The sequence below is a fragment of the Hevea brasiliensis genome, chromosome 18, assembly GCF_030052815.1.
Source record: "Hevea brasiliensis isolate MT/VB/25A 57/8 chromosome 18, ASM3005281v1, whole genome shotgun sequence".
In the NCBI taxonomy this organism is placed as follows: domain Eukaryota; kingdom Viridiplantae; phylum Streptophyta; class Magnoliopsida; order Malpighiales; family Euphorbiaceae; genus Hevea; species Hevea brasiliensis.
The window spans coordinates 46,953,043-47,005,040 of NC_079510.1; the positions used below are offsets into that span (position 1 = coordinate 46,953,043).

The 51,998-nt window shown below is 31.1% G+C and overlaps 2 protein-coding genes, 2 long non-coding RNA genes and 2 pseudogenes across 5 annotated transcripts; all 6 read right to left on the minus strand.

The window, feature by feature from the left end:
* Positions 1-10,832: 10,832 nt before the first annotated feature.
* Positions 10,833-14,639, minus strand: LOC131169149 (probable LRR receptor-like serine/threonine-protein kinase At1g07650; annotated as a pseudogene).
* Positions 14,640-16,878: 2,239 nt separating this feature from the next.
* Positions 16,879-36,170, minus strand: LOC110653105 (probable LRR receptor-like serine/threonine-protein kinase At1g07650; annotated as a pseudogene).
* Positions 23,802-24,695, minus strand: LOC131175949 (uncharacterized). 2 transcript variants are annotated; one of them, XR_009146047.1, is made up of 3 exons: positions 24,402-24,695; positions 24,185-24,254; positions 23,802-23,930 (listed from the first exon to the last, which is right to left on the minus strand). It is a non-coding gene; the product is annotated as an uncharacterized LOC131175949 (long non-coding RNA). The 2 variants fall into 2 exon arrangements; XR_009146048.1 differs by having other exon boundaries at positions 24,185-24,248; positions 24,402-24,692.
* A 1,267-nt stretch (positions 36,171-37,437) lies between the features above and the next one.
* Positions 37,438-43,221, minus strand: LOC131175900 (probable LRR receptor-like serine/threonine-protein kinase At1g07650). The gene is made up of 17 exons (XM_058140590.1): positions 43,109-43,221; positions 42,710-42,781; positions 42,526-42,597; positions 42,369-42,440; positions 42,042-42,110; positions 41,796-41,861; positions 41,538-41,603; positions 41,391-41,426; positions 41,202-41,242; positions 40,514-40,890; positions 40,249-40,444; positions 39,928-40,062; positions 39,130-39,248; positions 38,779-38,989; positions 38,443-38,680; positions 38,175-38,325; positions 37,438-38,038 (listed from the first exon to the last, which is right to left on the minus strand). The coding sequence occupies exons 1-17, from the start codon at positions 43,219-43,221 to the stop codon at positions 37,625-37,627; spliced, it is 2,448 nt and encodes an 815-aa protein (XP_057996573.1). The 3' UTR covers positions 37,438-37,624.
* Positions 43,222-43,497: 276 nt separating this feature from the next.
* Positions 43,498-43,962, minus strand: LOC131175951 (uncharacterized). Its single transcript, XR_009146058.1, has 3 exons — positions 43,839-43,962; positions 43,659-43,727; positions 43,498-43,570 (listed from the first exon to the last, which is right to left on the minus strand). It is a non-coding gene; the product is annotated as an uncharacterized LOC131175951 (long non-coding RNA).
* A 69-nt stretch (positions 43,963-44,031) lies between these two features.
* Positions 44,032-47,142, minus strand: LOC131175946 (uncharacterized). The gene is made up of 3 exons (XM_058140806.1): positions 46,944-47,142; positions 46,558-46,689; positions 44,032-44,316 (listed from the first exon to the last, which is right to left on the minus strand). The coding sequence occupies exons 1-3, from the start codon at positions 47,026-47,028 to the stop codon at positions 44,063-44,065; spliced, it is 471 nt and encodes a 156-aa protein (XP_057996789.1). The 5' UTR covers positions 47,029-47,142; the 3' UTR covers positions 44,032-44,062.
* Between the last annotated feature and the right edge of the window lie 4,856 nt (positions 47,143-51,998).

Here is a 51,998-nt window from a genome sequence, read left to right on the forward strand (position 1 = left end):
CTCACAAAATAAGAGCAGACGGATTGAACCCCCAATCCTGCAGATCAGTCCAAGAAATTGTAGAAGTGGCTAATAGGTGTGCCACGCAATTTGCTGATCTTCTAATATAAACAACAGAATAATTAATAATTTCTTTAAATAAGACTTCACTATCTGATACTAAACCACCAAAATAAGAGGCAATTTATTGCCTGGACAAGGACAAGGACTAGGAAGTCACTTTCAAAAATAATATTTTGCAGGCGTCTCTTTTTCACCCAACTGTTTCATTTATAGCTAGACACTGGGATTGTGCACTGTGTTTACATCATGGGTTTTAAAAGGTTAAAATGACTTGACTATATATCTCCACTGGATTTCCATAAATATGCGAAATTATATATGTAATAAGTGACTTTTATAATATATTTTACATATTTTAATTTATGATAAATTAAATTTAAAAAAAAAATAATATATATATATTCAACCAATCTTGAGTATCCTATTTCAAACCTATATAATTCTGTTAAATTAATTAAAAGCATTTCTGTACATTCTCAAGTTTGAATATAATTAGTAACTGGTCATTTTATCTACTCATTATGTAAATTATTTATTATTTTATTTTATAAATTAATTTATAATATATTTTTATATTTTTTATTTTCATAATTATACTACAAAATTTTGTTATGATAAAATTTTTAAGTAATTATAATTTTATTTAAAGTGTTGATAAATAAATAACTTATTATTTATGTCATGATGGTTTTTAAAATATTATTATTAAAATTTTTAGGCTATAATTATGAGAAATATTTTTTAAATTTTATGAATAATTTTTTATTGAATACTTTATATATACATATATTAAATTTTATAAATAATTTTCTAATGAATAATTTTTTTAAACTATTATTAATAAATTTTTCATTTTAATTTTTTTTCTTAATAAATGAGTTTTTTCTTTTTTGACAAAATTGATAAATAAGTTTTTTAATATTTCGCGGAATTGGCTGCAAATAGATCCTCGATATATAAAAGTTGAGATTAAAAAAAGAAAAAAAATCTGGAAATTGATTGATTGAGTTGCGGGATAAGGGTGCAAAATAAGGGCCTCATTTGTCTTCGCTTGGGGCCCTGAAATTACACCTCGGCAGACGGAACCTTGAAAGCTCCACTCCGTCGATAGTACTCATGATTGTTTCACACTTGATTATGATTGAAAAAAATAATAATAAATTTACTAAAAATATAAAATATTTACAATTTATAAATATTAAAATATTTAAAATTTTAATTTATCGTCTTAGTGTATAGAATTTAAAATTATCAAAATTTTAAAATTTTATCTTGGCTATTTGCAGCAAAATAAAATAAATGAAATAATCCAGCAAATAAAAACGATTAATAAAAACGTTATTTGTAAATTATATTAACTTTTTTTTTTTTTAAATACCATTTGTAAAATGGAAGTCCAACAACCATTTTTAAAACAGAGACAACAAACCGCGGTTTTGGATCAAACGCGCACCTAAATTCATTAAAATTAAGCCTCTAAAATAATTTCATAATAGTGTGTTACATAACTTAATAAGAAGGCTTAAAAATTTATTATGTAACATAGTATTTGTTTTATATTTATATATATTTACATTTTTATATGAACGAATTAATTTATCAAATTAAAAATTAATTTTTTATTTAAATATTTTTAAATTTTAACTACTAACATCTTGTCTTATACTAAAAAAATAATTATTAAAAATTAATTTTTTTAATTAAGTTTCAGTTAGATTAGAAAATAGTGATTTTTTTAAAAATATATATATATATATATATATATATATATATATATATATTAACACATATTTTAATAATAATAACTTATATATATATATGTATATCACAACTAATTTAAAGGAAATAAAAGATAATTTATTAATTAACTTATTTTAAGATTTAAAATTAAGTGATATATTATCAAATATAAAATTATATGGATTACCACTAAAAAATTATATATTACTATTTGAAATAAAATTAAAATTAGTTACAAATTTTATAATATAATTATAAATTTTTTATTACCATTCCTACCCCGAAACGTGGAGATTTTTATTTACATCAAGTTGGATATTTTTTGTTTCGTATACAAGTTTTTGTAAAGTAATATAGTTAGTTTTCTTATAAGTAATATAATACTATAAAAATTAGAATTGTACAAATTTTGTGCAGTTTACTGAAATAAAATTCCACAAAACATGTTTAATGATTTTTTTTTTTTTAATTTTCCTCACTGAGTGAAAGTCTGATAGTTATAAATTATATAAATTAAAGTAATTTTTTAATTTTTTATTATAAAATCATGTACTTAATTATTTATAATAAAAAATTATAATAATAGTTACAATTTAAGAAATAATAGGAAAATTAAAAATTATAGTCATAAACTGTGTAAATTAATATTACACATTAAAAATTAAATTAGTCACATTCTAATGCAAGTAGAAGATGCAATTAATGTTTAATCAAGATTTTTTCTCTCACATTCTAATGCAAGTAGAAGATGCAATTAATGTTTAATCAAGATTTTTTTCTCTCACATTCTAATGCAAGTAGAAGATGCAATTAATGTTTAATCAAGATTTTTTTTCAAATCTACCGAATGATATTTTAATAACCAAGACATCAGAGAAAGATGATGAACAATTTACAAAAATATTACTAAGGTAATATTTATCTTATAATAAAAATTTATTTATATACATTTTTGTTGGTGTCTTATTATTTATTCTTTATATTTAATTTTTAATTTGTATTCATTCTTTGTATGAAAATTTTTAATTCTTTATATTAAAAAGTATAGTTTGCCTGTACCAAAATAGTTTAAATTAATTTGATTTGATTTTCATCATTATATGTATGAATATATTTCATTGCGGTATTATATACTTTGTAAAAGTCTTTTTGGCCCAAAAAATACTGAAAATTGTTATTAATGTCTATTAATTGAACTCGGAATTATCTTGATCAAATTGGCTTTTAATTTGACTTTTCTTTATTATATATTATTTATTTATTATCAATGTGAAAATCCAACATTTCTTCTTATAATTTTCAAGCGTGGATGGAAGAAGTCCCTTCGCATCTTTTTCTGTTGTTTCCTCTGATGCTTCTTGTGGATCAAATTCTCGTTGTGGTATAAATTTATTTACCTACTGAAAATTATATTATCATTCCTATTTTCACACGGAAATTTTTATTTATATTTAGTTGTATCTTTTTTTCTTAATTGATTTTATATTTAATTTTCTTATAAATAATACTATAAAAATTAGAATTGTGCAAAATTTGTGCATGTTTAGTGAAATAAAAATTCCAAACAACATTTTCATTGATGATATATATATTTTTTTTGAATTTCTCATTGAGTGAAAGTGATGCAAAATTCTTATTAATTGCAAGGAAATGAACAGATAGTTGACATACACGTTATCTTTAGTAGTTGTGAAAGAGGGGAAATAAAAATCTTAATTGGTGATCGACACTTATAAAGAAACAAAAAAAAGCCAGGGTCCACACAAGTTCCATGTAGAAAATTAAAAGAGCAGAGGAAGAATATTAAAAAGAAGAAAATGGAGGCCACATCTTCCCTTGAATTGCCAAACTATTGTCCCCCAATAATTAATGCATATAGAAATTAATGTCATGGCTCAATCCTTTAATTAGCCAGTGAGGGACATAACCGAATGCCAAAGGATGCATTAACATTCCATTTTTCTATGCCATTTCATATACGCTTCGTTTGAAATAAATTATTGTAAAAAGATAAATTTTTACATTATTATATTTAATTTTTATTTTTTAAAAAATAATTATTTTTTTATTTTAAATATGAAAATTGATTAAGAAAATTAATTAAATTAAATTATTATAAAATTATTTATTCTACAGCAAATACTTAATAAAGCTCTGAAAATACAAATCACAACTAGATCACTTAATAAAGCTAAGTGGGCAAAAAAAGCCGAAAGAAAGAGAACTTGCTCAATGAGATTGTTGACAGAGGATGTGCTATGAAGTGGAAGGGCAACTTTGTTATCGCTCCTTTTGATAAAGCAAAAGAAGATGACATCAAAGCAGTTTGATAAGGCTTTAATGTCTAAGACAATCCCCTAGACCTGAAAAGGGGCTGAATGTTTCTGGAGGGAGTTGATAATCACTTGCGATGGACTCAGGATTGACTGTGTGAAGATCATTTGTAGAGATGTAGAGGAAGAGGAAGAGGAAAATCCAACTAATGTGTCATTTAATACGAAAAAATTGGTGCTTGACTTCTGCTTGAATGATGGTGTTAAATCCTGCTAATGGTCCTTTGTTAGGGGGTTTAAATTCACACGGGGAGGTGTTCACTATTTAATATAATTCATTAAATCAAATTCACAAAATGGAATTAGAGTTTAGTCTAATTAGAAAAAAAAAAAAAAAAGGAAATGATAAGGGCCAATGATGCTACTCAGTATAGGGGAACAAATATTATACATTGGCTTTGGGTTCAGCCGTACATGTCACGACTCAACCTATGGGCCGGACCGACACTAGAACCTGGGCCAGCCTAAAACCCCCGAATCCCGTAATAAGCTTAACTATTTCTCAACCCAATTCTAAGGCCCATTTGGGCCCAATTTCAAGAATTCAACTGTCCGACCATAAAAAATTATAACAATAGTTACAATTTAAGTAATAATAGGAAAATTAAAAATTATAGTCATAAACTGTGTAAATTAATATTACACATTAAAAATTAAATTAGTCACATTCTAATGCAAGTAGAAGATGCAATTAATGTTTAATCAAGATTTTTTCTCAAATCTACCAAATGATATTTTAATAACCAAGACATCAGAGGAAGATGATGAATAATTTACACAAATATTACTAAGGTAATATTTGTCTTTTAATAAAAATTTATTTATATACATTTTTGTTGGTGTCTTATTATTTATTCTTTATATTTAATTTTTAATTTGTATTCATTCTTTTTATTTATTCTTTTTATATTTTCATAATTTTTTTTACACGCTAGTCTTAAAATATTTGAAATAAATAAACTATAATATATAAGAAAAGATATAAAATCACATATTTATTCAATCAAATGATATATCAATAGTGATTATGCCGTCCAACGCGTGGACAAATGTCTAATTATCTTTAGTGGCCATGTATCGATCAAAATTAATGATTCCGATTTGTGATGTGAAGAAATATGAAGAGCAGAGCGAGGATGAATATTAAGAAGAAGAAAATGGAAAGTTGGAAACGACCAAGTCTTCCCACATATTTCCACACTATGATTCCCCAATAATTAATACATAGTTAATGCATATAGAAATAAAAGTCATGGTTCAATCCTTTCACAGAGTTAGTCAATGAAGGAGATAATTGAATAACAAATCTCTTTTTGATACAATGGTGGTGCTTCATTTTATGGTCAGGGCTAAAACTAGAAATGTCACGACCTAATCTATGGGCCGAACCGGCACTTGGATCAGCCTAAAGACCCGTAGTAAGCATAACTATTTCTCAACCCAACTCTAAGGCCCATTTTGGCCCAATTTCAAGAATTCAACCGAACAGAGTCCGGTCATAAAATGAGCATTTCAACGGGGAGTTCTTGACTCACCTGACCTGTAAACACAATATATAATCAATTGGGGAGCTCAGCTCACCCTCCACATACTCATAATAACATAAAGTCAAATGGGAGTTCAGCTCCCTCATCCAGTCCAACATACATGTAGATAATAAGTTTACAAGTCCAACATGGCAAATTATATTACAGACCCAAATCAAATAAATATTTCTAACACATGTGGAAATTCTAAGAGTTAACAAAATTATACAAATATTACAGATATTAATATACAACTTGCGAAGAAGAAAAGCAGGTTAACCACAATAATAATCCTCCTGTAGCCTGGAAAAAGAATGAACATGAGTGAGCGTTCGACTCAGAGAGTAAAATATCAATTTTAACCATAATCTCTATAGCTATCTAAAACTAATGCACCCTGTAAAGTGAAATGCAACGCCATTATAAATTTCATACAAATTACATCAAAAAGGCAATTTGAAGCACTCACATACCTAACACTGTCAAACAATATATATATGGGAGCTGATCCCCTATACAGCCCTCTTAATCCAACCTTTGCCAGCGAAGATCTCAAGTCGGACTTTTGCTTAATAAATCAATACGAGGTCCCAGTGAAGAACTCAAGCCGTATCTACCTCGAAGGACCGGGTCCCAGCGAATATCTCAAGCCGTGTCTACCCGTTCTGTCTATATCCAACACTATACCACACGCACGCCAACGCACGCACACTGCTCCAAATCACCACAAACAACATCCATGGCACTTCAATATTTATAAATGCAATGTAAAACGTGCCTAGTGTTTAACAACATAGATACATACATATAAGTGATACATGGACATGCTTGAACATATAACAATATCGAAATTACAATTAAGATTAATATTTTACTTACAGACTTAACCGAAGTCACTGTGGCGGCTGGGCGGAGGAGGAAAGCTGTCTCGGCTCACCTGATAATTTTTATTATAATTATTTAGTACATTTGACTCAATACAAGCTAAGAAAAGACCAAAGATGTCCTAAGTCGTGCCGAAAATCCGGCAGAGTCTCCCCTATACCTAGGACCTACCCAACCTGCAAAAGGGCTTAAAATGCACTTCTATATCCACAAACCATACACCCACAACTCAATCACATCACACAGCCCCTCCTGAGCCCATCCAAACAATCATCAATTACACTATATAAAATTACAGTTTAGTCCTTATAATTGATCATTTTTGCAAAAACTATCCAAATAAGCTCTAAAAATTCTAAAACTTTGCCCCGCGGTCCTTAGCAATATTACTAAGCTAATGCAAAAAGAATCATAATTTTCTGAGCTACCACGAATATTTTATAGATTTTTAATCCCATTCAAGCACTAGAAAATTAAGAAAAAGTAAGGTTCGGGTTTACCTATGCCGATTCCGATCTCGGGAACGAGCTCAGGACATTTGACAACAGTGGGGTAGCCAAAATCTCGACCCAATTCTGAGACTTTTTCGATAGCCTATCTGTCTGGCCGGAAATTCACAGACCTGAGCAACCATTGAATTTCCTCGAATTGAAGGTACCTACACGAAGCCCACAACACGGGGGTTAGTATATAATTTTTACGGAATTTTCTAAGCTCATTTAATGCTCGGAAAAATACTACGAATTTTCGTTAGACCCACCGAAAAACGGTGTCGAAAAATTTTGAAATTTATATTGCCGCGAAGCTCTCGAAAAGTGGAGCGCTCTGGTACTCTCGGTTTTCTCGTGGGCTTCACGGTTTGCGATAAAATCTAGCCCAAAAGTTGAAATGGGCTAAAATTTCCCGGACAAAAATTGGACAAACCACTAGATGGATTTTAGTGTTCTTGGTGTCTATGGAAAGCTCTCGAGGTGTATATGATATTTGACACAAGACCTGGCCCAAACAGTTGCCGGATAGACCGGATTTTAGTCGGAAAGCTGAAACAGTGTGCGCGCGCAGGGGGAGCTTCCCGCGTCGTTTTCGGCTGCAGCGCCGTGGGGAACGCTGCGCGCCACGAGGTGGGGAGGGTCAGGTGGTGCAGCAGCGTGGGGAGGAGGGAGGAGAGAGAGAAAGAGAGGTCGGGGACACGCGAGGAGGAAGAAGAAAAGGAGCTGACCGGTTCGATTCGGCTGGTCCGATTCAAGATACAAAATTTTGAATCTTTTACTCTATTTTGGGACCGAAAATGAAGCAAAAAAATTTCGAAAAAATTCTAGAAAACTCAAAAATATTCGTAAAGTCCAAATATATTTTTAGTTTTGCCACGTGGTCTTTAAATTAATTTTTAAAATATCAAAGTTTTATATTTTTAGAAAATCGAACCCGATTTCTAAAATCTAAAAAATTTCAAATAATTTTTTAAAATTTAAATAAAATAAAATATTAATATTTACCCACAAAATAATAAATTTAAAAATTAGAAGTGTTACAAGAAATTTAAAAAAAAAGAGTAGGTTTGGAATTGAATATTATATAATTGAATCTTGAGATCATTGTATAGAAGTTATAGTTGACACGAAAGCAATTAGAAGAGAGAAAAGATGATTCTCATGGAACCAATAAATGTTCTCAACATATATGCGGACAAGAAATAAGAAGAAAGGCAGAAGAAAAATAGGTAGGACAATTAGGACTAAAGTTTCAACTGTCTGAGCTGAAACCAGCTAACTAAAAATAAATTACAGCAACCAAGCTAAACTGATTCAACTAACTGCTCTGCTGCAATTCTCTAGCTCTTCTTTAGCTTGATAATAACCATAATTATGAATGGTTCTCTGGAATATAATTGCTTCATTTGTTATTAAAACTTGCATTTTATGACTTGTTTGATATTTTTTATGACTTGAAAAAGGTAAAGGACAATTCAAACAAGCACCAATTTGTCACTCTTTCTTTTTTTTTGGAATTTTAAAGTGTATGAAAATTTAACATATATATATATATATATATATATATATATATTTTTTTTTTTTTTTCCATATACATTATACTATAATGAGCTATATTAAAAATATAGTTTGCCTATACCAAAATAGCTTAAAATTAATTTGATTTGATTTCCATCATTATATGTATGGATATATTTCGTTGCGGTATTATATACTTTGTAAATATCTTTTTGAGTTAAAAAATATTGAAAACTATTAGTAATGTCCATTAATTGAACTTGGAATTATCTTGATCAAATTGGCTTTTGATTTGACTTTTCTCTATTATATATTATTTATTTATTTATCAATGTGAAAATCCAACATTTCTTCTCATACTTTTCAAGCGTGGATGGAAGAAGTCCCTTCGCATCTGTTTCTGTTGATGCTTCTTGCGGATCAAATTCTCGTTGTGGTATAAATTTATTTACCTACTGAAAATTATATTATCATTCCTATTTTCACACGGAAATTTTTATTTATATTTAGTTGTATCTTTTTTTCTTAATTGATTTTATATTTAATTTTCTTATAAATAATACTATAAAAATTAGAATTGTACAAAATTTGTGCATGTTTAGTGAAATAAAAATTCCAAACAACATTTTCATTGATGAATTTTTTTTTTTTTTTTAAATTTCTCATTGAGTGAAAGTGATGCAAAATTCTTATTAATTGCAAGGAAATGAACAGATAGTTGACATACACGTTATCTTTAGTAGTTGTGAAAGAGGGGAAATAAAAATCTTGATTGATGACAGACTCTTATAAAGAAACAAAAAAAAAAGCAAGCCAGGGTCCACACAAGTTCCATGTAGAAAATTAAAAGAGTAGAGGAAGAATATTAAAAAGAAGAAAATGGAAGCCACATCTTCCCTTGACTCCCCAATAATTAATGCATATAGAAATTAATGTCATGGCTCAATCCTTTAATTAGCCAGTGAGGGAGTCAACTGAATGCCAAAGGATGCATTAACATTTCATTTTTCTATGCTATTTCATATATGCTTCGTTTGAAATAAATTATTGTAAAAAGATAAATTTTTACATAATTATATTTAATTTTTATTTAAAAAAAAATAATTAAATTTTTTTATTTTAATATATGAAATTTGATTAAGAAAATTAATTAAATCAAATTATTTATTCTAAACAAGGGGACAAAGAATGTTACATTTATATATCACTTCAGTAAATACTTAATAAAGCTCTGAAAATACAAATCACAACTAGATCACTATACAAGCAACATAAATTCAACAAGTACCTGAATATGTGAAATTGTGAAAGTATATTGCTTATTAATTATGTGAGAGTGTTGACGTAGGTCTCTCGTGGCCTTAAATCTCAAATCTTCAGCATAGCTACTGGGTTCCAGAACTGTGTCAGGAATAGCCATTCGACCTTCAAGCATGTTCACAACTTCGGACATGGTAGGTCTAATTGTAGGCGATGCATTTGTGTCCAAAAGGACTGCTTTAACCACAGTTACCGCTTGTTTTTGGCTGACCTCTGACTTCAATGTCTCATCAACAAGCTACATCAAATGATTAGATTATTAACTTTGCACTACAGCCAGATAATTAATTAGTTAATACAGTTATAATAATTGCAGATAATCATCACCATTGAGCTGAAATGTTGTAGTCACTAAACGGTCAGAGAATCATATAAACCTATGATCTTTCATTTAAATCACACATATTATTTTGACATCTGAAAGAAAAGATATTCCAGTTTCGGAATTCTATTAAACCAGGGACATGTCTAACTTATGTTTTCTGTTTAATGCAAAAAAGCATTTACCCTTTTTTTGCCCCGTTTTCCTGGTAAATAGCCTCTCACCAAAGAACTCTCAGTACAATAAAAATAAGGCCTGATGCTCCCCCAACAACTATGGCAACAGTACGGACAGTTAACTTCTTTTGAACACTTGAACAAAGTTGCAAAGCATTAAATTAGAAATTTTTTTTTTTTTTTACATAATTGGTTCCAACAGGAATCCGAACTCAAGACCTTTTGAAGACGACTTTAGTTCTACTAAACTAAAACTCATTGGTAATTAGATTTGAGTTTAGTAAAACAAGGAAATGGAATTTCTAAGTGAGCCAAATATGTCAGAAAAGTTAAATCCGAATCAATCACATATGCAGCTCAAAGCTCTAATAAGGCTTCATTTGAGCTTCAATTTGATTGAAGACCGAAACAAGTTATCCTATTTCGGATCTTAGAAACAATTGATCGATAGATAGTAATTTAGGATGCTCAAAATAGACATTTCATTTTCCTGGCAACCAAACTTCAAACAAACATGTTTAATAAGTTAATCACACATCAAAATTTCTGTTTCCTAGATTATTTCACATGAAGAGAATTATGTTACAACAACATAAATTAAACAAGCACCTGAACCATATGAAATTTCGAAACTCTCTTGCTTATTGAACATAACACTAGTATGAAAGTGGCGAAGTTTCACTGACGTCAAAACTTATGGACTCATGATTAACTGGGTAGAGATCATGAGCAGATGTAGTGGAAGATCCAATCCCTGTACTATCAGACATAAAAATAGGTGCATGGCTTGTGCTGGAACCATCGTGTGACGTTTGCTGGCAATGATCCTTGATGGGAAATCGCAGGCCATCAGCGTAAATGTTAGGATCAGATACCACTTCCTTAATGCTCGTTTGTCCTTCAAGCATACTCAGAGCAGCTGACATTGTAGGCCTTATCATTGGTGATGCATTCGTGCACAAAAGAGCCACATTAAGCATCCTTTCAGCCTCTTCCACGTTGAATTCAGATTCCAACCTTGGGTCCACTATCTCCATTAAATTTCCTTTTTGTTGTAAAATAAAGGCCTGAAACAGACAAGCCCCAAAAAAAGGTGATTAACCTTAAAATATCTAACCAAACCAAACATTCCAAGTTAAAGCATACAGAACTGAAATGCAATTGAAATCTATGATAGCAAGATACAGTATTGTTAAAGTTTACCCAGTCAAGAAGACAAACAGCCTCATTTTTCGGCCTGTAACTGGCATTGCTCCTTCCACTGACAATTTCCAGAGCAACAACCCCAAAGCTGTAAACATCTGCCTTTTTGTTAGATAACCCCAGAGTGCATATTCTGGAGCCATATATCCTCTGCAATTAAAGTACATGACAGATTAATGCTTCATAATACATGATTTTTTTAACGATCAGGAATATATATCCCAAAAAAAGAAAATGAGGAGAAAGAAATTATGCCCATGAAACTGACATGGTTCCTGCAATTCTGGTGCTAATATGAGTATTCTCCTCCTCACAGAGCTTTGCTAGTCCAAAATCTGATATCTTGGCATTCAGGTCCTTATCAAGCAGGACATTGGTTGCTTTGATGTCTCTATGGACGATCCTAAGTGCTGATTCTTCATGGAGAAATACTAGACCTCTAGCTATTCCTACACAAATCTTCTGTCTTATTGCCCAGTCCAACATCAGAGAACTTGTTTCTGAACCTGTAGTTAATCCATAAAAGAGGTTTCTTAACCAAAATCATTTCATGTTATATGGCTATGCTAGTTTCTAGCAAACTTATCAATGCCATTATGCTTACCAAAGAGTGCATATGCAAGGCTATTGTTTTCCAAGTACTCATATACCAACAGTAACTGATTTCCTTCAATACAACATCCATAAAGTTTTACGAGATTTTTGTGCTGTAAACCAGATATCATTCCTATTTCATTCACAAATTCACAGTTTCCTTGCTTGGATTTGGAAGATAGTTGCTTCACAGCAATAATGGTACCATCTAATAATTCACCCTGCATTGGAATTGTTCTATGTATTAAATTATTAGGAAATCATGCATTCAAATGCTAACATTTCGGGAAATTTGTCACAATCCTGCATGCTTGGATAGGAGAATTTTGGAGTTACTCATGAAAGTATTAGCTGTGTTACCTTGTATACAGACCCAAAACCACCTTCTCCAATCTTGTTTGCGGAATCAAAATTGTTAGTGGCGGCTCTTAGTTGTCTCAAAGTGAAGGAATCAGTTTGCAGATCCAGACCTTTAAGATCTGCTCAATAACAGTCAGTTTGGAAGGATTCCCTTCAGAGGATGTATAGAAATTACTTGGCTGAAATAACAGAGCATTGGATGCATTCGCTATGCTTAATTTGTATGTTCCTTATTATGTGTATGTGACTTCTTGACTTGAGTGCATATTATTATTAAGACAACTGACTACAGGAATGCTTGATTCATCATGGTACCATACCTTGTTCTTTTAAGTGTTTATCCTTAAAACAGAATTTCAAACAAATAAAATCTGTACCCAAGAAAGCAAGGCATACTATCTTACTACAGAGCTAATCCCTTATCATTTCAGCCATCTAGTCATATTTCTTTTTGAAGTTCCAAAATTATATTTGTAGTATTGCAGCAGATCTAGTTGTCACCCTTATGATACCGACAATGATCTCAACTTGCATGATTACCAGTAATACAGAAATGAGATAATAATGTATCATAAACACATTTTCCCATTCTATGTAGTTCTACAATTGCTTGCATGGTTGTATTTTCAGGTTGCCCATCTTTCATTGGGGAAAGGAATTCAGGAATCCGTTTCTAGACATTAAAATAGAAAGAAACGACTTGTATGACAGCAGCAAAATAGTCTGTCTCCGGATATATTCTGGCAATAGTAATGAAATCAAAAATGAAAAATTCCAAAAAGTGAATGATGCAGTTTCTTTTTGATACCTCTTTCCCTTAATACCCTGCCTCCTAGACAACCTTTCCACCAAAGAGTGCCCATGATAATGAAAATGAGGATCAATGGCAAAACAATGGCTCCAGCCACAATGAATTTCTTCCGGTTTATAGGAGGCTTGAAATCTGTGGAAAATTGGAGAAATGAACAGCAGTGATTTTCATATTGCAATTTATGGTCTACATATATAAATTAATCCATATAAATGCAAAAAATTTCTAATAGGATAGGTGCAACTTACCAGCTTGCACATCAATGGCAGATATGAGAGGACCATATATTCCTTTATGGGGGGCAGTTGTTGTTCCTTTCCCAACCCATCGAAAGCGGATCTCTAAAGTTCCATCCTTAACAACTGCTTTAAATTGTATAATTAGTTCTTTATCTACCCCTTGTACTTCTTTCTTGATTTCAAAATCCTTCAACACGCGTTCATCCTAAAATATGCAGATTAAATAAAAACCTTCTTTATGTTACAAGTAAACAGCATGTAATATGAACCTGACTACCTGGATATAAACATCAAATATACGTCTTCCCAGACTTTGGAAGGATCTATTGTCCCTGATTACTATCTCTGCAAAGTGAAGCTTCACAGTGTAATTCCCATGCACTAAACAACGTGCATAGTATGTGAGAGAGAGGGGAGATAGACGTGCACGTGTGTACAATTCAGAGCTGCTCATTCGTAGTATGGACACATTTTTTGCTATGTACATGTCTGCTGTGTTATTTTTATCCCGAAAATGTCCACTGGTACTAAATGCCCAGTTGTCTTTCGAGGGAACATATTGTGCTTCACCTCCATACCCTTCATCTGCTTCATAGCGGAACTTCCCAATGGCGATTGGTCCTCCACCGCAGTTTATATGCAACGAATAATAATCTAATAGAAAACTAGAAATATTAACCATGTTAAAAAATATTATTTGATAAGACCAATCATAACAGAATAGACATGAACAAAATTTTGTTGCCTCATATGCTGTTTTGTATTGTTTATCTTTAGCAGAACCAATGGGGTTTTGGGTTTAATTTTTCCTGGTCAAATAAGAGTAAATATCACGCACTTAGATGCAAATGTATGTCAACCTTTTAAACAAGGAAGGTCGCCGAAGCACTCCACAGCCTTTCTGGCAAGGTAATGCATGAAAGAAGCATCAAATTATATTAAACAAAAGGGAAGAAAAATAACAAGTACGTTTTACAAAAAGAAAGGAATGAAGAAGAAATGCAGGAAATGAGTTCCTAGTAATTTAATAAAGTAGATGCTCACGAATTGTTCCCTCCGGATGTGCTTTTATCTTTAAAACAGAATTTCAAACACGCAGAGCCACCCTTAGCTTAGTTCAACTATTCCTCATGAGGAATCGACCGCCATTGTGAGGAATCGACGGCGACTTGGGCCAAGAAGGTATAAACTAGAGATGGGATCTAGTGAGGAGGTCAAGACGCGGTGGTGGTGACTGGATTTCAAAACGAGTGAGATATTCAAGACGAGGTGATGAATTGGAATCGAGAGTGAGTGAGAGGATTTGAGGAGTAATGGGATTGACATTGTCAAGTCGAGAGGGAGAGATCTGAGATGGACTTGAGAGGTGGTGATCTGTCAGAGTAAGGCAGAGAGGAACTGAGGCTGAGAGGGGGAAGAATTGAAGAGAAGGATGAGAATGAAGGAGTATGGACTTCTAAATTTTAAATAGGTAATCAAACTAAATGAAGGAGTATGGACTTCTTTTACTCTATACATGTAACTTATTACTGTATCATATATATATATTTATATTGGGCCAATTGGCCCCTTGATCTGAGACTTTCCTTGAGGCTCCAGCACTTGGAATACAGAAAGAACTCGGTTCATCGACAACAGGAAATGAAATGAAAGATTTATTTTACCTTCAGCTTGAGGAAGATACACAGCTTGTGCTTCAACCGAACACATTTGAAACATAAGCATAAGCAAGGTACTGATTCTTAAAATACCAGCAACTCTACCCTCCTTCTTCTTCTTCTTCTTCACCATCCACTTCATACTGCGTGAACCTGTTGAAGAACAGAAAAAATCGAGGCTTTCTTGGCCTTTAGACCAAGATCGTGTGGTGGTATAAGTTATGATGCATGGCATAATGAAAATGTACATGCTGCGAATTATAAAGACAAGCATGGTGCACCAAAGAGAACTAAAAGCACAGAGCAGTATGTACCTTCAGCTGGATCCAGGGGCGATGGACCAAAGCAACTTGCCATAGCTTGGAATAAGAAAAAACACTGTTTATCGAACGTCAACACGTTGTTAACAAGTTGGCAAAATTTAAATGAGAAGAAAGTTTTCGATATCCTTCATTTATGGCTGACACCTGTACAATATAGCTGGCACCTGTACACAGGGGGCGGACCGAAGTATTGGCCCCCCTTTTTATAAATAAATAAAAAAATAGCACCTTTTTATTTTAAAAAAATAAATATAAAATTTTAATAATTTTTACATTTATTTATGTTATTAAAAACCATAATTTTAATTACTAATTGCATTAATTTATCTCTAAAATATTCTATAAAATTTAAGAATAATAATTTTTTATTTATTTTAAATATTAAAATTAATTTTATCACCAAATTTTTAGCTATTATTTATTATAATAATTATAAACTATCAATTTAAAATATTAATTAATTTAAAAATATTTTAATATTTTTATACATACTTGAACTCTGAAAAATTAAATTTTGTAAAAATATTAATCTCATTTAATCAGCCATTTATTTTATAAACCTTCTTTGTTAAGTTACTTTTTATTATTTAAAATTAATAAATTATTTTTTTAATAAAAATATAATTTTTAAATTTTTGTTAATTATAAAATTATTTAAATTTTAAAACCCTTTTTCTTTAATCCCCGCGTCCGCCCATGGTTGCATACTGCTTTTAGTCAACATGTGTGACTTTCCCACATCAGTTGTGAGAGGATTAAAAGAAACAGCTTTGTAAAAGTTTCCAGCCCAAAGATGAGGACCGCAAATAATTGATAAGGACTCTGGCAATTTTAATGCTTGTTATCATGCAAAAAGAAATTGATGTTTTAAATTTTTTTTTATCTCATTTTATTTAATTTTTTTAATTAAAAATTTTAATTTTTTTCAATTTTACTTTTTTATTATATTTTTTTATCTTAATTAAATATGAAAATATTTTAATTAATTATTAATATTTTTTATAAAAATAAAACTATTCAACTATTTCTTTAATTTTTCTAAAAAATTATAAAATGGAATGGAGGGATTAATGTTTGACGTCAATTCCTATTTCATACAAATATAATTTTTGGGCATAATCTAGGGTCACAGACCATAAAATTCCATTAAATCAGTAAAAAGCATTATCCAATTAAATAATAAATAAAATATAATTAGGTCCCATTAAAATGATATGAAAGGATTTGAATTTAACAAAGAAGTCAAAGGATTTGATGTATCATATTATCCAATAATGTATATATATATTTACAGCAACATAAATTAAGCAAGCACCTGAACCATATGAAATTTCGAAATTATCTTGCTTATCGAACATAACACTAGCATGGAAGTGGTGAAGTTTCACTGATGTCAAAACTTATGGACTCAGGATTAACCGGGTAGAGATCATGAGCAGATGTAGTGGAAGATCCAATCCCTGTATTATCAGATGAAAAAATAGGTGCATGGCTTGTGCTGGAACCATCGTGTGATGTCTGCTGGTAATGATCCTTGATGGGTTTAAATCGCATGCCATCAGCATAAATGCTAGGATCTGATGCCACTTCCTTAATGCTTGTTTGCCCTTCAAGCATTCTCAGAGCTGCTGACATTGTAGGCCTTATCGTTGGTGATGTATTCGTGCATAAAAGAGCCACTTTAAGCATCCTTTCAGCCTCTTCCATGTTGAATTCAGATTCCAACCTTGGGTCCACTATTTCCATTAAATTTCCTTTCTGTTGCAAAATAAAGGCCTGAAACAGACAAGCACCAAAAAAAGATGATTAACCTTAAAATATCTAACCAAACCAAAAATTCAAAGATTATGCATAGAGAACTGAAATGCAACTGAAATCTATGATAGCAAGATACTTTATTGTGAAAGTTTACCCAGTCAAGAAGACAAACAGCCTCATTTTTCGGCCTGTAACTGGCATTGCTCCTTCCACTGACAATTTCCAAAGCAACAACCCCAAAGCTGTAAACGTCTGCCTTTTCTGTTAGATAACCCCAGAGTGCATATTCTGGAGCCATATATCCTCTGCAATTAAAGAACATGACAGATTAATGCCTTCATAATACATGATTTTTTTGAGGATCAGGAATAAATATCCCGAAAAAGAAAATGAGGAGAAAGAAATTATGCCATGAAACTGACATGGTTCCTGCAATTCTTGTGCTAATGTGAGTATTCTCCTCCTCACAGAGCTTTGCTAGTCCAAAATCTGATATCTTGGCATTCAGGTCCTTATCAAGCAGGACATTTGTTGCTTTGATGTCTCTATGGACGATCCTAAGTGCTGATTCTTCATGGAGAAATGCTAGACCTCTGGCTATTCCTACACAAATCTTCTGTCTTGTTGCCCAATCCAACATCAGAGAACTTGTTTCTGAACCTGTAGTTAATCCATAAAAGAGGTTTCTTAACCAAAATCATTTCATGTTATATGGCTATACTAGTTTCTAGCAAACTTATCAATGCCATTATGTTTACCAAAGAGTGCATATGCAAGGCTATTGTTTTCCATGTACTCATATACCAGCAGTAACTGATTTCCTTCAATACAACATCCATAAAGCTTTACAAGATTTGGGTGCTGTAAACCAGATATCATTCCTATTTCAGTCACAAATTCACGATTTCCTTGCCTGGATTTGGAAGATAGTTGCTTCACAGCTATAATGGTACCATCTAATAATTCACCCTGCATTGGAATTATTCTATGCATCAAATTATTAGGAAATCGTGCATTCAAATGCTAATGTTTCAGAAATTTGTCACAATCCTGCATGCTTGGATATGAGAAAATTTTGGAGCTTTTTATGAAAGTATTAGCTGTTTTACCTTGTATACTGGCCCAAAACCACCTTCTCCAATCTTGTTTGCGGAATCAAAATTGTTAGTGGCAGCTCTTAGTTGTCTCAAAGTGAAGGAACCAGTTCGCAGATCCAGCCCTTTAAGATCTGCCCAATAACAGTCAGTTCGGAAGGATATCCTTTATAGGATGCATAGAAATTACTTGACTGAAGTAAGTGAGCATTAGATGCATTTGCTATGCTTAATTTGTGTGTGCCTTTGTACGTGTATATGATTGCTTGACTTGAGTGCATATTTATTAAGAAAACTAACTGCAGGAATGCTTGATTCACCATGCCTTGTTCTCTTAAGCTTTTATCTTTAAAACAGAATTTCAAACAAAAAAATCCGTACCCAAAGAAAGCAAGGCATGCTGTTTAACTAAAAAGCTAATCCCTCATCATTTCAGCCATCTAATCATATTTCATTTTGAAGTTTCAAAATTATTTTTGAAGTTGTCACCCTCATTATGCCGACAATGATCTCAACTTGCATGAATACCAGTAAAACAGAAATGGGATAATAGTGTGTCATAAGCGTATTTTTCCTTCTATGTAGTTCTACAGCTGCTTGCATGGTTGTATTTTCAGGTTGCCCATCTTTCAATGGGGAAAGGAATTAAGGAATCCATTTCTGGACATTAAAGTAGAAATAAGGGAATTGTATGACAGCAGCAAAATAGTCAGTCTCCGGACATACTCTGGCAATAGTAATGAAATCAAAAATGAAAAATTCCAAAGAGTGGATGATGCCATTTCTTTTTGATACCTCTTTCTCTTAATACCCTGCCACCTAGACAACCTTTCCACCAAAGAGTGCCTACAATAATGAAAATGAGGAACAATGGCAAAACAATGGCTCCAGCCACAATGAACTCCTTCCAGTTTTTAGGAGGCTTGAAATCTGTGGAAAATTGGAGAAGTAAACAGCAGTGATTTTCAGATTGCAGTTTATGATCTACATATATAAATTAATCCATACATGCACACAGAAAAATTGCTAGTAATACCTCATCATGCAACTATAATAACTCGATATACGCCATGTGCATGAACAGCGTAAAATTTCTAATATGATAGGTACAACTTACCAGCTTCCACATCAATGGCAGATATGAGAGGACCGTATGTTCCTTTGTATGGGGCAGTTGTTGTTCCTTTCCCAACCCATAGAAAGCGGATCTCTAAAGTTCCATCCTTAACAACTGCTGGAAATGGTTTAGTTAATTCTTTATCTACCCCTTGTGCTTCCTTCTTGATTTCAAAATCCTTCACCACGCGTTCATCCTAAACATGCAGATTAAATAAAAAGCTTCTTATGTTACAAGTAAACTGCATGTGATATGAACCTGACTACCTGGATATAAACATCAAATATCCGTCTTCCCAGACTTTGGAAGGATCTGTTTTCCCTGATTATTATCTCTGAAAAGTGAAGCTTCACTGTGTAATTCCCATTCACTAAACAACGTGCATAGTATGTGAGAGAGAGGGGAGATAGACGTGCACTTTTGTACAATTCAGAGTATTCAGAGTTGTTCGTTCTTTGTACGGATACAGTTTTTGCTTTGTAATTGTCTGGTGTGTCTTCTGTATCCCTAAAACGTCCAGTGCTACTAACTACCCAATTGCCATACGAGATCAATTGTGCTTCACCTCTAACTTCGTCATCTGCTTCGTAGCTGATCTTCCCAATGGTGATTGGTCCTCCACCGCAGTTTATATGCAACGAATAAACTTTTGAACAAGCATGTTCGCGCAAACACTTCTGTGCCTCCACAGCCTTTCTGGAAAGGTAATACATGAAAGAAGCATCAAATTTTATTAAGCAAAAGGAAAGAAAGATAGCAATAACTTTTTTAATAAAAAGATAGGAATGAAGAAGAAAAGGAGGAAATGAGTTCCTAGTCATTTAATAAAGTAGAATCTCACGAATTGTTCCCTCGGGCAGTGCTTTTGAACAAATTCCTAGTGAACCAACCAAGAAGTTAATTTCCAAAATTAAAAAATGGAACTGACATTCTTCAATCACAGAAAAATATTTGTACAAAAATTAAGGAGATATTCTTACAGACTATCTCGACAAGCAACTGGGACAGAAGTTTCAGAAAATTTGTTGTAAGAAATATCGGTTGGACTGCACATAAGCATTAACCTGTTTTATGGCTGGGAAAAAGTACTTTCTAAAATATTTTGGTTAAAAATGTGAATACATTAATGAAAGTTATCTATTTCTTGCAACTTCAAAGGTGAAAAGAATTTTTTGCAATTGTAATGTATGATATAAGAAACAAACATACCATCTTTGAGGTCTTCTTCTGATCCATTCTGGGATGAGTCCATTTAGCAAGTTGTTCGTCATACAACTATACAATTATGATGTCAATTTATTGAACGCATCCGGAGAGTTGGAAAAATGGTATATAGAGGATCAAGCAAATTTGAAGTTTTGATTATTCTTTACATTGCCACTTGCATGAATTTAGAATGCTTACATTGACCGTGAATCATTATTTGGCGGTTCATAATCATTTGGAAGCTTTCCAGTCAATCTATTGAAACTGAGATCTCTGCAAGACAACAAATAAAAAAAAAAAGTGCAGACATCTCACTGAGAAAATTTTCTATAAGGAACATAAAGTAGGTAATCAAAACATAAAGTAGTTGATGACCTGTCTCAGAAATGGATTCAATATGAAAGTAGAATAGAGGAATTCAAGAAATGAGTGATCAGGGAAAAGTAAGATTACAGAATTTTCACACTTTTCATTTTTAATATGTAGTCAGGGAAAGGTCCAGATATATTGCAGTTCCTCAGTGTCCTGAAATGTAAATTATCTTCATGTCAGCTCAAATAATACAATGCAAACTATTTTAATTTTAAAGCATCAAAGTAAGAATGGCTTACAAATATTTCATTTTTATCATGTTTGTTAAATTCGGAAACCCAGAACCTTCCCCAAGTAAGTCACTGATCCTTCTACATGGCATAGAACATGTATAAAAATATCTAAGAGAAACATAAGTATGTTAGGCAAGTAAAGAAGTAAAAACTCAAAAGGCACAACTCACATTTGGGTTAAATTAGTCAAGACAGAAATGTTAGAGGGAATGGGCCCTTCAAGACCACTACCTTGGATCTCTCTGTTAACAACACCATTTGCAACTGTTTTAGATTCCACCAGAAAACTAGTGTTGAGTATATTTAAAATTTATGACAAGGGAAAGGCACCTACATCCTCTCAAGTAGTTTCCAACTCTGAATAAAACTGGGTATTTTTCCGCTGAAATTGTTACCGCTAATCCTACTGCAGATATATGACCCAATACATAAAAGAGATTAAAATAAATAAAGGCCGAAGATATTGCCCTTCTAAAGAAAATAAACATAACATAAAATGTATATAAGACTTACAAATCTTTTAATTTGGTGATCTTAGCGAGTTCCTTAGGTAACGATCCGGAGAGATTGTTGGCATTAAGAATGCTGATTTTAACAAAGAGAAGCAAATAACAAGCTGCTGTCATGTTGTTTTTATAATTAAATACAAATTTTATAAGAGAGGGTTTGAGGGACTTACAGAGTATCCAAATCAACCAAGTTTCCAAGCTCAAAAGGAACAGGTCCATAAAACAGATTGTTCTCTAAGTTCCTGAACAAATATTATCCCTCAAGATTACCACTAATCCAAATTTAGAAAGTTGAAATAATTGTAGATTAAAATAAAAGTTAAGAAAAAAGAGACAGATACAGAGAGAGAGAGAGAGAGAGAGCAAGCATACAAGTATGTAAGCGAGGTGATGCTTCCCAAGTATGTTGGAATTGAACCTGTTAATTTGTTCACTGAGATGGACCTGCAGTGTGTGAATTTATATATTCAGTAGCAGCGAGTATCTATTTGGTTTTCCTCATTTGGAAATTGGAAGTGCAGAAGTTTCATACAGAATTTCCAGTTTTGTGGAAGCCCATTCAGGTGGTATATTGCCACTAAGGTAGTTACGAGTCAGATCACTGCAAGTCAGATAAAAGATTTTTCACTTGAATTAGAGGTTATAGCTCTATTTCAAGTGTTGAAAGAATACATATACATATAAATATATATATATATATAAAAAAAATCATAAATAGAAGTATTTCTTACAGTCCCTTAAGGAAAGGCAGCTTCGCAATTGATTTTGGAAGCACACCATCAAAATCTCTCTCTTTGAGAATTCTGTATTTCAAGAATACATCAAATCAAATATATGATGGGTAAAATTCTAAAATTTTAGAAGTTCCAAGTCAGTTGTTGTAACTATAAACAAAAAGAAGATATCTAACAATAGCTTCCGATAACTACCAATATGCAACGCATTTTCCCCTTTTTAAAATCTAAAAGTTTATAAATTTTATTTTTTATTAATTTTTATGTTTATAATAAAAAAAATTTTAATTTTTTTAATTTAAAAAAATAAAAATCAAATATAATTATAACTTGCAAATGATTTATTTCAGACGAAGTGAGTAAAAAATATTTTACCAAACTGAAACAAGCTTTGAAATAGGTGAAAGAAGTGTACATGTAAAAAACATGGCATACACCATCCAGGCCTGTGCAATTGCAGAGGATCGTATTCTTGTAAGGTTTAGTGAAGTCTGATTCGTTCCAGTTTGACAAGTCATTGCTGCTGGCAGGTTGGAATCTCCAGTCTTCTTTTCCCAGTTGTGTTGCAATTTCACGTAGAGCTTCCACTGCACAAATAAATTTACTTATTTGCTTATAACTTTTAGGCTATAATCCAAAAAAATAAGCAGGGAGGAGAATCGCTTAGTACTTATAAATACTATATTTATAAGTTAGTTTAATTATGTATTTTATTATATTATCCTTATTAAATTTAAATTTTCATTACGTATTTTATTTAATATTTTTTTATTAATTTTAATTATAAAAGTACTTATAAACTATTTTTTAATAAATTATATCAACTATTTATTAATCATTTATAAATAATTTAATTAAATATATAATTTATTTAAAATTATAAATGTTTATAAGATTAAATTAATTTATAAATATTAAATACTTATAAATTAATTTTTTATAAATTAAATCAAATACTATTTAAATTTTAAAAGAATTTATATTTTAAATTTTAATATTATTATTATTTTAATTTAAAAAATTATACAATACTCTCAATATATATATACATATAATAATTATATAGACCTCGCTTTTCATATTTTAAAGAAAACTAATTTTTGATAAGGTATATTTTTGATTGGCCCAGCTTGATCTGAAATTCCTTTAGCAACTTGCAAACCCTTTCATGAGTTCATCAACAGGAAATGAAATGAATAATTTATTTTACCTTCATCTGGAGGAAGTTTCACAGATTGTGCTTCAACCGTGCACATTTGCAACATAAGCATGAGCAAGGTAGGTCTTAAAATACCGGGAATAGCCTTCTTCTTCTTCTTCACCATCCACTTCCCACTGCGCAAGCCTGTTGAAGAACAGGAAAATCCATAGAAAGATCGGGGCTTTCCTGGGACTAAGATCTTGTGAAACTGTGTTGTGGTATAAGTTATACGATAAGCATGCTAAAATGTGTGTGCGTGTGCGCGCTTCTTTTTCTAAAGCTGATTATAATTGTGGCATATTGAAAATGTACGTGCTGCGAATTATAAAGGCAAGCATGGTGCAGCAAAGAGAATTTAAGCTAAGAACTGTGTTTAAGAGCGCGTAGCAGATATATACCTTCATCTGGATCCAAAGGCGATGGACCAAAGCAACCCACCATAGCTTGGAATAAGAAAAAACACTGTTTCTTGAATGTCAACATGTTGCAACAAGTAGAGAAAACTCAAATGATATGAAGTTTTTTATACGACGATGGTGCTTCATTTATAGTTTCTTTTTTTTTTTTTTTAATAATAAGAAATATCATTACTGCAAATCAGAAAATACAACTCACAAAATAAGAGCAGACGAATTGGACCCTCAATCCTGCATATCAATCCAAGAAATTGCAGAAGTGGCTAATAGGTGTGCCATGCAATTTGCTGACCTTTTAATATAAACAACAGAACCATTAGCAATTTCTTTAAGCAAGACTTCACAATCTGAGACTAAATCACCAAAATAAGATGGATCCCTGTGAAATTCATTTACTGACTGGACAAGGACAAGAGAATCACTTTCAAAAATAATATTTTGCAAGGATCTCTTTTTCACCCAACTGCTTCATTTATAGTTAGACACTTGGATCATGCACTGTGTTTACATCATGGGTTTTAAAAGGTTAAAATGACTTGACTATATATCTCCACTGGATTTCCATAAATATGCGAAATTATATATGTAATAAGTAACTCTTATAATATATTTTACATATTTTAATTCACGATAAATTAAATTTAAAGAAAAAAAAAAATATATATATATATATATATATTCAACCAATCTTGAATATCCTATTTCAAACCTATATAATTCTGTTAAATTAACTAAAAGCATTTCTATACATTTTTAAGTTTGAATATAATTAGTAACTGGTTATTTTATCTATTTATTATGTAAATTATTTATTACTTTATTTTATAAATTAATTTATAATATATTTTTATATTTTTTATTTTTATAATTATACTACAAAATTTTGTTATGATAAAATTTTTAAGTAATTATAATTTTATTTAAAATGTTGATAAATAAATAACTAATTATTTATGTCGCAGTGGTTTTTAAAATATTATTATTAAAATTTTTAGGCTATAATTATGAGAAATATTTTTTAAATTTTATGAATAATTTTTTATTGAATACTTTATATATACATATATTAAATTTTATAAATAATTTTCTAATGAATAATTTTTTTAAATTATTATTAATAAATTTTTCATTTTAATTTTTTTTCTTCATAAATAAGTTTTTTCTTTTTTGACAAAATTGATAAATAAGTTTTTTAATATTTCGCGGAATAGGTCCTCAATATATAAAAGTTGAGATTAAAAAAAGAAAAAAAAATCTGGAAATTGACTGATTGAGTTGCGGGATAAGGGTACAAAATAAGGGCCTCATTTGTCTTCGCCCGGGACCCTGAAATTACACCTCGGCAGACTGAACCTTGAAAGTTCCACTCCGTCGACTGTACTCATGATTGTGATGTGTGATGTGAAGAAATATGAAGGGCAGAGCGAGGATGAATATTAAGAAGAAAATGGAAAGTTGGAAACGACCAAGTCTTACCACATATTTCCACACTATGATTCCCCAATAATTAATTAATACATAGTTAATGCACATAGGAATAAAGTCATGGTTCATTCCTTTCACAGAGTTAGTCAATGAAGGAGATAATTGAATAACAAATCTCTTTTTGATACAATGGTGGTGCTTCATTTTATGGTCAGGGCTAAAACTAGAAATTTAGAAAAAAAGAGTAGGTTTGGAATTGAATATTATACAATTGAATCTTGAGATCATTGTATAGAAGTTATAGTTGACACGAAAGCAATTAGAAAAGAGAAAAGATGATTCTCATTGAACCAATAAATGTTCTCAACATATATGCGGACAAGAAAGGCAGAAGAAAAATAGGTAGGACAATTAGGACAAAAGTTTCAACTGTCTGAGCTAACTAAAAATAAATTACAGCAACCAAGCTAAACTGATTCAACTAACTGCCCTGCTGCAATTCTCTAGCTCCTCTTTTGCTTGATAATAACCATAATTATGAATGGTTCTCTGGAATATAATTGCTTCATTTGTTATTAAAACTTGCATTTTTATGACTTGTTTGATATTTTTTATGACTTGAAAAAGGTAAAGGACAATTCAAATAAGCACCAATTTGTCACTCTTTTTTTTTTTTGGAATTTTAAAGTGTATGAAAATTTAACATATATATATATATATTTTCCATATACATTATACTATAATGAGCTATATTAAAAGTATAGTTTGCCTATACTAAAATAGCTTAAATTAATTTGATTTGATTTCCATCATTATATGTATGGATATATTTCATTGCGGTAGCTTAAAGTCTTTTTGGCCCAAAAAATATTGAAAACTATTAGTAATGTCCATTAATTGAACTTGGAATTATCTTGATCAAATTGGCTTTTGATTTGACTTTTCTTTATTATATATTATTTATTTATTTATTTATTTATCAATGTGAAAATCCAACATTTCTTCTTATACTTTTCAAGCGTGGATGGAAGAAGTCCCTTCGCATCTTTTTTTTCTGTTGTTTCCTCTGATGCTTCTTGTGGATCAAATTCTCGTTGTGGTATAAATTTATTTACCTACTGAAAATTATATTATCATTCCTATCTTTTTTTCCTTTTTTTTCTTAATTGATTTTATATTTAATTTTCTTATAAATAATACTATAAAAATTAGAATTGTACAAAATTTTTGCATGTTTAGTGAAATAAAAATTCCAAACAACATTTTCATTGATGAATTTTTTTTTTTTTTTGAATCTCTCATTGAGTGAAAGTGATGCAAAATTCTTATTAATTGCAAGGAAATGAACAGATAGTTTGATACGCTACTTTTTTTTTTTTTTTGTTAAAGGTTAGTTGACATACACGTTATCTTTAGTAGTTGCCATTAATGTTAGCCACTTGTGATATTGTGGAATCTGAATTAGACTGAGAGGAGTCATTTCCTACAGTTTGATTTCGATTTTTTATTACGGTTTCGATTCATTCGGGTAAAGGCAATACAATATATGAAACAGTTTTCTTTTAAATATATATATATATATATATATATATATATATATATTATGATCATGTCAAATTCTCAATAAAATCGTGAATTTCAATTTTAATACAGTTCAAATTTAACATTAAAAACTTATAAGCGTCTCTCTCTTTCTGATTTCATTTAATACTAATATAAATTTGTGGAATCATTAATCGATTTTCTCTTCCTAATTTTGCTGATACCAATTTGAGTTTGTGGAATTGTTAATTGATTTCAATTTCATTTTTAATCGGATTGAATTTAATTCGATTTGAGAATTGAAATCAGCCTTTGGCTAACCCTAGTTATCTTTAAAGAGGGGAAATAAAAATCTTGATTGATGACAGACTCTTATAAAGAAACAAAAAAAAAGCCAGGGTCCACACAAGTTCCATGTAGAAAATTAAAAGAGTAGAGGAAGAATATTAAAAAGAAGAAAATGGAAGCCACATCTTCCCTTGACTTGCCAAACTATTGTTCCCCAATAACTAATGCATATAGAAATTAATGTCATGGCTCAATCCTTTAATTAGCCAGTGAGGGAGACAACTGAATGCCAAAGGATGCATTAACATTTCATTTTTCTATGCTATTTCATATACGCTTCGTTTGAAATAAATTATTGTAAAAAGATAAATTTTTACATAATTATATTTAATTTTTATTTTTTAAAAAATAATTAAATTTTTTTATTTTAAATATGAAATTTGATTAAAAAAATTAATTAAATTAAATTATTATAAAATTATTTATTCTACAGCAAATACTTAATAAAGCTCTGAAAATACAAATCACAACTATATCACTTAATAAAGCTAAGTGGGCAAAAAAAGCCGAAAGAAAGAGATATATCACTACAGCAAATATTTAATAAAGCTCTGAAAATACAAATCACAACTAGATCACTTAATAAAGCTAAGTGGGCAAAAAAAGCCGAAAGAAAGAGAACTTGCTCAATGAGATTGTTGACAGAGGATGTGCTATGAAGTGGATGGGCGAATTTGTTATCACTCCTTTTGATAAAGCAAAAGAAGATGACATCAAAGCAGTTTGATAAGGCTTTAATGTCTAAGACAATCCCCTAGACATGAAGAGGGGCTGAATGTTCCTGGAGGGAGTTGATAATCACTTGCGTTGGACTCAGGATTGACTGTGTGAAGATCATTTGTAGAGATGTAGAGGAAGAGGAAGAGGAAAATCCAACTAATGTGTCATTTAATACGAAAAAATTGGTACTTGACTTCTGCTTGAATTATGGTGTTAAATCCTGCTAATGGTCCCTTGTTAGGGGGTTTAAATTCACATGGGGAGGTGTTCACTATTTAATATAATTCATTAAATCAAATTACACAAAATGGAATTAGAGTTTAGTCTAATTAGAAAAAAAAAAAAAAAAAAGGGAAATGATAAGGGCCAATGATGCTACTCATATAGGGGAACAAATATTATACATTGGCTTTGGGTTCAGTCATACATGTCACGACCCAACCTATGGGCCGGACCGGTACTAGGATCTGGGCTAGCCTAAAACTCCCGAGGCCCGTAGTAAGCCTAACTATTCCTCAACCCAACTCTAAGGCCCATTTGGGCCCAATTTCAAAAATTCAACCGGACAGAGTCCTACCATAAAATCGACCATTCAACGGGGAGTTTTTGACTCGCCCGACCTGTAAACACAATATATAATAAATTGTGGAGCTCAGCTCACCCTCTACATAATCAAAATGTCATTACTCAAATAGGAGCTCAGCTCCCTCATCCAATCCCATCATGCATACAGTTAATAATTTTACAGGTCCAACATAACTTTTATAATACAGGCCCAAAATAAAAATAAGTGTTTCTTAACACATGCAAAGTCTAAAATTTAACTCAATTGTACAAAATACATTAAATACTATTAATGGACCTGCGAATAAGAAGAGCAAGTTAGCTACAACAAATAATCCTCCTGTAGCCTGGAAAAATAGATGAACAGGAGTGAGCGTTCAACTCAGAGAGTAAAATATCAATTTTAACCATAATCTCTATAACTTTCTAAAGCTAATACACTCTATGGAGTGAAATGCAACATAGTTAATATTTTCACATCATAACAGCAGAAAGGCAATTTGGAGCACTCACACACCCGATAACGTCAAACAATACATATACGGGAGCTGATTCCCTATATAGCCCTCTTAATCCAACCTCTGCCAGCGAAGATCTCAAGCTGGACTTTCGCTTAATAAACCAAATACGGGGTCCGGCGAAGATCTCAAGCCGTGTCTACCCCGAAGGACCGGGTCCCAACGAGTATTCCTCAAGCCGTGTCTACCCGTCCTATCCATATCCAGTACCATATCACACGCACGCTAACGCACGCACACAGCTCCAAATTACCACAAACAACACCCATGGCAATTCATCAATTAAGAATGCAATATAAAACGTGCCTAATATTTAACTTCATAGATATATACATATAAGTGATGCATGAGCATGCTTGAACATATAATAATATTAAAATTATAATTAAAATTAATATTTTACTCACAGACTTAATCGCAATCACTGTGGCGGCTGGGCGGAGGAGAAAGGCTGTCCCGGCTCACCTGACAATTTAATTGCAATTATTTAATATATTTGACTCAATACAAGTTTAGAAAAGACCAAAGACACCCTAAGTTGGGTTGAAAATTCGGCAGTCTCCCTTATACCTATGACCTACCCAACCTGCAAAATGGTTCAAATAACACTTCTAAACTCAACCCATATCTCATCATCATTATATGGCCTCTCCTGGGCCTTCCAAACCAAACAATAATCACAACATCAGACAACTCAATTATAAAGACTTCAAAACTAATATTTTTCAAAAACTATCCAAACTAACTTTAAAAATTCTATAAACCTGCCCCACGGTCAGTAACAATATTATAAGGCTATTACAATAGGAATCGTAATTTTCTTATCATCCACGAATATTTTATAAATTTTATTCTAACCTAGTACAAGGCAAAAATTGAGTAATGTAGAGTTCGAGTTTACCTATACCAAATCTGACAACTGGAACGCGTCCAGAACGTCTGAAAAAGGTGGGGTAGCCTATAATCTTAACCCGGTTCTGAAATGGTTCCAGCAGCTTATCTGCTCGGCCCGAAATTGCAAATCCGGGCGACGATCAAATTTCCACGAAATAAAAGTACATATGCGAAGTCCACAATTTCAGGGTTAGAATAATATATATATATATATATATATATATATATATATATATATATATATATATATATATATATATATAATTATTTGACAATTAGGGATGTTACAATACAGTAGGATGATGCTTGTTGCCTTGTTTTCGGACGATGCGTGTGGATATACATGATGAAGGGCAACATCGTACTACAAGGAATATCAATGCTCAATTAATAGGCTAGATACGTGGGAGACTCTTGATACGGATATTGAAAATCCTCTATAAGGGGAAAGGTTCTTGAATAGTGGGTCGGGCCATTACAATTGGTATCAGAGCACTCCGCGTGGCCTCTTGAGCGATGATGGGGCAAATCTCAGCGAGTACGCTGAGTCCCAAAAGAGGGAGAAAAAGGTTCCTTAGGCAAATCCCACATCGACAAAGCACGGGAGAGATCCTGGACTTAAATTGGGTGGTCTTGGAACACTGGTTAGCGCGCTTTTGAGTGTAAAAACCCAAGGGACAAATCCGTGAGGCCTAGTATAGATTGGGCCAAAGCGAACAATACTAACTGGAAATGGATTGGGCCGTTACAATTTGGTATTGCTTAGAAGGCAAATGCCCTGGGCTACAGAAGCATCTCAATTAGATTATTTTCCGTATTATACAATAGTTAAATGATTTAAGTCTGAATTAGAAACCAAATTTCGTTTCTTTTTTCCAAATTAGAATCTTTTGATTTGATTCCAACCAAAATTTTTTGTGTCCCTTTAAAAGAGTAAAATCCATTTTAAAATTCTAACATCAAAACATTAAAGAAAATAATTATATTAATTCCAAATAGCAATACTAACATAAAAATATATTTTATATATAGTCTTTAATAAATATATTATATTATTTTTTATTCATTTCTTAATTGTATGAGTCTTTAATTAAAATATACAGATATAATTAAAAATTAAAAATTATATCATATGATTAAAAATGTGATTATATATATATATATTACAATTTTATTCACGTATAAATATATATATAAAAAATCATAAAAAAATATAAAATTTATAAAATAAAATATTTTTAATTACATTACTAAATATTTTCTTTTTTTAAAATTTTGGGGGGCCATGGTCGACCAAAGCTTCCGCCCCTGTTGGTAAGATCCTACAGCCTACAAGGTAAGAAAATATTGAACCATGGAATTACAAACATAAAGTAGGCAGCGATCAGGGGAAATTATTGTAAGCTACTTTTCCTGCAAGGTTCTATTTAGTTATTAATGAAATTATTTTCCAGGATCTGATTGGATCTTCAGAAAATCTACTAGTTAACTGAAGATTCTATAAATTAGTTCGTTCGATGAACCCTGCAAAATGATTGCTTTAGGAAGACCATCACAAAACGGCAGAAAAATATGAAGATTCATCCGCTTCATTTTGAATAAATTAAATTTACAATTTCATACAAAAAAAAAAAGTTGATAGAAAACAAAAACTTGCACAAAAATATTTGCGTATCAATGTATTCCCACTGCAAAGCTTAATGATCCCCCTGAGCTAAAAGAAGGCAAGCAGCAAAACTTCAATATGGCATCTGGGACAAAACTGGTGGCTCTTCTGTCACCCAACTAACACCCACGTACATCTTATGGTTTTGATCCTGGATTAATCTCATAGAATTCTTGGTCAGATGTAGAGGAAGAGCCATATGTATGCACTGCTGTTAAATCTAGGGTTTGGCTCCCATGCAGACGTTGAGAGTGTTGACGGAGGTCTCTCGTGGCCTTAAATCTCAAATCTTCAGCATAGCTACTGGGTTCCAGAATTGTGTCAGGAATAGCCATTCGACCTTCAAGCATGTTCACAACTTCGGACATGGTAGGTCTAATTGTAGGCGATGCATTAATATTTGTGTCCAAAAGGACTGCTTTAACCATAGTTACCGCTTGTTTTTGGCTGACCTCTGACTTCAATGTCTCATCAACAAGCTACATCAAATGATTAGATTATTAACTTTGCACTACAGCCAGATAATTAATTAGTTAATACAGTTATAATAATTGCAGATATCATCACCATTGAGCTGAAATGTTGTAGTCACTAAACGGTCAGAGAATCATATAAATCTATGATCTTTCATTTAAATCACACATATTATTTTGACATCTGAAAGAAGAGATATTCTAGTTTCGGAATTCTATTAAACCAGGGACATGTCTAACTTATGTTTTCTGTTTAATGCAAAAAAGCATTCACCCTTTTTTTGCCCCGTTTTCCTGGTAAATAGCCTCTCACTTATGAGTATATTTAAAATTTATGACAAGGTAAAGGCACCTACAGCCTCTCAAGTTGTTTCCAACTCTGAATAAAACTTGGTATTTTCCCACTGAAATTGTTACTGCTAATCCTTCTGCATATGGCCCAATACAAAAACAAGATTCAAATAAATAAAGCCTGAAGATATTGCTCTTCTAATACATATATATATATATTAAATTTTTGAAGGACTTACAAATCTTTTAACTTGGTGATATTAGTGAGGTCCCGAGGTAATGATCCAGTGAGATTGTTGGCATTAAGATTGCTGTTTTTAACACAGAGAAGCATAAAACAAGGTAGCGTCATGTTATTTTTATAATTAAATGCAAATTTTGCTTCAAAAAAAATAGCAAATTTTATAAGAGAGGGTTGAAGGGACTCACAGATTCTCCAAATTAACCAAGTGTCCAAGCTCACCAGGAACAGGTCCACAAAAAAGATTGTTCTCTAAGTTCCTGAACAAATATTCTTCCTCAAGATTACCACTAACCCAAATTAAGAAAGTTGAAATGATTGTAGATTAAAATAAAAGATTAGGAAAAAGAGACAGAGACAGATAGTGAGAGAGCAAGCATACAAGTATTTGAGCGAGGTGATATTTCCCAAGTAATTTGGAATTTGACCTGTTAATTTGTTCACTGAGATGGACCTGTAGTGTGTGAATTTATATATATCAGTAGCAGCGAGTATCTATTTGGTTATCCCATTTGGAAATTGGAAGTGCAGAAGTTTCTTACAGAATTTCCAGTTTTGTGGAAACCCATTCAGGTGGTATATTGCCACTAAGGTAGTTACGAGTCAGATCACTGAAAGTCGGAAGAATTTTTTGCTTGAATTAGAGGTTAAAATCCTTTTTCAAGTGTTGAAAGAAAATGGACATAATAATAATAATAATAATAATAATAATAATAATAATAATAATTTCTTACAGTTCCTTAAGGAAAGACAGCTTCGCAATTGATGGTGGAAGCACACCATCAAGATCTTGCCCTTTGAGAAATCTGTATTTCAAGAATACCAGGACCCATCAAATCAAAATTGGTAAAATTCCAAAATTTTAAGGTTCCAAATTAGTGTTTTTTTTCTTCTTCCAACTAATTTACACACCCAACCAATCAGACATTAGAATCTCATGTAAGTCTTATTGCTCATAATTTTAAATGATATATTAATTTCAGATTATATAGGTGTATTCATACAAGAATTTTCCTAAAAAATAATTCACAAAACAGAAACAAGCTTGGAAATAGGCGAAAGAAGCTTACATGTGGACAACATGGCATACACCATCCGGTCCTGGACAATTGCAGATGATACTATTGCGGTAGGTTGGCATGCTATTGGATTTGGTGTCTCCCAGCTTGAGTCATTACTGCAAGGGTCTACATTGAAATTCCAATCTTTTTTTCCTAGTTGTGTTGCAATTTCACGTAGAGCTTCCACTGCACACACATCAAACATATGATCAACTTTAAAATTTTTTGGGTGGCAGGTTGCTGGTTTTCAGCTATATATCAGCCTATCACTAAATTAAACAGAGATCGTTTGGTTATTACAAATACAAACGTCATCAAATGAGAAAATTCTGTTACCTCCCTCCTACTTGCCTTGTTGGTAAGAATGCTTATGAGAAAATTCTGTTAGTTCCATATCAGGCTAACAGAAAAGATCAGTTGAGGTTAGTTCCATATCAGGCTAACAGAAAAGATCAGTTGAGGTTGAGGGAGGCCTTTATGCATTGAATTTGAATGAGAATAACTGATTTACATGACGATATGTTGAAGTTAATTTAATTGGGTTTTTGGCAGTTCAATTTTCGTGAAGTCACTGTGAATGAGGATGTTTTTGCAAATGATTCAAGTGGGATTGATTTTAAGAAGAATAATGAGAAGGGATTGATGCAATGCAATATGGTAAGCTCTTGATGTCATCAGGGATAGTGTTAAATTGATAGTGTGCACTGGGGAGGAGAGATCAGAGTGATCAAGAGAGATGAGAGATAGAACGAGAAGGAGAGGAGAGGGAGTGAGCAAGGGAAGCGAGAGGAACCATAGGGCAGGGGGCTAGGAAGAGAGGGAACGCCAGCAGAAGATAGCAACTGTTCACCCACCTTCGACGCCCTTCAGACAGTGCGTCACCACACCATCATTCCTGTCTTCCACGACAACCGCACACGCAGAGCCACCCTCAGCTTAGTTCAACTATTCCTCATGAGGAATCGACCGCCATTGTGAGGAATCGACGGCGACTTGGGCCAAGAAGGTATAAACTAGAGATGGGATCTAGTGAGGAGGTCAAGACGCGGTGGTGGTGACTGGATTTCAAAACGAGTGAGATATTCAAGACGAGGTGATGAATTGGAATCGAGAGTGAGTGAGAGGATTTGAGGAGTAATGGGATTGACATTGTCAAGTCGAGAGGGAGAGATCAGAGATGGACTTGAGAGGTGGTGATCTGTCAGAGTAAGGCAGAGAGGAACTGAGGCTGAGAGGGGGAAGAATTGAAGAGAAGGATGAGAATGAAGGAGTATGGACTTCTAAATTTTAAATAGGTAATCAAACTAAATACTTTTTAGAGCGGAGGTAAATTATAATTTTTTTTTTGTTTATTTTTAAAAATTAATGGATTTATTTATTTTTAAAATAATAAAATACTTATTTAATTATTTTTAAAATAAAAAAATTATTTTATTTTTTTTAATTTTAAAAAGCTTGTTTAAGTAAAAAATTTATATAATTATTGAACAAAATTTTAAGAGTTTAAATATGGGTAAATATGCACGTTTGCCCATATTTAAATTTATGTACAATGTCTCACTTTCAATGCATAAATTAAAGTATATTATGGATGCATAAAAATATAAAACTATTGTGAATTAATAGATATGTTGAATTATTTTATGTAATATTCTTTTACTCTATACATGTAACTTATTACTGTATCATATATATATATATATATATTGGGCCAATTGGCCCCTTGATCTGAGACTTTCCTTTAGGCTCCAGCAACTTGGAATACAGAAAGAACTCGGTTCATCGACAACAGGAAATGAAATGAATGATTTATTTTACCTTCATCTTGAGGAAGATACACAGCTTGTGCTTCAACCGAACACATTTGAAACATAAGCATAAGCAAGGTACTGATTCTTAAAATACCAGCAACTCTACCCTCCTCCTTCTTCTTCTTCACCATCCACTTCATACTGCGTGAACCTGTTGAAGAACAGAAAATATCGAGGCTTTCTTGGCCTTTAGACCAAGATCGTGTGGTGGTATAAGTTATGATGAGCATGCATAAATACGTGTGTGTGCGTTTTTCTTTTTGTAAAGCTGATTATAATTTTGGCATAATGAAAATGAACATGCTGCGAATTATAAAGACAAACATGATGCACCAAAGAGAACTAAGAGCACAGAGCAGTATGTACCTTCAGCTGGATCCAGGGGCGATGGACCAAAGCAACCCACCATAGCTTGGAATAAGAAAAAACACTGTTTCTTGAACGTCAACACGTTGTTAACAAGTTGGCAAAACTTAAATGAGAAGAAAGTTTTTGATATCATTCATTTATGGCTGACACCTGTACACAGGGGGGGCGGACCGAAGTATTGGCCCCCTTTTTATAAATAAATAAAAAAATAGCACCCTTTTTATTTTAAAAAAATAAATATAAAATTTTAATGATTTTTACATTTATTTATGTTATTAAAAACCATAATTTTAAATACTAATTGCATTAATTTATCTCTAAAATATTCTATAAAATTTAAGAATAATAATTTTTTATTTATTTTAAATATTAAAATTAATTTTATCACCAAATTTTTAGCTATTATTTATTATAATAATTATAAATTATCAATTTAAAATATTAATTAATTTAAAAATATTTTAATATTTTTATACATACTTGAACTCTGAAAAATTAAATTTTGTGAAAATATTAATCTCATTTATTTTATAAACCTTCTTTGTTAAGTTACTTTTTATTATTTAAAATTAATAAATTATTTTTTAATAAAAATATAATTTTTAAATTTTTGTTAATTATAAAATTATTTAAATTTTAAGGCCCTTTTTCTTTAATCCCCGCGTCCGCCCATGGTTGCATACTGCTTTTAGTCAACATGTGTGACTTTCCCACATCAGTTGTGAGAGGATTAAAAGAAACAGCTTTGTAAAAGTTTCTAGCCCAAAGAGAAGGACCGCAAATAATTGATAAGGACTTGGCAATTATAATGCTTGTTATCATGCAAAAAGAAATTGATGTTTTAAATTTTTTTATCTCATTTTTTTTAATTTTTTTAATTAAAAATTTTATTTTTTTTTCAATTTTACTTTTTTTATTTTATTTTTTATCTTAATTAAATATTAAAATATTTTAATTAATTATTAATATTTTTTATAAAAATAAAATTATTCAACTATTTCTTTAATTTTTCTAAAAAATTATAAAATGGAATGGAGGGATTAATGTTTGACGTCAACTCCTATTTCATACAAATATAATTTTTGGGCATAATCTAGGGTCACAGACCATAAAATTCCATTAAATCAGTAAAAAGCATTATCCAATTAAATAATAAATAAAATATAATTAGGTCCCATTAAAATGATATGAAATGATTTGAATTTAACAAAGTCAAAGGATTTGAAGTATCATATTATCCAATAATATATATATATATATATATATATATATATATATATATATATATATATGATCGATAGATAGATAATAATTTAGGATGCTGAAAATAGGCAATTCATTTTCCTGCCAACCAAACTTGTTTAATAAGTTAATTACACATCATAATTTCTGTTTCCTAGATTATTTCACATGAAGAGAATTATGTTACAGCAACATAAATTAAGCAAGCACCTGAACCATACGAAATTTCGAAATTATCTTGCTTATCGAACATAACACTAGCATGGAAGTGGTGAAGTTTCACTGATGTCAAAACTTATGGACTCAGGATTAACCGGGTAGAGATCATGAGCAGATGTAGTGGAAGATCCAATCCCTGTATTATCAGATGAAAAAATAGGTGCATGGCTTGTGCTGGAACCATCGTGTGATGTCTGCTGGTAATGATCCTTGATGGGTTTAAATCGCATGCCATCAGCATAAATGCTAGGATCTGATGCCACTTCCTTAATGCTTGTTTGCCCTTCAAGCATTCTCAGAGCTGCTGACATTGTAGGCCTTATCGTTGGTGATGCATTCGTGCATAAAAGAGCCACTTTAAGCATCCTTTCAGCCTCTTCCATGTTGAATTCAGATTCCAACCTTGGGTCCACTATTTCCATTAAATTTCCTTTCTGTTGCAAAATAAAGGCCTGAAACAGACAAGCACCAAAAAAAGATGATTAACCTTAAAATATCTAACCAAACCAAAAATTCCAAGATTATGCATAGAGAACTGAAATGCAACTGAAATCTATGATAGCAAGATACTTTGTTGTGAAAGTTTACCCAGTCAAGAAGACAAACAGCCTCATTTTTCGGCCTGTAACTGGCATTGCTCCTTCCACTGACAATTTCCAAAGCAACAACCCCAAAGCTGTAAACGTCTGCCTTTTCTGTTAGATAACCCCAGAGTGCATATTCTGGAGCCATATATCCTCTGTAATTAAAGAACATGACAGATTAATGCCTTCATAATACATGATTTTTTTGAGGATCAGGAATAAATATCCCGAAAAAGAAAATGAGGAGAAAGAAATTATGCCATGAAACTGACATGGTTCCTGCAATTCTTGTGCTAATGTGAGTATTCTCCTCCTCACAGAGCTTTGCTAGTCCAAAATCTGATATCTTGGCATTCAGGTCCTTATCAAGCAGGACATTTGTTGCTTTGATGTCTCTATGGACGATCCTAAGTGCTGATTCTTCATGGAGAAATGCTAGACCTCTGGCTATTCCTACACAAATCTTCTGTCTTGTTGCCCAATCCAACATCAGAGAACTTGTTTCTGAACCTGTAGTTAATCCATAAAAGAGGTTTCTTAACCAAAATCATTTCATGTTATATGGCTATAGTAGTTTCTAGCAAACTTATCAATGCCATTATGTTTACCAAAGAGTGTATATGCAAGGCTATTGTTTTCCATGTACTCATATACCAGCAGTAACTGATTTCCTTCAATACAACATCCATAAAGCTTTACAAGATTTGGGTGCTGTAAACCAGATATCATTCCTATTTCAGTCACAAATTCACGATTTCCTTGCCTGGATTTGGAAGATAGTTGCTTCACAGCTATAATGGTACCATCTAATAATTCACCCTGCATTGGAATTATTCTATGCATCAAATTATTAGGAAATCGTGCATTCAAATGCTAATGTTCCAGAAATTTGTCACAATCCTGCATGCTTGGATATGAGAAAATTTTGGAGCTTTTTATGAAAGTATTAGCTGTTTTACCTTGTATACAGGCCCAAAACCACCTTCTCCAATCTTGTTTGCGGAATCAAAATTGTTAGTGGCAGCTCTTAGTTGTCTCAAAGTGAAGGAACCAGTTCGCAGATCCAGCCCCTTAAGATCTGCCCAATAACAGTCAGTTCGGAAGGATATCCTTTATAGGATGCATAGAAATTACTTGACTGAAGTAAGTGAGCATTAGATGCATTTGCTACGCTTAATTTGTGTGTGCCTTTGTACGTGTATATGATTGCTTGACTTGAGTGCATATTTATTAAGAAAACTAACTGCAGGAATGCTTGATTCACCATGCCTTGTTCTCTTAAGCGTTTATCTTTAAAACAGAATTTCAAACAAAAAAATCCGTACCCAAAGAAAGCAAGGCATGCTGTTTAACTAAAAAGCTAATCCCTCATCATTTCAGCCATCTAATCATATTTCATTTTGAAGTTTCAAAATTATTTTTGTAGTATAGCAGCAGATCTAGTTGTCACCCTTATGATACCGACAATGATCTCAGCTTACATGATTATCAGCAAAACAGAAATGGGATAATAATATATCTTAAACACATTTTCCCATTCATTGTTGCTCTACAGTTGCTTTCATGGTTGTATTATCAGGTTGCCCATCTTTGATTGGGGAAAGGAATTAAGGAATCCATTTCTAGACATTAAAATAGAAGGAAGGGAATTGTGAGACAGCCACAAAATAGTCTGTCCCCAGACATATTCTGGCAATAGTAATGAAATCAAAAATGAAAAATTCCAAAGAGTGAATGATGCAGTTTCTTTTTGATACCTCTTTCCCTTAATACCCTGCCTCCTAAACAACCTTTCCACCAAAGAGTGCCTACAATAATGAAAATGAGGAATAATGGCAAAACAACGGCTCCAGCCACAATGAACTTCTTCCAGTTTTTCGGAGGCTTGAAATCTGTGGAAAATTGGAGAAATGAACAGCAGTGATTTCAAATTGCAGTTTATGATCTACATATATAAATAAATCCATACACGCCCACAGCAAAATTGCTAATAATATCTCATCATGCAACTATAATACGTCTATATAAACCATGAGCATAAACAGCATAAAATTTCTAATATGATAGGTACAACTTACCAGCTTCCATATCAATAGCAGATATGAGAGGCCCGTATATTCCTTTTTGTGGAGCAATTGTTGTTCCTTTCCCAACCCATCGAAAGCGGATCTCTAAAGTTCCATTCTTAACAACGGCTTTAAATGGTGTAATTAGTACTTTATCTACCCCTGGTGCTTCCTTCTTGATTTCAAAATCCTTCAATACGAGCTCATCCTAAAACACAGATTAAATAAAAATCTTCTTATGTTACAAGTAAACAGCAAGTAATATGAACCAGACTACCTGGATATAAACATCAAATATCCGTCTTCCCAGACTTTGGAAGGATCTGTTATCCCTGATTACTATCTCCGCAAAGTGAAGCTTCACAGTGTAATTCCCATTCACTAAACAACGCGCATAGTATGTGAGAGAGAGGGGAGATAGACGTGCATTTGTGTACAATTCAGAGTTACTCATTCTTAGCATGGACACATTTTTTCCTATAAACATGTTTGCTGTGTTATTTACATCCCAAAAACGTCCAGTGGTACTAACTGCCCAGTTGTCTTTCAAGGGAACATATTGTGCTTCACCTCCGTACCCTTCATCTGCTTCGTAGCTGAACTTCCCAATGGTGATTTCTTGTCCACCGCAGTTTATATGCAACGAATAACGATCTAATAGAAAATTAGAAATATTAACTATGCTATTTCAAAAAAATAAGAAAGAAATATAAAATATGTTAACTGAATATAATTTGATAAGTTCAATGATAACAGAACAGACATGAACAAACTTTGTTGCCTCATGTTGTTTTTGTTTTGTTTATCATTAACAGAACCAATGAGATTTTGAGTTTTTCTTTTTTCCTGTCAAATGAGTTCCCCTGTCTTGTTTTCAATTCCATTTTATATTTTGAATACCAAAGGAGAAGGCATAAAAAAATAAAGAGTATGTATCACCAATTTAGATGCCAATGTATGACAACCTTTTGAACAAGGAAGGCTGCGCAAGCACTCCACAGCCTTTCTGGAAAGGTAATACATGAAAAAGGCATCAACTTATATTAAACAAAAGGGAAGAAAGATAACAATTACTTTTTCAAAAAAAGAAAGTAAGGAATGAAGAAGAAAAGGAGCAAATGAGTTCCTAGTAATTTAATAAAGTAGAAGCTCACGAATTGTTCCCTCCATAAGAGCTTTTGAACAAATTCCTAATGAACCAACCAAGAAGTTAAATAGTTAATTTCCAAAATTTGAAAATGGAACTCACATTCTTCAATCACAGAAAAATATATGTACAAAATATAAGGAGATATTCTTACAGATTATCTCGGCAAGCAACTGGGACAGAAGTTTCAGAAAAATTATTGTAAGAAATATCGGTTGCACTGCACATAAAAATTAACCTGTTTTATGGCTGGGAAAAAGTACATTTTCAAATATTTTGGTTAAAATGTGGATACTTTAATGAATGTAGAGTTGGCTGAAAGTTGCTATGGGTAATTATTTCAAAATGCTAAAATAAAAGGTCAACAGAATTTCTTGCAGTTGTGATGTAGGATATAAGAAAACAAACATACCTTTTTCTAGGTCTGGTTGTGATCCAGTTCGGGATGGCTCCAGTTAGCAAGTTGTTTGCCAAACAGCTATACAATTATAATGTTAATTTATTGAACGCATCCAGACAAGAAATTTGAAGATTTGATTATTGAGGATAGAGTAATAACTCAGAAGCATTATAGTTCTGTATATAATATACACAGAAATGAAAAGGCCCTCTTTAGAGATATGCTAGCTAGCCACTTGCATGAATTTAGAATGCTTACATTGCCAGGTTATCATTATTAATTGTTGGAACTGGAAGATTCCCAGTCAATCTATTGAAACTAAGATCTCTGCAAGACAACAATTTTCATTAAACAAACAAAAAAAAAAAAGTGCAGATATCATCACTGATAAAATAGTCTACAGGGAACATTAAATAGTGTTTTTTTTTATTATTTTTTTATTTTTTAAGAAAGTGGTTGTGGTCAGGGAACATAAAATAGTTAAATCAAAATATGAAGTGCTTGATAAAATGTCTCAGAAAGGATTCAATATCAAAGTAGAATAGAGGAATTCAAGAATTGAGTGATCAGGGAATAGTATATTACAGAATTTTCAGACTTCCCATATTTAGTATATAGTCGGGAAAAGGTCCAGATATATTGCAGTTCCTCAACATCCTGAAATGTGATTATCATTATGTCAGCTCAAACACTACAGTGCAAACTATTCTGATTTTGAAGCATCAAAGTAAGAATGGCTCACAAATAATTCATTTTTGTCATGTTTCCTAAATACGGAAACTTAGAACCTTCCCCAAGTAGGTCACTGATCCTTCTACATGGTATAGAACATGTACACAAATATGTAAGATGTGCAATCGTAGAACAAGAGATACATAAGTATCTTAGGCAAGTAAAGAAGTACAAACTCAGAAGGCACAACTCACAGATCAGTTAAATTAGTCAAGACAGAAATGCTAGAGGGAATGGGCCCTTCAAGACCACTACCTTGGATCTCTCTGTTAACAAAAGCATTTGCAACTGTTTTAGATTCCTCCAGAAAACTAGTTTTGAGTATATTTAAAATTTATGACAAGGTAAAGGCACCTACAGCCTCTCAAGTTGTTTCCAACTCTGAATAAAACTTGGTATTTTCCCACTGAAATTGTTACTGCTAATCCTACTGCATACGGCCCAATACAAAATCAAGATTCAAATAAATAAAGCCTGAAGATATTGCTCTTCTAATATATATATATATATATATATATATATATATATATATATATATATATATATATATATATATATATATATATATATATTTATATTTTTGAAGGACTTACAAATCTTTTAAGTTGGTGATATTAGTGAGGTCCCGAGGTAATGATCCAGTGAGATTGTTGGCATTAAGATTGCTGTTTTTAACACAGAGAAGCATAAAACAAGGTAGCGTCATGTTATTTTTATAATTAAATGCAAATTTTGCTTCAAAAAAAATTGCAAATTTTATAAGAGAGGGTTGAAGGGACTCACAGATTCTCCAAATCAACCAACTTTCCAAGCTCAACAGGAACAGGTCCACAAAAAAGATTGTTCCCTAAGTTCCTGAATAAATATTCTCCCTCAAGATTACCACTAACCCAAATTAAGAAAGTTGAAATGATTGTAGATTAAAATAAAAGATAAGGAAAAAGAGACAGAGACAGAGACAGAGACAGAGAGAGTAAGCATACAAGTGTTTGAGCGAGGTGATCTCTCCCAAGTAACTTGGAATCTGACCTGTTAAGCGGTTCACTGAAATGGTCCTGCAGTATGTGCATTTATATATTCAGTAGCAGTAAGCATCTATTTGGTTATCCCCATTTGGAAATTGGAAGTGCAGAAGTTTCTTACAGAATTTCCAATTTTGTGGAAACCCATTCAGGCGGTATATTGCCACTAAGGTAGTTACGAGTCAGATCACTGAAAGTCAGAAAAAAGATTTTTACTTGAATTAGAGGTTATATTTCCATTTCAAGTGTCGAAAGATAATAATAATAATAATAATAATAATAAATAGGAAGTATTTCTTACAGTCCCTTAAGGAAAGGCAGCTTCGTAATTGATGTTGGAAGCACACCATCAAAATCTTGCTCTCTGAGAATACTGTATTTCAAGAAAACATCAAATCAAAATATGACAGGTAAAATTCCAAAATTTTAGAGTTCTAAATCAGTTGTTGCAAGTGATTAGGAAAAGATATCTAACAATAGCTTCCGATTAGGCAAAGTACGGTGGGAAAAAATCCATGACAGCTACTACCAATCATTACCAAAATACACCGTATTAAAACGTAATTTCACCAAACAGAAGCAAGCTTGGAAAGTGTACATGTGAAAAACATGGCAAAATTCATCCAGGCCTGTGTAATCGCAGAGGACACTATTGTTGTACTCGTAATTTTGAGCGAAGCCTGGTCGCTTCCAGATTGTATTGTTAATGCTGAAACGTTCTACTGTGAAATTCCAATCTTTTTTCCCCAGTTGTGTTGTAATTTCACGTAGAGCTTTATCTGCACAAACATCAAACCCATATCAACTTTAAATTTTATTTTTGAAGAAGTACTGGTCACCAGTTCATCAGGTGAACCCATTGAACGGGTTTGAGTCTGATAACAGTGATAAAGATTTAGTTGTAACGGAATTATCACTTTGATTTGAAAATTTATTTAGTACTCTTGATTTTTATTTATATATATATATATATATATATATATATATATATATATATATAAATAAAAATCAAGAGTACTAAATAAATTTTCAAATCAAAGTGATAATTCTGTTATATATATATATATATATAATGTCTAATGACTATTTTTATATTTTAAAGAAAAATAATTATTTTTAATTATATAAATAACGTCTAATAATTTTTATTATCTTACCCAAAATTCTGTATCTCATTTTAAGTGAATTTCTCTCAATTGGGTCTCAAGAAAACTATATTTAATACCAATATAAAGAGATTAAATCTATATCATTAGGTATATTATTTTTACTAATTAATCTTGTAAACTATATATTTTTTTTTATACAAACTCTTATTTGAGTGTGAAAATGTATGAAAATATACTAGTAAATCTTTGACTCATTTATTTTTTTTTTTATTTTACAATTCTACACGATAAGAAATTTTCTTAAACTACTAACACTTTAAAAAATAAAATGAGTGATTTATTTTTTCTATTTTTTGTGAGTACTAAGTTCAGTTTTACAGTCTTTAAATTTAAATATTTTACTATAAACTAAACTAACAAAAAGGAAGATTGAATTTTAAGACTTTAAAATTCTTATAATTGACAAAATTATCGTTGTCGTTTTAATTCTTAAATTTACCATATAGTACATGTAATATTATTAAAAATTATGATCTAGTGATTCTTTTATTTTATTTTTTTATTCAAATTTAAATTAAATTGATAATTATTTGATGACATACATTGAGAAATATATATTTAGTTCTATTTACAATAAAACCACAGTGTCACACTTCCAACACAAAAGTTAAATTATGTATGCATAAATATATAAAATTATTGTCCACTAATATACAGCTATTATAAATTATTTTAAGTATGTAACTTATTATTGCATCACATATATAAGTTTTTTAGCTAAATTATATTAAAAATCCAAACTTTTGGAGCTTTTGTATTTATGTTTTAATTCAATGATTTTAATTTTGACCTAACTGATTAAACCTTTAAAAATTGAAAAAATTATATCCAAATTTAAATTGGAATTTGGGGAAAGTGCAATCCTACTAATATGCCATATGACATTTTTTGTTTTTAAACGTGGAATCCACATACCACATCACTTAAAATTAAAAATCCCGCCCTCTATAAACAATACAGAGCACATACATATGATGAATAAAACAACAAAAATAGCTACTGCATGTTGTCTTTCTAGTTCAGGTTAGCAATCCAATATGTTTCTCTTCTAGCTCTCTATGCTAAAATGGAGAACAAGAGGTGCAAGTTGTTTCTTTAGATGGTGCTTCTGTTTGTACTTAGCTTGGCTTTGAGAATTAGTTCCTGCTCGGCAACCAATGGGGAGAGAAAACTTAGAAGCTTACGTAGTGTTTGTAGAAAAACCAGTAGGTGCAGAATCCATGGATCCAAAAGATTTAGACCGAAGATGTCAGTCATTTTTGCCATCTTCCACCACATGCTTAAACCAAACCCGTGTTCTATATTGTTATTGTTGGATTATTTATTTGTATCTGGATGTGAATTAGTAATTAATTGTTAGGCTCATTGATATATTAAATAATCTAAATGGATTGAATCATGTAATTGGGCAAATTAGTAATGGGTCAGGTTATCCATAAATTCACTAAGAAAAAGACCCAACTCTCAGTCATATATATATATATATATATATATATATATATATATATATATATATATATATATATATATATATATTCTGATAACCCCATTTAATATCGGTTAGAATTTGAATGTTGTGGATATCAGGAGTTGTGAACTTACCATTTCGCTTCCGTTCTTGATTATTCATAGAAAATCATGAATACAAGCGTATTTCTATATACACATAATCTATAAGGATTTAATTTATATTTTTTTAATAATTTATAGTGTGATTAGACTTTAAAAAAAAAAATCTTTTTATAATTTTTTCGAGGGCAATTGGCCCAGCTTGATCTGAAATTCCTTTAGCAGCTTGCAAACCCCATCATGAGTTCATCAACAGGAAATGAAATGAATCATTTATTTTACCTTCATCTGGAGGAAGATTCACAGATCGTGCTTCAACCGTGCACATTTGCAAAATAAGCATAAGCAAGGTAGGTCTTAAAATACCGGGAATAGCCTTCCTCTTCTTCACCATCCACTTCCCACTGCGCAAGCCTGTTGAAGAACAGGAAAATCCATAGAAAGATCGGGGCTTTCATGGGACTAAGATCTTGTGAAATTGTGTTGTGGTATAAGTTATATGATAAGCATGTTAAAATGTGTGTGCGTGTGCGCGCTTCTTTTTCTAAAGCTGATTATAATTGTGGCATATTGAAAATGTACGTGCTGCGAATTATAAAGGCAAGCATGGTGCAGCAAAGAGAATTTAAGCTAAGAACTGTGTTTAAGAGCGCGTAGCAGATATATACCTTCACCTGGATCCAAGGGCGATGGACCAAAGCAACCCACCATAGCTTGGAATAAGAAAAAACACTGTTTCTTGAATGTCAACATGTTGCAACAAGTAGAGAAAACTCAAATGATATGAAGTTTTTTATACGACGATGGTGCTTCATTTATAGTTTCTTTTTTTTTTGTTTTTGAATAATAAGAAATATCATTACTGCAAATCAGAAAATACAGCTGACAAGATAAGAACAGACGGATTGGACCCCCAATCTTGCAGATCAGTCCAAGAAATTACAGAAGTGGCTAATAGGTGTGCCACGCAATTTGCTGATCTTCTAATATAAACAACAGAATAATTAATTGCATCAAAATAAGGACAAGGACAAGGTCATCCATGTGAAATTTATTGCCTGGACAAGGACAAGGACAAGGAAGTCACTTTCAAAAATAATATTTTGCAGGCGTCTCTTTTTCACCCAACTGCTTACACTGGGATTATGCACTGTGTTTACATCGTGGGTTTTAAAAGGTTAAAATGACTTGACTATATATCTCCACTGGATTTCCATAAATATGCGAAATTATATATGTAATAAGCGACTCTTATAATATATTTTATATATTTTAATTTATGATAAATTAAATTTAAAAATATATATATATATATATTCAACCAATCTTGAATATCCTATTTCAAACCTATATAATTCTGTTAAATTAACTAAAAGCATTTCTGTACATTCTCAAGTTTGAATATAATTAGTAACCGGTCATTTTATCTATTCATTACGTGAATTATTTATTATTTTATTTTATAAATTGATTTATAATATATTTTTATATTTTTTATTTTCATAATTATACTATAAAATTTTGTTATGATAAAATTTTTAAGTAATTATAATTTTATTTAAAGTGTTGATAAATAAATAACTTATTATTTATATCATGAAGGTTTTTAAAATATTATTATTAAAATTTTTAGGCTATAATTATGAGAAATATTTTTAAAATTTTATGAATAATTTTTTATTAAATACTTTATATATACATATATTAAATTTTATAAATAATTTTCTAATGAATAATTTTTTTAAACTATTATTAATAAATTTTTCATTTTAATTTTTTTCTTCATAAATAAGTTTTTTCTTTTTTGACAAAATTGATAAATAAGTTTTTTAATATTTCACGGAATTGGCAGCAAATAGATCCTCAATATATAAAAGTTGAGATTAAAAAAAGAAAAAAAATCTGGAAATTGATTGATTGAGTTGCGGGATAAGGGTACAAAATAAGGGCCTCAGTTGCCTTCGCTTGGGACCCTGAAATTACACCTCGGCAGACTGAACCTTGAAAGTTCCACTCCGTCGATTGTACTCATGATTGTTTCACACTTGCTATGATTGAAAAAAATAATAATAAATTTACGAAAAATATAAAATATTTACAATTTATAAATATTAAAATATTTTAAATTTTAATTTATCTTCTTAGTGTATAGAATTTAAAATTATCAAAATTTTAAAATTTTATCTTGGCTATTTGCAGCAAAATAAAATAAATGAAATAATCCAGCAAATAAAAACGTTTTTTTGTAAACTATATTAACTTTTTTTTTTTTTTAAATACCATTTGTAAAATGGAAGTCCAACAACCATATTTAAAACAGAGACAACAAACCACTCTGGCTTTTGATCAAACACGCGCCTAAATTCATTAAAATTAAGCCTCTAAAATGATTTCATAATAGTGTGTTACATAACTTAATAAGAAGGCTTAAAATTTTATTATGTAGCATAGTCTTTATTTATATATATATATATATATATATATATATATATTAGGAAAATTAATGTTATAGTCAAAAACTGTGTAAATTAATATTACATATTAAAAATTAAATTAGTCACATTCTAATACAAATAGAAGAAACAATTAATGTTTAATCAAGATTATTTCCCAAACCTACCGAATGATATTTTAATAACCAAGACATCAGAAAAAGATTATGAACAATTTGCACAAATATTACTAAGGTAATATTCATCATATAATAAAAATTTATTTATATACATTTTTGTTGGTGTCTTATTATTTATTTTTTATATTTAATTTTTAATTTGTATTCATTCTTTTTATATTTTCATAATTTTTTTACACGCTAGTCTTAAAATATTTGAAATAAAAAAACTATAATCAATAAGAAAAGATATACAATCATATATTTATTCAATCAAATGATATATCAATGGTGATTATGCCGTCCAACGCGTGGACAAATGTCTAATTATCTTTAGTGGCCATGTATCGATCAAAATTAACGATTCCGATTTGTGATGTGAAGAAATATAAAGAGCAGAGCGAGGATGAATATTAAGAAGAAGAAAATGGAAAGTTGGAAACGACCAAGTCTTCCCACATATTTCCACACTATGATTCCCCAATAATTAATACATAGTTAATGCATATAGAAATAAAGTTATGGTTCAATCCTTTCACAGAGTTAGTCAATGAAGGAGATAATTGAATAACAAATCTCTTTTTGATAATTGAATTCCCCAAAATATATATATATATATATATATATATATATATATATATATATATATTTTCCATATACATTATATTATAATGAGCTATATTAAAAGTATAGTTTGCCTATACCAAAATAGCTTAAATTAATTTGATTTGATTTCAATCATTATACGTATGGATATATTTTATTGTGGTATTATATATTTTGTAAAAGTCTTTTTGACCCAAAAAATACTGAAAACTATTAGTAATGTCCATTAATTGAACTTGGAATTATCTTGATCAAATTGGCTTTTGGTTTGACTTTTCTTTATTATATATTATTTATTATCAATGTGAAAATCCAACATTTCTTCTTATACTTATCAAGCGTGGATGGAAGAAGTCCCTTCGCATCTTTTTCTGTTGTTTCCTCTGATGCTTCTTGTGGATCAAATTCTCGTTGTGGTATAAATTTATTACCTACTGAAAATTATATTATCATTCCTATTTTCACACGGAAATTTTTATTTATATTTAGTTGTATCTTTTTTTTCTTAATTGATTTTATATTTAATTTTCTTATAAATAATACTATAAAAATTAGAATTGTACAAAATTTGTGCATGTTTAGTGAAATAAAAATTCCAAACAACATTTTCATTGATGATTTTTTTTTTTTTTTTTGAATTTCTCATTGAGTGAAAGTGATGCAAAATTCTTATTAATTGCAAGGAAATGAACAGATAGTTTGATACGCAACTCTTTTTTTTTTTTTGGCTAGGTGTGAAAGGTTAGTTGACATACACGTTATCTTTAGTAGTTGCCATGTACCTTCCATTAATGTTAGCCACTTGTGATATTGTGGAATTTGAATTAGACTGAGAGGAGTCATTTCCTACAGTTTGATTTCGATTTTTTATTATGGTTTCGATTCATTCGGGTAAAGGCAATACAATATATAAAACAGTTTTCTTTTAAAATATATATATATATATATATATATATATATTTTTTTTTTAATTTTATGAGCAAGTCAAATTCTCAATAAAATCGTAAATTTCAATTTTAATACAGTTTAAATTTAACATTAAAAAATTATAAGCGTCTCTCTCTTTGATTTCATTTAATGCTAATATAAATTTGTGGAATCATTAATCGATTTCATCTTCCTAATTTTGCTGAGGAAGAATCATTAATGATTAATGATTAATCATTAATCATTAAGCCAGGGTCCACACAAGTTCCATGTAGAAAATTGTAGAGGAAGAATATTAAAAAGAAGAAAATGGAAGCCACATCTTCCCTTGACTTGCCAAACTATTGTTCCCCAATAATTAATGCATATAGAAATTAATGTCATGGCTCAATCCTTTAATTAGCCAGTGAGGGAGTCAACTGAATGCCAAAGGATGCATTAACATTTCATTTTTCTATGCTATTTCATATACGCTTCGTTTGAAATAAATTATTGTAAAAAGATAAATTTTTACATAATTATATTTAATTTTTATTTTTTTAAAAAAAATAATTAAATTTTTTTATTTTAAATATGAAATTTGATTAAGAAAATTAATTAAATTAAATTATTATAAAATTATTTATTCTAAACAAGGGGACAAAGAATGTTACATTTATATATCACTTCAGCAAATACTTAATAAAGCTCTGAAAATACAAATTATAACTAGATCACTGTACAAGAATTTGTTACAGCAACATAAATTCAACAAGTACCTGAAATATGTGAAATTGTGAAAGTATATTGCTTATTAATTATGCAACGTTAGTGTGAAAGTATTTCCTCCGTTTTATAAAAATAGACTTACTTTTATTTTTATATAAATTAAAAAAATATAATTAATATAGTTATTAAATCATTCTTGAACTAATAGAATTTACTTTTTCAATACATAGGAGCATATTAATAAGTTAATAAATAAATTATTAATTAAAAAGAGAAAATAGCCTATAATTTGAAATAGGTTAAAAAGAAAAATAAACTTATTTTTGTGGGACTAAGAGAATAATAAAGTTTTTATTGATGTTTAAATATATATATGTGGACTCAGGATTTTTTTTTTTTTTTTCCTTAAGATAAGGACAAGACGAAGCTAAGTGTGGCAAAAAAAGCCGAGAGAAAGAGAACTTGCTCAATGAGATTGTTGACAGAGGATGTGCTGTGAAGTGGATGGGCGAATTTGTTATCACTCCTTTTGATAAAGCAAAAGAAGATAACCTCAAAGCAGTTTGATAAGGCTTTAATGTCTAAGACAATCCCCTAGACATGAAGAGGGGCTGAATGTTCCTGGAGGGAGTTGATAATCACTTGCGATGGACTCAGGATTGACTGTGTGAAGATCATTTGTAGAGATGTAGAGGAAGAGGAAGAGGAAAATCCAACTAATGTGTCATTTAACACGAAAAAATTGGTGCTTGACTTCTGCTTGAATGATGGTGTTAAATCCTGCTAATGGTCCTTTGTTAGGGGGTTTAAATTCACACGGGGAGGTGTTCACTATTTAATATAATTCATTAAATCAAATTACACAAAATGG

Excerpts from the sequence above, each read along its gene's own strand:
- LOC131175946 (XM_058140806.1), bottom strand. The coding sequence starts at position 47,028 with ATGTTGACATTCAAGAAACAGTGTTTTTTCTTATTCCAAGCTATGGTG. Across the intron at positions 46,690-46,943 it reads GCCCTTGGATCCAGGTGAAG|GCTTGCGCAGTGGGAAGTGG; the intron begins GTATATATCTGC and ends GTTCTTCAACAG. Across the intron at positions 44,317-46,557 it reads GAATCTTCCTCCAGATGAAG|ATAAAGCTCTACGTGAAATT; the intron begins GTAAAATAAATG and ends ATGTTTGTGCAG.
- LOC131175900 (XM_058140590.1), bottom strand. The coding sequence starts at position 43,221 with ATGACGCTACCTTGTTTTATGCTTCTCTGTGTTAAAAACAGCAATCTT. Across the intron at positions 42,782-43,108 it reads ATCACCAACTTAAAAGATTT|AGAGATCCAAGGTAGTGGTC; the intron begins GTAAGTCCTTCA and ends TTTTGTTAACAG. Across the intron at positions 42,598-42,709 it reads TTGACTAATTTAACTGATCT|AAGGATCAGTGACCTACTTG; the intron begins GTGAGTTGTGCC and ends TATACCATGTAG.